This window comes from Ixodes scapularis, unplaced genomic scaffold, assembly GCF_016920785.2.
Source record: "Ixodes scapularis isolate PalLabHiFi unplaced genomic scaffold, ASM1692078v2 PGA_scaffold1__304_contigs__length_218370807, whole genome shotgun sequence".
NCBI classification, from domain to species: Eukaryota; Metazoa; Arthropoda; class Arachnida; order Ixodida; family Ixodidae; genus Ixodes; species Ixodes scapularis.
The window spans coordinates 63,644,947-63,717,035 of record NW_024609846.1 but is presented as its reverse complement, the minus strand read 5'-3'; the positions used below and the strand labels follow the sequence as shown (position 1 = coordinate 63,717,035).

Sequence of the window (72,089 nt, the reverse complement as noted above, 5' to 3'; positions counted from 1 at the left end):
CAAGAGATAGACTATGCGTCAGATCAGTGTTGCGATGTGGCATAAGGTAAGGGAATAGGTGGACACACTTAAGTGTATGATTTAAAGCAAAACTGCAATTAGATGCCTTAAATTCCAGTAAAATTAATCTGACAATACAAATGTTGTTGAACGACCGTACATTCTTCTGGAATGTAATCAAACTGGTGGATTTCAAAATTTTGGCTTTATAATTGAATCAAATTGTTTTAGCCGTCGTAATTGCGCGTTTATTACTATTACTACGAAGCCAGTTTCTCACTTTGTATACGCACATCAAACTGACATTGTGATATATATAGGCGATATCAAATATTACTTATTACACGTATTCTATATTATGTTTATGTTTGCTACATACTCATAATATAAACAACGCCACTGACAAGGACGATGAAAGACTGGACGACACGAGCGCTGGTCCAGTCTTTCTTCGTCCTTGTCAGTCGCGTTGTTTATATTATGAATATGTACAAACTAGCCCAGCTATCCGTTTTGTTATGCTATATACTACTACAAGTTGTTCGTTATAACTTAGATTCACATGCTAAATGTTGTAGAGTATATTGTAGAGGATTGACTAATGCTGATATCGTGTTATCAGTGTCAGAATGGCCGGGCGTCCAAAGGCAACTGGTACCAATGCAATGCGTATGGCAGACCAATAAGGCAAGGTGTGTTAGCTCCTATGGACGTGAAAGCTGGTTATAACAACATGTTCTTGGGCATAATGAACATATTCAAGCAATGGGGTGCCACGCATGATATATCTTGATTGATGAGAGCCATGATAAACTGGGATTGCTAAAATGCTTAGCACCATGATTGTGATCCATCGGTTCAGCCTCGCTGATGCTTTATGTTCCTTATAAGTGAAGCATACCACGTCTGTAAATTGAATTCTCGGACATGAAACACTTCTATTAAACGCAAGATGCGTTGTTACGAAATGTGGTCGTTCAATACTTCGTGCAATACCATGCGTATACAAAGCACGATCGCGTTCGGACGTGTTTTCGGCTGTGTGCAATGTCTTGCGCGGTTCCTTAACCCTTTTCATAATAACGCCAGTTCATAGCCTGGCACTAATTCTACAATTCTTTCAGTAAAATAAAAAAGAGTAGTTAAACTCGGAGACATTCTTCACTTCCCTGATGTGATCACTGCTGACATCATGCTCTTCCCCTAGCCAAAGATGTCTCACCAAAGAAGGTACCTTCAAGGCACTCAGGGAACCCAAAACCCCATTAGTGCAGAAGTTGCAGCAGTTGCATCTTACGCGTTCAAATGAGCCTTCCGTCGTTTTCACAGTCGTAGACAATGTAATCTGAAACAATGTAGTGATAACCAAATGGTACCGGTGGAGCTGTCTCGATGCGACAAGTTGCACGCGAGAGGTTAGTGGCCACTACTATCTGACTCGACTCGTTTCTCTTTCACATATTTGACGAATTAAGATGTGGCTCACCTTTATTGTAGGGTATTGCGGATACCCACACTTGTTGCCGTCTTAATCATCTTGACACGTGATTTCTGCACCACTCAAAGCAATTTTAAGATGTCTCAACTGGGGAAATTCCCAATAGCTAAAAATGAGCCGAGTGGTAAAAGCTGCGTACAAACGGCGCGAAGTCCTCAAGCATGGTCAGGCTGTATGAGCAACCATAGTACTGGAATCCCGATCAAACGTAATCTCTAATTGCTAGTTGAACTTCACGCGTCTGGATAGGGCCAACGGTAGGTACCGGCCGCCGCTTGGTCATTGCAGCTTGCATTTCTTAAGTCTGTACAAGAATAGAACGATGTATAGACCTTTTCCGCTTACTCTCGCCCCCGACCACCAAGTAGGCATTTCAGGTATGGGCGACGAAAAAATATTAAAACGCTTCAACCTGCAAACAGTAAAAAAATAGAGGGGAGAGAAAACGAGAATGGGTGACGTTTACGCTTTTCTCCTAAATGCATTCTATTAGCGTAGCGACGGCAAAACAATGTTTTCGCCCATACTGGAAGTGATGACAATTCCAGATATAGGCGCCCTTGAAGAGAGGGTCTATAAAGTTCGTTTGAGATAAGTTTGAAATTGAATCTTCAGGCCCCCTAAATATATATGTCTTTATTTGCATTGAACGTACCTGGAAGTGAAAGTGACAGACTGGGCAGAATTTATTAATTACTGCAGAGCGCAGGAAGATGGTGCCTAGTCAGCTTAGACTCGTAAGGTACCTTTGTGTTAAAATTTATCAATGGAGTTAACCGAACTTTGCAAAAAATAAATACGTGCTTTACTATATTACTAAACATTGCATACCGTAAATAGCGCCCAGGGTGGCTGTAGTCCATGGCATACTGGGCGCAAAAGCAGATGCGACGATGCCAATCCAGGTAAACATGCTGCCGATCAGAGTAATTTGGTAAGCAGACAGGCGCAACCTGAGTAACCAGAGCAAAATTCCTGAAAGTGTAAAAAAGACACGTAAAGCTATTCACACACTAGCCTTCGATTACGCTTGATCCTGTTGTAGGGGTTTACGTCGACCTACGGCTTTGAATTATAATGTAACTAAACCGACGATTTTTACCCGGAATGTGTGTTGTGTGATAACCACACTCAGAACGTAATATATTGTGAAAGCATGGATAATTCTGTAAACAGCTTGCTTTTCCTATCGACGAAAGCGTAACATACCGTAGCGCTTCGCTTGAGGCGCTTTCGGGGAACCCCAAAAGACGGAGGCGATCAGCGTGTCTCAAATAGTGGCCAGGCTATCTAAATAGACCACAACCATCGGTCTCTTAACCTATCGCGCTACAATTGTGTGCAACGCTGGCCACAGTTGGTGCATTTTTTTCTGTGAAAATTGCAAAAAGCGAATTTACCTGATGAAGAAGTAAAAAAAAAAATAGAACGAATGAATTCCTATTGAAACGCAGCGGAACCACCGGTCTTCGAACAATAGTGCGCCCCATTGTGAAGGTCGCGGTGGCTTCGCTGCGTTTTCATAGAAGTCGAAATGTTTCTTTTTTTACTTCTTCCTCGGGTAAGTTTGCTCTTAGCAAATCTTATAAAAAATTGACCACAGGTGGGAAACGTTGCACAAAATTGTAGCGCGATAAGCTAAGAAACCGATTTTTACGGCCAATTTATAGAGCCTGGCCTTTATTTGTAACACCCTGTAGATTGCACGTGCAACGCTTCTAATGTGGTCGAATTTCGTCTGGGCCTTGTGGACGTCACCTACGACGCTAAAGCTGGTACAGTCGCTAGGGGCCTGCTGGGTTGCCCAGAGTACGCTGGGAAAATGGGCTTTTTAGGACTTGTTTTAGGCAGTACAAACTTGAGCATCTCAGATTTTCATTCATCTAGAAGCGTGCTGCTCTAATGCGAAGTGCGAGATCATAAGGGAACTACGAATAAACAACAAAAATTGGAACGCCGTCGAAGCTCAGGTTAAAACTAAGACGCCAAAAGTGTGAGCCAAGAGACGCCGTTTCACGCGTTCTGAAAAAAAAAAAAAGTAAAAAAAAGGAGCGTTCCGACAAGTGTTATGCTTATTTGTTAATATGGTTTTAGTTCAGGAATAATTCTGCGTAATGACTGTGTGTCGATCACAATTTTATGTTAAAGGTTTTCTTGGAAATTTAATGCACTTTGAGTTGTCAACTTTTGTTCTTTGTTGTTTCGTTGCTCTGATTTCATTATTAGTTGTTTCGTTTTGTGATATTTTTTGTTGAATCTCCATTTTGTCTCATGTCGATGTTTTGTGCAATTATTTTAAACATCACTTTCGTAACAACCCAAATCCGGCCTCTCAGTATCAATCAATACATACCAAATTCATAGTTTGGTTAATGCAGCAGGGTATAGCCATTCGTTCTTTCTGAGCAAGACGGAATGGGGCAGTCAGCGAGGCATTTGAAGCCATTAATTCCAATACGAGTTAACAATAATAAATTTTAGCGCTATATGAACTTCTTAGTTTCGACACCAGAGAACACGTGTTCACGTGCATTGAAGCTACCAGGTATACTTACAATAACGCTTGCGTATCAAATAAGAACTTACAAAGGTTCCAAAAGCCAATAAGTATAGCATACACAAGGACACATCTCTCGAGTGCATTGGGGAAATATTAAGATATATCCCAAGGAATATCCGTACTTATCCTTAAAGCACCCTAGATTCGTCTCGAGCATGCACGTAAAAGGAAATGTGTCTGATTCTAGGTATATCTACACGCTTCCAAGAGGGCACCCCATATCGTATTCGTATATATGCAGGTTACTGTCAAACAAAAAAACATTAGCAGGTAGGTTGATATCCAACCTAATACAACGCTACCGATCTTGATGTCATTCTTTCGGGTGTAGAAGGAAAACAAATCTAAGTTTGAGTGTGTGCTGTGTCGCGTTTTTCCACACACCTGACAAATTTATGAGGACAGACGCCACACTGTTTGGCCAGGATGCATCCGATCGATTGATGCTGAACACTTCCATGAGTCCCACGTAGAAGAATCCGGAATTTTGGCGTCCGATTGAGGCCGCCAACATTGCCAGGGCTGCGATGATGGGAATATGCCAGCACCTGTCGAGGCCATGACGGCTTCCATTCTGGGACTCTTTCGCCAGCGGTTGCTTTGAGGTGGCCATCCTCACTGGGAAGGGAAGAAGAGCAACGAGCAAAGCAAAATTATTTAACTGGGAATCAGAAAAAAGATACTTTTCGTTTGACATGTCTTAAGCTTGCGCATACACTCTAAAAAATGCCCGTGCGTTTGCTTTCCCGCACAACACTCGGAGAGCCAATCACCGCAACTTACGGAGGCAGCTCAGCGAATGACGATGCCGAAACATTTGTTTAGACCAAAAAGCGTAGTCTGAGTTGTGACATTAAGCAATGCATAACGTCACGATTGCATTGCTTAATGTCACAACTTAAACTGCGTTTTTTGGTCTGAACATATGTTTCGGTATTGTCATTCGCTGAGCTGCCTCCATAGGTTGCGGTGATTGGTTCACCGAGTGTTGTGCGGGAAAGCAGAAGCACGGGCTTTTTTTAGAGTGTATTTCAAGTGAAAAGTTCGAGTTGTTTTATTTGACCAGGAACGTTCCAACACCAAGCATTTTAATGCGTTAGCAACTCCCGTAATTTTATACAGGTGTTGTGTTAATTCAAGATGGTTTATTTAGTTTGATGCGATAAAGGTTCGTCTTCCCTATGCCGTTGGAAGTTGAAAACACGTATTGCCATTGCACGAGTGATAATGATTGCGCGCAACATGAGACGATTTTGTTTCTTATGCAAATGTAGACATTTTACTATATACTCACCGAATTAGGAACCTCGGCTGTCATCAAACCTACCGCTAATTTATTCTTTTGGTTCGCTTTACGGGCTGCAGTAAACGACTGCATTTATTGTCATAAAGTGGAATAGCAATTCTCACAACGGAATCAGTTGTTGAAGCATGACTCAAACGAAACAAAATGCAAAACTTTGTAGGGTGCGTAGTTCACGGTTGGCATTAAGAGAGTAGTGGTTAACCGTCTGCTTTTCGAACGATACAAATCCCGCGTAGTACCATTGGGGAGACGGCTCTAGGACTGCCATTTGAATTAAAACAATCGGAGCGGCGCAAACGAAAATAAAAAAAAGAAAACATTTCAGGTGTTTTTCGACGAGGTAGAGGGAACGGGGTTGCAGCTTGCAGAATGCGGGATGCATTCGCTGTAAAGACACGACTCGCCTGGCATTGGGTAATTATTGAGCATACGTTTTACAATCTCCACTCATCTATGAGGTCTGGGCAACAATATTACAGACGTTTGGGATTAAGAAGGAGCAACATTCCATTATATTTGTCTTCAAATCATGAAATGACATTTCTTTTTTTCCAAAATATCCTGTTTAGGAAATTTGGGGAAAAATATATATAGCAATTTTGGGAGCCTTTTTTAACTATTTAAATAATATACTTCATTATATATATATATATATATATATATATATATATATATATATATATATTAGTAAGGTTCCGCTTATTGTATTTATTATTTACATGAGCGGGCTACTCCGGCAAACGGACATGCGCCGCATGTATTGGGAGGATGGTGTGTCACGCAATCGTATTGGTTTCGTCCTACGATAAAATAACTAGTTAAAAACATGTTGAACCTGAATAATTAATCTCTCTCTCTCTAAAAAAAAAGAATATTAAACAAGCCAGAGAGTTGTAAACGTATCTTCATTAAAGAGACATTGAACTAAATAAAAGGAATTGAGTGCCTGGGTAGCGAATAAGGTATGTATAGTGTAAACTAATTGCTAAATAATGAAGAAATAAATGGGAAATAAATAAATAACTGTCGTCGCAAAGAAGTTCAGTTCTGCGAAGAAAAGTTTCAGCGCGTGCTTACATTGCGAGACTCATTTGAGTTTCACTCTAAACGAGTATCACAACGTAATTCTTGCACTATGTTCTTTTAGGAAAAGTATATTTGGTAACATACGTGTGCAATTCAGACACTTAAAACTACTTTTTTAAAAGCTGACTGTCACTAGGCGAGATTCGAAGCTATGTTTTTATTTCGTGTCGAGGAGACGGGATAGAGGGATGCTTCAGAGTGGCACCAACCTCAAGATATGTTTCGCGAGTTAAATATTGTTCCTATTTTTATTTTAAGAAAGCTTCATCTTGTAACATGTGTGACCAATATATGCAGGCATAAATGAAAAAAAAACAAAAACGTGTTCCTTAAAAAGACAAAAAAAAGAAACACACACACACAGTGCACTTGGACGTTAGACGAAGCACGGATATACACCTTTCCTTCAACACACTCATTCAAGGTGAAGGAATAACTCATCAGAATATTAAAACGAACATTATTAGTCCTTTGTACTACCAAGGGGGGGGGGGGGGGTATTTTGCTTAGACAAAAGCAATGTTAAACGTTGAACTCACCCTAGTCTGTTTACGTTTAGTACACACTTAATATAAATATCAATAAATAAAAAGCACAATGGGCTCATAGCTGTACCTGGTGCGAGAAACTGCATGCATTTTTGCACAAAGGAGGTAAGTCGCATAAGGTAACTAAACCAAAGTTAGTTACGCAGAAGTAATCTTGAATTACGTTCTAACCTATGCAATTAAACTATCTACTGCAATTCTTTAGTGAGCAATCGTAACCTCGATTTATATTTCAAGGGGTATCGTGTACAATGTCAAGTTAAGCATTTACAGTATTTAGAAGTTTGCCGTATATGAGTATACGGTTTACTAATTTGCTTTCCCGAGGAATAAGAAATAAGCTGAGTTTAGATTATTGAGAAAACACTAGGTTAAACTTTACCTCGTTTCAGCTTAAGTACAGATGCAATCCACGCTCCACACTTAAGAAAAAGAAAGAGAAAAAAAGGTAGCAAAACGGCAGGTTTTCCTACCTTCTACTCACGCGCACCAGAGTGTACATCAAAGGAAGGGAGTAACGATATGCTTCTCCATCTCCAAGCAGAAGGTTAAAGTTTCTCCCTACCGGCCAATCTTCTTGCGGTTTTGTTTTTCGGGCACATCTCACTCGTTTTTTTACTAAACGCCACTAAGCTGAGTGAGAGTGAGCGGTAATGAAGGCTACCTATACTTTAGTCTCCCAGTTCAAACACGCAGAGCACCTAGGTGGCATTGACGCTTTTTTACCGTTACTCTATCCAGACGAGCAAACGAAGCCATTAGAAACAGCGAAGTACCAGAGCAGTGACAGCAGTTCCACGTACACTGGGCTAAAATGGTCGTCTCCGCAACTGTCAGATTTTTCTGCCGGATGCCTGCGTGTTTTTTTGTTTTTTTTGTGGTGTGTTTTGTCTCTTTCCTGTTACCGAGTGCCATCAGAGGATAAACCTGGTTTTGTATTACCGAGAGTCACCAACATCGCCATGGCAGTGTTGTGCGGCGTCAACGAAGTCTGGAATCGTGGTCGATGTCTCATGTTGCTCGCGTAGTGGCGTAAAAGCGACATGAGATTATGTATACTTTCGCAGATTGACATATTGCTTTAAATTAAAAAGTTTAAGAAGAACGCTTTGGCGGTTATGGTGGAATCGGTTGACCTGCGCAGAGTCATGTTGGAACGCTGGTCTGAGAAGTACTCCCTATCGTAAAGTGACCAATGCAACTGTCCTCTGCAATGCCCTGTTGTCTCTTCCCCGAGAGCCGTTGGGTTCTTGGGGAACGGCTGAACGTCCTTGAAGTATTACGGCAAGGAAACACCTACGCATATATACACTTTGGAATATTACCAATAAAGATGTGAAAAAAATCGTCCAATGTGGTGCTAGGTAAACTTGCTTTCTGTTATAGCCGATAGTCTTAGTCGACTTTCGGCTTGCAGCCGAGCCCACAAAACCTACCTGTCACAGTTCTAGCTTTCTCTCTTTGATTTTGGTACTTAACAAATGCCGAATCTACGTGTCACTACTAAAGGACGCATTTTTTAAACCGCCTCAGGCCTTTCATGTCCTTTTTTAGATCAAAACCGCGTTCGTGCTATTCATTGCAATTAAAGTTAAACCCGGATTGTTGGATCTAGCTCAAAGCGCGTTTCAATTTCCAATGTGCACGTTATAGTCCTCTCATCGATGCCAAAATCATGAGCTCTTAACGTATAAGTCGGACCGTAAAAATAATTCACGGATCATTGGTCAGAAAGAGATTACTTCGGAACACCGAGCGCTCCGCGTCATCGTCGTCGCTCTGTGAATTTGTCAGAGCCACATGGCACAACAACCGGCCGATTTATATTTCTTTTTTCTTCCGCCGACGTTGTATAGTCGGGTACGATATAATTACTTATTTCAACAAGTTATCCCAACCATTTGCTTGTTGTCGAATGTAAAACAGCAAAGAACCTGCCGCAAACCGTGGCTTGGACAGTATTTATGTTGATTCGAAAGCGAAAATAAGGTAAGTGTGCCAGCGAGCTGGTGAATATTAACCATGTTGAATTAATTTGAGACTGGGGTAGAGAAGACGCATCAAAACGTAGGAGAGACAGAAAATAGACAAAACGACGTCGCTCTGTCTATTTTTCTGTATATTCTACCTTTAGATATTTCTTCTCTACCCGAGTCTCAGGTTGATTCAATATTATGATCAAAAGGTGATTTCTCTGCTTGGGAAATATGTGTTCCAGCTGCTGAGTGAATACACCCTTTACCGTCATTTGCAAAGGTTAATTTGCGTCGACCACAACAGTCACACACGAACAGCGTAAAACAATAACGAATGCTATGACAGAAAAACTGGCGTCCCTCGTGCGATTCTACGACGTTCTTTGCAGGGAATCGAACACATGGCTGCTAGGGACGTGAGCGGAGCGCTTTATGGACTGTCGCCAAGAAATACAGCGTGGACGTTTACTTCTTACAAGTCGATTAATCCCTTGTGCCTTTCAATATACCTTCCGAGTAATGAGATTACACAAAGAAAATCAACATACGATTAACATTATTTATTGGTTAGATGATGACCGAGAAAATCTGAACCTTCAAAACGACCTATATAAAAGTCGGAAGAGCAGTGTACGGAGTCAGTAACGGGGGTCATGTGCGTTCATGTCAATGCCAAAGTTTGGAAAGAAATTTAAAACAGCAATTAAATTACGTTACTAATTACTTTTTTGAAAACCCCGAGCATGTATTTGAATTCCATTAAAAATGACCGCACACCAAAAATAGTGATATTACATTACAATAGACCTTTTTTCAGAAACCAGGACCGTCTGCGGAGTTGTATTCGAACTAAAATGAAGGGCAGCCCAACTTGCCTCCGCTCGTCAGAATATATGGGCATCGTGCTGCTGTATTGATCTTCGTTTCCTTTTGTGACCCATACTAGTGTACACTAAAATTAGAATGGCAAAAAAAAAGAAAAAAAAAAAACCAAACACGTGCCAAGATAGGTGCTGAATGTTTTGGTCAACCGGAACTTTGCCATGCGAAAATGGCGACAGCGGTAATTAAGGCCAAGAGAGGGGGCGTACTCATGCGCAGAAGCTTACTGGAAAAAGGTTCATTACTTTCCAAAAATAATGCGATTATACTTTGACATTACTTTTCAATTCAGGCAGTGATTTGTGCTAATTTTAGTCAGATTTTATGTACCAGAACTACGGTCTTTCTGTTTATGCCATAGCATGTATTAAGCGCCTAAACGTAAACCATACTGAACAATCGATCGTTCCGTTGGCCCACACGACGGAAGTGTTAAACATGTTGAATAGCTTCTTCTTTAGATGTGACTCATAGGCAGACGACTCATAGGTTTCGCTGTTCATTCAACAGGAGTTAAAGTAAATGGTGATATGATTGCGTCTTTATGATTTTGATGAAGTTATAGTCCATGTCAGTAATTTAAATCGGGCAATGGGACCTGGTTCTCATAAGAGGTCGTCATGTGAAAGGTTTCCCTTCCGACTCGAACGTAGTCTAATCCTTTCCTCCCAAGAACACTAGTTGCATTCACGCGCATTCCTCTTGAGGGGTATTGTTCCAAAACACCCGAAAGCCCTAGTTATTGCACATTGTCACACAAGGGGGCTGGATGTTTACTGGGTAACAGGCCGTTCGATGCCGAGGAGACGTGGCTGGGCAGGGGTGTAGCCAGTAGAGGAAAGGGATGGAAGAGCTCCCTAAAATGTGTACTTTCCGAACAAACGGGCGGGAAATCTATTCGTTGGCTCATTCCAGACTAAACTCCCCAAGGAAAAACAGAGTGGCATACCGCGAGCGGCACCTACTTTACACGCTTCCGGCCTTTTCCGACTAAACGCATCTTTATACTTGCCAAGGCGATGAACGAAACAATCTATGTACATGACAAGGCATTTGGGATTAACTATATAAATCCTGCCATTTGTTTGTCCCGATGGTCGAACCTTACGGTTTGACCATGCTTGACGAAAGAACAAGAAGGCTGGGTCTCTGCGTGTCCTGCACTCGCAGGTTTTAAAATGTGTGGACCTCACTGGTGATGTGCCCTTTGCCTTGTAACCTATAAGCCGCTCACCCTTAAGCTGACAGTACGGTGGAAGGTACGTCCTCGTTCGGCCTTACGCGTCTATCTTTCGCCACATAACCACGCTCTCGTTTACACCCACGCGTAGAAAAGGGGTCAGGTGATGAAAGGAAGATGGTTGATCAATCCGATGAGCTCGTAGCTCCTACTACACTTTTAAGCTTAGGGGTGAACAAAGTGTAGTACCGTCGTGATGACGTGGGTTATGACGAAGTGACACCGTGAATCTGCCTTGTCTGGAGTTCGTGAGCGGTGGCCTTCAGCGATGTCTTCACACGATAGCCTTTCCCCATCTCCTTCTCCTTTCAAGCCCTCTTTTGAGCGTATGTCGTGTTCCTAGTACGAGGCTTTCCGCTCAAATGACCCTAGGGTATTATTATTTTTATTATTAAGGAACGTTATTTTCCATTTCAATACATAAATGGAGGAAACAAAAGAAAAAAAAGCTGTGAACAGCTTAACGGAGCCCCTTGCTGTCTTCTAGTAGCATAAGCAGATGTCAAACAAAAGCAACAGCAAAAAAAACAGTGAGAAAACCGACAAAACAAAGTAAAATAGAGAAATCTAACAGGTCTCATAAATCGATTCATTCGTTTGCGCGCCACATTAGTCCAGTTCGTAATTCCTGAATTGCAATAGAAATAATATAAATGTTAATTTTATTAGGGCGTTCAATATAGTGAGTATTGGAGAAAATACTCGATAAAAGAATTTAAGTTACGTTACTAAATACCTGCTTCATAAAGTATTCAAAATACTACTCAAGTTACTTACACTCTACAGTATCTTGAGTAGAGTACAAATACTTAGAAATGTAATTCAGTTACTTTTGAAGATACTTCCGCATTGCGTAATTTGTATCGACGTCTACTTAGAGCTGTATAAATGTCGTTGTCACAACGACAATTACACAGCTCCGCAAATCTTGGTTATCAGTATGGTTTATTAGCACGCAACAACACAAAATGGAAAAAGAAAAGAAAAAGTATCGTAAGGCTATTTTATGCAGTCCAACTATAAGGAGCAGGATATTGTCACGAGTGACAAATGATGAGGCAGCGAATAACTGAAGAAACTAAAAGTTTAATGAAGCGAACTTAGCCCTAAACAAAGTAGAAAAGGGTAGCGTCACAGGCACGATGACGGCGAAGAGCAGGATCTAGCGCTCGGACGAGATCGACAGCGGACCGCCACTCAGAGCACCTTTTGTACCCGCGTGGGTTTCTGGGACATTCGGCGTAGAAAGTTCCGCGTGTAGAACATTCGTAACTCGATCACACGGGAAGGTTCTCAAACTTACGGGAATGCCAAGTTGAAACAATAAATAAAAGAGGAGTCCGCTCCCTGGTATCGAACACGGAGTCCCTGGGCGACAGCCAAGTACGGTAAGCATTCGGCCACGCGCTCGCAGGGCATGCGCGTGGCAATATCACTGATAGACGTTACAAAACATTTCTGGGACAACAAGAAAGGGGTCGCTTTAGCTATTGGGGAGGAGATCAGACCGTGGCGCCTCAAGCTGTTAACTGTAGAGCCACATGGATGGGTGCTACAAAAACAATGACTCAGCGCTCGGCTGACTTAACCGGACGCGTCGTCACCGTTCGGCCGGAGTTCGTGTTCTGGAGGAGGGGCTCTTTTGTTATTACTCCGCCCTGCATGAACAATGCAGCATGCACGGTGCCCAGCTGAGCACAAAATCCCAAGCGGGCCAAGCTCGCAACCTCTGCCGACTGCTTTCGGGAGAAATCCGGCACTTAACGTCACTTCACTAATTGTTGGTATTTTTACATTACACTGTTCCCCGCGTTCTATTAAAAAATGACATGAACATGCCCACAAGGCCTGTGGGCCTGTTCTAAACATTCTAGGTGTGGGGGTGACAAACGGGTCAGAGCGCCTCGCCAATAGAGACATCGCTTAATATCACGTCCTGCGGCGCACCTTAGACGCATCGTTTAACTACAATCCATATTCCCTATTAGGGGAGTTCACTATAAACGAACTTGGGATACAGATATGAGTGAATGGATAACAAAGGAACCCACATAATAGCCACGGCAGTGGTCGCACCTTCTTCAAGTAGGTTGCGTTCAGAAAGGCACTTAACGTTGCCAGACGCTTTGTTGGCATTTTGAGAGGTCATCCAGCTTTTAGTTCGTTTCCTGTCGTGTTCTCTACTTATCAATGTTCGCTTACCGACACCGTTGGCGAGAGCAATAGTTGACGGACTGAACAGAAAAAGAAAAGAAAAAAAACCCTCAACGTTTGCCCTAGCGGAATCAGATATACAAAAGCAAAAAAAAAAAAAAGTTTGTGTCAACCTTTTTTTATTTTATTGACACTGAAGTCTGCATTGTTGTCGTAGGTCGTTTTCCGGTCTGCGATGCCACTTAGGGTGGCATATCTATTTCCCTAAAACTACACCCTTTGTTTGAGGATTTTTGGGGGGAAACTCTATGGAAACAAAAGGCACCTTTGGCAAGGCGGGGGAGAACCTTCATTGTACGAACTTTGCTGTGAAATATGAGTCACAATCGGCACAAAAGCTGTTTTCAGGAGCTCAGTTTAAGTCATCGTAGCTTATCGGAGCTAGCACGAGGATTTGGTTACCCGAAAGAATGTTCACGTTTGCTCGTGCCACGCCTACGCCACTTCATACCAAAAGACTCGGAAAATGGCGAAATGTCAAAAATGTATTTTAGATAATGAGTACAAGATACTCGGAATTGTAATTAAGATAGAGTATGAAATACTTTCGATCGAAGATATTAGCAAGATACCAAGATACCTGAAAAACTATTTGAAATACACTATCTTCAGTAGAGTATTTGAGATAGACACAAGTTTGAATATAGTAGGAGTTGTGTATGTGAGTGATTGCATTGAATAGTTGTGACACAGTGACACAGTCCAAAGTTCCGTCGACCGAGTTCGGTAGGAAGTTGTATGTTCTTTGAGCTCCACAAGGTTTACTAAGCTATCCCCATTTTTTCTTTCTAACTGAATACTGATCACGAGTCTATACTTGTGCATGCTTTAAAAATGAAGTAAACTATTTTTAGGAAGAAACCCTGGGTGTTAGAGTCGTAAGAAGCATTCTACCAAAAGTGAGACGTGATGTGAGGGCATCACGATAATAATCCCTGGAGAAGAAGGAAGAGTGAGACAAAGGACAAACACAAATCTCCAAACATAGTTAGATGACTGGTGCGCGACCGAACAAACCCGCCTGGTCCTGGTATTGGAGCAGAGGCCTCTCCATTTCCAGTGGATCGCTCTACCAACCGAGCTAACCACGAGTTCGCCGTCAGAAAAGCAAACGGGTTTATCAGCTTCAACCAGTCTAACACCAACAAGGGGGAATGGCTTGCATTTTAAGGTTGTGATGGCAATGCAGTTATTGCAAAGGTGCAAGCGAGCTGGACGAGAATGACGGTAATAATCCCTGGAAAAGGGGAACAAAGGACAAAGACAAACACAAATGTGTGTTTGTCCTTTGTCCCGCTTGGATACTCCGGGGACTATAATCGTCAATCTTGCTCAGCTCGCTTGAACCTTTGCATTAATTGCATTGTCATCATGCGCGTGCAGTGGCCGGATTTCGGTTGTCTCCGTTTAACATCGCGTTGTTGAAAACAAGAAGACAAAGTGAGAGCGTTCGAAATTGTTTTCTTACCTGCGCGACAAGCCGAGTTCGGCGATAAATGCAGTTGGAGAAAAGCTCGTGTTATGTTTTTATTTGCTACATGTTTTGCTCCAAAAGCAGAAGCTTATTTTGACGTGTTCTAAGTGGTTTGACAGCGTTCCTTGCGATATCTGCTTGGTAGGGTTGGGGGACGAGGCGAAGAGTGCTCCGAGCTCTGGGCCTGAAAGTACAGCGGCGGTTCAAAAGGCATGTACTTCACTCCTTTCGCTCGGAATGCTACTGTGCACAGCCGTCGAAGGTAAATTGAGACCTGCACCCAATATTTCGGAAAGGTAGATCCATTATTTCGGATTTTACAATAATTTTGAAATCGCTCCCTCCTGAAATCAACGACCCAACCTCCCTTGACTTTTCCATACAGTGAGTTCGGACACGTCTTGGCACCTTCCTAAGAACATTCCAACGGCTCATTTACCATCTCGACGCTTGGAGATGAAGTATCGCCGGCAAGCGAGGCAGTGTTCACTTTGTCCTAACCACTCGGCCGCCGCCCGGCAGCTACGCAGGCTCCCGTGGCCTCCGTCATGAACTAAGACTGCTCTTCACCGACTGAAGGACTCACGAAGGACACCCGACAGCGCGAACACAGCGACAAGACTCCTGACGAATCCCAAGGCCTATCCGTGACACCACGCACGACCCCATCGATTTCGATAGACAACAACACAGGCCAGTGGACTACTCCCTCCCGTCACCGCCGCACACTAGCACGCCGCATGGAAGCTGTTGTATCTGATATGCCGAAAGGAAAAGTCAAGGTGTTTCTCTGCCCCAAACACAACATCATTATTTCGACCATCTTACGACGCGGCCTTGCAGCACTAATTACCCAGGCCGCCCCGCCCTCTTACAAAAAAGGGTCAGTACAGTCCTCCCTAAATGGAGGAACGCTTTTGACACATATGTTCCCTCAGAAAGGGAGAAACTTTTGTCCCTTTCAAGCAAAAGTTCCGCCGTCACCTGCATCTCATTATGGCGGCCACGAATCGAGCAAATTGAGCTCATTAAGGCTTAACGAGAACACTAAGTCTATTGTACGGAGCCAGAAGAGCAGCAAATAAAAACGTAACACGAGCTTTCCGCGAACTGTATTAAACTGTATATTTCTTCCTTGCCCATTTTGGCCGCGTTCAGCCAAAATGGGCAAGGGAGAACCGGCCCCTTCGGGGAATTCGGCCTCGTGGTTCCTTGTATCTGGGAGGCCGACGCCATTGGTGACGACGACTCCCACGGCCTGCTTGAAGCTAGGCCTAGATAGGGATAGGGGGAACCCCATGGTTCCCACAGCATAAATGTTTGTAATTTTTTTTTCAGTCGCTTGTTGGTTTGGCAATTATATATCGTTCTATCTGATGTCATCACACGCCCTGCTCTTTATCCTGCCGACAGCATCATCCTAACAGTATGATGGGGGTGCGAATGCATGTTCATCACCTGTATCACACATCGCTGCAGTTGTCAGCCAGCCATCCGGCCTCGTAGCGGTCATTTACAGACACAGACCATTATCGGCCCATGGCTCCTTCGCTCAGCACCCGCCCAGATGCTATGACGAGCCCGAAACAGACAAAGCCGACCCAGAATCCCCCGCCTCTTTCCCCAGCCCACGGCGTTCTGACGCTTCTACAGACGCGAGTCCACCAGCCCCCACCGTACCGTCGTACTGCTCTGGCTGGTGCAAAGGTCTGTGAGGCTGCGGACAGAGACCGAACTCCAAAGATCTTCCCGTCTTCATCGCCAAACCCGCTGCCGGAATCTGTCCTTCGTTCTTCTATGTGTGTGTTCTTGTAAGTGTGACATATGTCTTCGTATTCACCGGCCGGGTCGACAGTTTTCCTCGAAGGGAGTACTGGTAGTTAGGTGAAGATGCTGATGGAGCAGGGGCGTGCACGACCATCCCGGGCCAGGAACCACGTGAAGGCTCGACCTCTGTAAATCATTCCCTCTTCTGTCGTAACTTGTCCTGTCCTCTACGCGCCGACCTGCATCATTCAACAATATATATATATATATATATATATATATATATATATATATATATATATATATATATATATATATATATTGAGCCAAACGGCGCCAAGAGGCTAACTCTGCTACATAATGATACATTTTGCCAACATATAGGTAATCTGCGCCAAGCCTGCGCCAAAGGACCAATTTTGATCGCCTTTCTAAGCCGAAACTAAACTAAAAACCGTAATTGATCACGCGCGAACTAGGTGGCGCAAGCGACCACCCGACACCTTTGCCCGACACAAAGTACCCTGCACCAATCGTTCATCCGGTCTTGCATGGTTTTTCCCGCTATGTCTTGTTCCGCTCCCACGTTGTCTCGCGTATTGGTTTTTTTCTTTTAACGATAGACGCGGGCGTGTGCGGACGCTCCGACACTAACGCGCTGGTGTATACCAGCCACGCCGTCATGCTATGAAACGAAATCACGTTGTTGCGCGGCGGGAATTACTTTGTGAGCTGAAGCACTCGCTCTCGAAAGCAACAGCCGTGGGAAAACTATATTTGAACCCTGCCTTCCAGTCACCGTAGTTTCGCGACGTCGGGTGTTGCCGTCCCCACGTCGCTGCAGGTATGTCGCTTTCTAAAATAAAAGTAAGTACCGCAGCATGCTCATCAACATTCTTGTTCTTGTTAAAATCATATGTTACTACAAAAATCCCTCTTTAACTCAAAGACTGGTTGTCAAAGTATTGATTACCTAGGCTTCCCTCGGTAGGTGTTCTTTCGGCAGGGACCCCGGTACGCAAAAAATCTGCCGCGAAAAAAAGTTGGTGAAGAGAAGTGAGCTAATGCAAAGAAGGCAATGTCTGCACGCTGAACCCGCACAGCGCGCTCGTTTGTCTCGAGGTCGAGTAGGTCGTTGCACAAAGCGCTCCAAAACCTTTTTGACACTGGCTCGCGATGTCTTGCATCGATGCGCTCAGGCTCTTTTTTTTTCTGTGTGTTTAGCTTGTACCTCGCCGGCCTGCCTGGAAAGCACGTGCCTCTGGACTGTTTCTTGTCGTATGCTAGACAGTTACATTTTGCATCCAATTTTAGGAACCAGTTTGCGACTGAGCGGAGTGGCATGGTTTCGATCGAAGAGCCATTTCCGCTAGCGCGACAATTTCGCAGTGTACTGCTGTAGTCACGTGTTTCATCAGTTGGAGACTGCTTTTATTTATTTTATCACTAGACAACCTAATGCTGTGCTATTTACTACTAAGCTGGTCATTTTTAAATAAATTTTAATACGTGCACGTTGGTTCTTATTTATCTATAGCGGGTATATATATACGTATCATTTAACTAAAGCATTGCAAAATATGTCATGCCATTGGCATTTAAGTTACATGTTGAAAGACTCCCAGGTGGTTTAACTTGACTATAATTTGTTTATTGCGGCAGGCAAAGTGTCCTTCGTTTGTCCAGCACTGCAAACATATATTTTTATTTTTCTAAGAATATCTGCTCCAAAAGCCACTTTTGCTGCTCCAAAACACTGTTTTGGCTGCTCCAAAAGGTGCTCTAAAACGGCTTAGGCAATCCCCCCCAATGACATCCCCTCTGATATATATAAATATATGTTTCTCTAAACGCGGAAGAAATCGTTCCGGACTACACGTCGCACAAATATGTGTTTGATTTGGCCGTCATCTGCGTCGAAGGGTCCATTAAAAAACATATATATATATATTAGCTTTGAATATTTTGGGTAAAAATGGTTTGAGTAATTAATTTTTTTTTTAGTATTGATTGTAAAGAGATGTCTACAATTAGAACCTCGCTGCGCATCATCGAAAATGTCTAAATACGCCCACGTTAAAATATTATAGGGCACGCGCCGGGCATTTTGCGGCGCTCCGAGAAAATGCTCAATTGGGACGAATTTCTGGGTTTAAGTGTCTAATGCGAGGAATCTCCGCGCGAGCAATTCCGTCCCTGTTAAAACACTCAACATGCGGTTGCCGCTACGAATCGCGGGTAAAGGTGCGTCTTAACACTTGCTCCAACGTCAGAAAGGCAAATCATCTTAGGATGAGCATGATGTAAACCCCAAGGCTGCAGGTAACAAACGACACAAACACTAACATGTTTCGATCACAGCTGATATTGTTTTATTTCCAAAAAGGGCTTATTTTGGCACCTTTACGAAAATAAAAAAAAGAGGGAGAAGCCAATGCACTTTCTTCCCACAAGTAAGCAATACAATGCAGAAAGCCAAAGAAAGAGACGAAAGTACGTCGCCAAACCCTTCCCCTCTTACTCTAAACCTTCACTAATCGACCACAAGACCCTCCTCCTGTATTCGTACTACTATATCCGGTAACACGGAGTGGATCACAACAAAACACGTCACCTTGGCGTCGTACAACAGAACTAGCGCTTGAACCCCCAAAGAATGAAACACAGTGACCCGCTGAAAACACAAAAGACGTCGGGACTCCCCACCTTCTTTCTTACTCTGAACGATCGCTAACAGAACACTATCATCCTTCCTTAGTAGTGGTAATACTATAAGACTGGTAAACCAAAGTGAACCATAGAACAACACGTCACCCTAGCTTCTCGGAAACAAACACATTGGACTCACAAAGTCACCAGTTTCCATGGTTTAAGATTACCAATGACTCTTTAATCAAGCGCTTGTGGTTGTTTTCTTCCCGTAATTTCACTCAGGTTAAACTTTAAAGCGGCACACAATTGTTACATTCGGCAAAATGTCTGAATAGTTCCCGAATACCGGTTCCTTTTTTTAATACATATATTGGGGTCTGTCAGCCGACCATTTAAACATCGTTTAGTTGGTCCGATGTAATATAGTCCACAATCAAATGGTATCTTATATACAATCCCTGATACACAATTCGCAACTGTTTCTCCGTTTTTTTTTTGAACGACCTGTACTTGGTGATGCGAAGGGAGTTATGCGGCTCAGCCTATAATTTGTGCTGCATTTTATTGTTTACTTGGGGAAAGAATGTGCATTAGCTTCCCTCTCTCGTTTTTTTTGTTTTTTTTTTAAAAGTGTTTTTATAAGCACCTTCCAGAAAAAAAAAAAAAGAATCAGCTGTGTTCGAGGCATTTTAGTGTAGGTGTCCATTTTTGCCTGCAGTTTCGGGGTTTATTTCATGGTTACTCTAAACCAGCTGGTTTCCGCCCTTATATTCCCTTCATTATAGGATGAAGCCAACAACGGCAGCTGTGCGGCTACTGCTGAGTTCCTGTATAACGAAAACTGCGCGACAGCAAGCAAGGCAAAAGATCAAAGGATCAAACAAAACTGCTCGGTATTTAACCAAGGTGAGCGATTTTTGTATTGTTCTTTCAAGACATATCAAATGAGGAGCACGTGACTTCGAACATTTCGGTTTAAGATATGAAAGGTGACCTGTATTTTAAGATATGCCGCCTCGGTGTTGTCAATGGCTTTAAGTTGTGTGAGGTAAATTCGGGAATGTTAACAAACGTTTGCGTATTAAAGGATTGTCCTTACTATCTTGGTTTGCGTTATTGCGGCCACCAAGGATGAATATAAAGAAAGATGACATGCACATTGTCCCTGCGCAAGTTGAGATTTCGAGTCAAGACTTCTTTGAGTTTCGACATTCAGTGTATGCTCTATGTAGAATACAGTCATCGGCCCACCGTGTGCTCTACGCAAATGTAGCCGTGCGGATATGTCGAAGGGCTAAACAAACTCATGAGCGAGTAAGTAATCTGTCTCTGTGGTTCAAAATGGGTTACCGCCTTTAAACCCAAAGGGCGACCAGCCCCGGGCATACATAGACACGTAACTGTATGAAATACTCGCCGCCGCCGGCTTCAGCGGATTTATATTATTTCGTAAATTAAACGTAGCATTTAAATCTCCTTAAGTACTATACTAAATAGGGGCAAGGAGGCAGATGCATTTTGAGAGGTGCAGCGGAACGGGAGCTACTCCACTGCTGAAGCTGATAGAACAAATTATATGCTATATACTGGAACTAACTTGGGAAAAACAATTTTATTTGCCTTTTTTATATTTTAGCGCTTGCAAGTATCTAAAACTTTCTTCAACCGTTCTTTTTCTGGGGGGGGGGGGGGGGGGGGGGAGGAACATGTACACTGGGAAGAAAACCTATAAAAGTAATCTTGAATTCGAGCATAGTAAACCTGACATTATGCGCAAAATTTCCCAATAAATTATACCGAAATCTTGAAGTCATACACGTACTAATGAGCGTGTGGGGTATGTCTCCTGACTTAATATTTCTACTTTTCTATTTGTAGGAGTGAAAATGTGCACCCCTCTGAAAAGTAAGAACGAGAAGAAACAAAAATCAGGAGTTGACACCTGTTGGCACGTAGCCGCACTGGGATTCCTGGTTACCTTTCTTGCCACTGCATCTCAGACTAACTCCGCCTTTTTCTACGTGGGTTTCATGGAGCAATTCGACGTCAACCGGGAAACTGCTACCTGGCCCGTCAGCATTATAACGGCGTTGTCTCACTTGGCTGGTACGTCGCCAGATCATCAGTTTCCCTAGATCGCTCAAATCGGTACAATTTAAAATATTTGCATGTACCACTGAGCAGCTGGCAGCTGCCAAGGCATTTGTAGCAAGGAGTTATTCGTGTTAGATAAAAAATGTATATTTTATATTATTTACAGAAGAGCCTAAGTAATAAATGTTTTAGACACTAGACTGCGAAACCGATCGTCCAGTCATCTCGAACTCCTGCGTGGAAGTGGTAATGTTCTCTCGTGCTGGCGTATTTCGTCGTCTTTGCTCACTTTTTGCATGGGGCCCTGCATATCCGCGGATTACCCGCGGATATCCGCAGATATACGAAGTAAACTGGCGGATTCAGATAAAAATGAATAAGATTTTGCGTATTGCGGATGCGCATCCGATGCGGATATCCGCGGGTCCAAATCCGTTTTTGCAGAGGCGGTCCATAAACGTGTGCGACAATACAATGTAGAGTGAATGAGTGATACTATGAAGTGCATCATCGAATGTATTGCGGGGACAAACTACTCTCTTAGATCAAAGGTTGCAATCGGAGAGAAAATTGCTCTTTACGTCAATAAAGCTTTTTTTTTTTCTCACTAAAGATTGCTTTATAATGTTCTATCTCGCCAAAGATACTGTTCCTAGAAAAAACAAAGATTGCAGGAGCATCCGTCGTCCCGGGAAGTGTGTTCTTCTTTGGCAGGGAAAGATCGGAAAACGTTCTTCGGGCAAAGAAAACTGAAACGTAGCGACCACAAGAAATTAGGCGCCTGCAGGTGGCTTCTTCGCCTACAAGTATATATTGAGGAGACTGAATTCGATCCTTCGAAGTGGTCGACCTTGGGCCAGCACGAGTTTCCGTACCTCAATCTTGCAGCGCAGTTTGTGCATTCCATCCCAGCGTCAAGTGCACCAACGAAGAGAGAATTCTCACCAGCGAGTATTAATTTGAAAGGGGCCAACCAGTCTAAATCCGTCCGAGTTGATGATATTCTGTTTCGTTTACACAACAGCCTCGACAAGTGAAATATTGCGTGTGTGTGCGTTTTATTTTTCTCGACAGTTGGCACTCAGTTTTTTTTAAGTATATGGTTACGAACATGCAGTGGAGGGTTCGTGTTTCTAACTGTGACCGATTGGAGGTGTTGCCATTATTGAATATTGTGATATTTTCCCAGTGGTGTACACGCGCCTTACGAGAATTTTGGTGCTGCGAGTGAACGCCATCCTCCCAATTTTACTCTTTGGCCTAAAAAAGATGACACAATGTTAGTAGTCTGTCCTTTGACAATGTTCATGTTTATAAAATAATGCATCTGCTTGAAGTGGGTTTTACAAAGCAAAAAGGAAAATAAATATAAATAATCTTCCTTTTGAGCGCGTATACTGGTCAGAGCGTCAGTGTCACGGACTCCCAAGCAGATCTAATAACTGCGATCATCTTTCGAGCGATGCGAAGTGTCTCTGGGAGGTCGATCGTTTATTTTATAAATATGATAAAACAGAACTCGATAAAATGACTTTTACCGTATTCTTACACGAAGAGTGTTTGTAGAAAGATAAGCAAAAGGTTTATAGGGTACCATCGAGATTTTTTTAAAGTTTATTAATGCATGATTTTATTATGTACAATGAATGCGCGGATTGAAAGTCGGATACATTTCCAAATTTTGCGGATGCGGTTCGGATACGGATTCAAAGTATGCGGATGCAGATCGGATGCCGATACGAAGTCTGTGGATCCGGTTCGGATGTGGACGATCAAATTGTTATCCGCGCAGGGCTTTGTGAGCGCCGTGACGATGCATTTTTGACGCGAGTTCATTGGATTCATCGAATTGTGGCGTTGGCTGCGGTCCAACTTAATGGGAGACCGACTGCGGACAAGGTTCACCGTCGGACAATTTTAAACACAGTACAACGTTTTTCATATTGTTTCAGGCGGGAAACACGAGTGCTAGGATGCATGGGTTGCTACGGTGTATGGAATTTTCAGTTCTGGCTACTCACTAATATTAACTGTTTGGCAGTGGCGTACCAACTTGCTTTTGAGTGCGGGGGGGGGGGGGGGGGGGGGACCAGACCCTCGCCCCCCTCCCCCGGTCGTATATTTTTAGTAGTGATGGACCGAACTTTTGCCAAATCGAAAATTCGGCGCCGAATCTTGGGATTCAGCGGAGCCAAACTTTGTCGAACTTTTCTAAAGATCCAGCAAAGATTCGGCAGAAATACACTGTTACCAGACTTAACGTTGATATTTAGTTTTTTCTGACAAAAACTTTTTTTTAACGCTTAAATACAACATGTAGTGCCTATTGACACAGTTATTACCAAATTAGGTGATATTCTACAATATAATTGTATCAGTGTCGTTTTTGTGTGCTTCCTGGCAATTTTAGTGTCTGCTTGCAGAGAGTGGCGTGACAACGAGGTTGGGTAGTAGCCGGCGCAGTCACGAATCACGCTACAAGAGTTTTGACTTTGAGGCTTCATCAGCGCACGCCTGCAAGCGTGTTTACATTGTTAAAATAAAGGCAATCACTGCGTTCTTACTTTCTCTGGGAGTCACCGTTTCGTGCGTGAAGACGAATGCAACGGTTGCTGAGCCTTCACCAGAAGAGATAACAATATTGTAAATATGCATGTTTTTCTGTTTGAGTAATCTGACGTCCGCTTTGCATGAAACTGTGCGTTCCATGCCGTTTTTAACCTTTAAAATTCTGGTTTCTGATGTTACGACACACACGGACGTTTAGGAAGATGGGGAAAGTTAGGAACGTCGGATGTGCAACTTCGAGCATGATAAATAGTTCTATGTTTAGTTTTATGCCGATACATGAAAATCGCGAAATATCATGAACTAAAAAGCAATATTATTCTGTCTTGGCACAAACTTCTTGTGAGCCGAAATCAGGATTGTTAAATTAATAATAATAATAATAATAATAATAATAATAATAATAATAAATTTATTTGTGACGGAAGAACATAATCGAGGCAAACTGCAAGTTCGCCAAAGCCATCATGGGCTTGTGCGGCAAAACCAGCTATGTAAATTGAATAAAAATAAAAAATCAGTTCTAGATAAAAAAAGAAAAAGCAGAATTATCACTAAGTTTTTACAGCAGTTCCAACTGCATACTAAAGCTCCCCCTCCCCCCTTCCCTTTCTAAAGAAAAAATTTAAGTCAGAAAAGTATTAAAAACACACACACACAATGCACTGGCGCCACTTTTCGCCATTGTTCGCCATTGTAAGTAGTAGAAATTGGTGTCCAGTTTTTGTGACACTGAAGATCTGGATGACTTTCTTTGTTGTCATACAATGATAGTAATAAAATAAAACTCATAAAACAATAAAAAAAACGCACTTGGTAAAGAAAATGTCGTAAGAACTAATTATGAAATATTCACAAAGGTTCGTCGGTCATATCAATATGTCAAAGCGCTCTTCTGAGCTTTTTTCTTGAGGTAAAGTCACATATGCTGGGAGGTAGGGAATTAAAAATTTGAGGCACATAGACCGACCGCATGTTCTTACCATAACGTGTATAGTAAGCGGGAACAAGAGACTTTGATATTTTTCGTAATTGTCTCACATTCGGATGAAGAGCTTTAAAATCATCCTTCCAGTAGTGTTCAAGCACGACTGATTCAAAAAACAAAGATTGCAGATTTGGCATGGACAAAGCCTTAAAGAGATTGTGACCTGAGGATGCCGGTTTATACTGAACATTCCGTAAGATTCCTTTTAGAATTGAATTTATCTTGGCCTGCCACAATCCAGAACATTTGCCAAAGACTGTTACGCCGTATCGGAGTGTACCATAAGCAAACGAGTGGGCTATCAGCTTCCTGAGATTAAAAGGTAGGAATGTCTTGATATGGTATAATAGGCAGGAAACGCTTCTTAATTTGGAACAGAGTTTTGATAGGTGTGAGTTCCAGGAGAGATCTGAATCGAATGTGATTCCTAGGTACTTCACAGTGTATGAACAAAAAATTGGAACACATTGGCATGGGACACAGTGAGACGTGTGCAGCAAGAGAGGAATATTAAGGTCAACAACTTTAAGGGGATTGTGAAAACAAACGAGCTTAGTTTTCGAAATATTTATATTAATTAGATTATTCGCAAAGCAGATCATTAGCTGTGAGGTACAGTCTTGGAGCAAACCCATTGCTCTGGCATATGAGATATGGCTCGTCAGCAAAAGAGTATCGTCTGCGTATTGATGAATGGTACAGTTTGAAACAGATAAACTCATGTCATTAACATAAATATTGAAAAGCAATGGTGAAAGAACTGAACCTTGTGGAACTATAATAATAATAATAATAATAATAATAAGAAGAAGAAGAAGAAGAAGAAGAAGAAGAAGATTAATTTTATTTGCACATACTGGAGGCGGCCCATGTGGTGGTGTGCGGGGCTAGGCAGGTAGGTGAAAACACGTATGCAGAGCGCCTGCCAGCCCGCCACCACAAGTGAAAAAAACAAAACAGACATAAATGTACAAATACACACTACAGAAAGTACGTAAAAATGAAAGAAAAGAAGAGGGAAAACATGTATCTCATTATGACGAGGACGCCAACTGCATCCCATCCTGGCCAGCCCTCATGGCTCTGCCCCGTTTGGCAGCACTGGGCTGCGCACGCTGAGCGTAATTTTCAGTTGTGAGTCAATGTTTCAACTACCTCGTTTTATAAATGGAAAGGTCAAATGAAAATCTCGTTATCCAGAATGTACCGCACCATTTGTCACTTGCACAGTGGACTGCGTAAATTACTGGTCGATCTTCTGTTCTTGAGGCAGAAAATATTGAAGAGAACCACACTCGCGCAAGCTCACAACCGCACAGTTATCGTGTCGCCTACTCACCTCGGCGTAACCGCCGGTTGCACTAAACTGTACGATGGTAACCGCACGACCGCGCGGCGTCTATTTGCGATCCATGACCCCGTTACGTTCGTCCGCGTGCACAGACATTTGCCGAATTTTCGCCGAACCTTTGCCAAACTTTCCTTCTAAATTTCGGCATGTGCGGAACTTTGCCAAATCTGAAGTTCGGCAGATTCGGCCCATCACTAATTTTTACGGCGAAGGCGAAAGACACCCTAGCAATGACGCTCAGGCCGGATTGGCTGCTCGGCAACTCGAGAGAATCTAAATTCCGGATTCGGACGGCGCGTGTATCACTCGAAGCGCGTTAACCCCCCCCCCCCCCCCCTCTTCCCGCCTGCGTTCACGCCGCTTCGGGGCGACAGTGTGCGGCTGCTAATTACAAAAAAAAATATTAAACCAATTAGCACCCTCCCCTTCCCGTACACGCCGCTTTCCGGCGTCCAGCCGGCGACCCAAGCCCCGCTGTCCCCCATGCACCTCCGTAAATAGAGTCCCGTACGATTTAGTTCAGCAACGTTTCGTCGGAACATTCGTTTTTTTTTTTTTTTTCATTGATAATCGTATAAAATAAATGTCGTAAATATCGCCAACTGCCTCGACAAAACAAAATTTTCGAGGGAAAAAAATAGCTGTTATCCCACACCCTGGATAGAGCCCTAGTCTGCTACGTATGAGGCAGACATCTTACCACTAAATTATGATACCGCTTCGGAAACTCGCCTTGCAACCGCTGCCTATGTTGACGGCGGCAGCGCCTATCTCCACGAACCACATATACATGCGATCGATTTAAGCCTGCACACGACCGAGTCACTGCAGCCAAGGACGCCCATGACTGATCGGATATTGTCGTCACATATAAGAGCTGCTGCATAATATAATTCGTGTAGGTACCAGAGTATACCCTGTCAACGTGCTTTGATGATACAAAGCACTTCTGATGGTCCATCAAGTGCCGTTATGAACTTCAGACGGACCGTCAAACGCTTTTGATGGTCCACCAGGGAAGTTTGATGGACTATTAGCTGCCTTTGGAGTCCCTAACGGACCATCAAAACACTTTTGATGGTCCATCAGACGCCATCAAGGAAGTATGATGGACCATCAAAATCTCTTTGATGGTCTATTTGGAGGCTTTGATGGACCATCAAGCGCCATCAAGGAGGTCTGATGGGCCATCAAGGGGGCCTGATGGGCCATCAGGGGAGTTTGATGGGCCATCAGAGAAGTTTGATGGACCATCAAGAAAGTTTGATGAACCATCAGATTTTCTTGATGGTCATTTCGATCGGGAGCCAATCCGGCGTGAAGGCCGTTGCTAGGGTTTGTATCGCCTGCGGGTTAAAGTACGCCCCCGCGGGTCGGGGGGCGGTGCCCTTGGTATTCTGTGGGCGCCGCCGGCCACTGTTTGCCCCCCTTGCCGCCCCCCCCCCCCAGTTGGTACACCCATGCTGTTTGATTATCTATAACAAGCATATATTATAATGAAGCTGTATATGACTGGTTGGTCGGGTGTTTTCTTGTCCATCGACACGAATATCACCCACTGCACGCAAAAGCGAGTTCCTGCGTGCAAGTGGTGGTATTTTTTCGTGCTGGTGAACTTCGTCTTCTTTGCTCGCTGTAGCATGTCGCTACACATAGAATATTTTGTTCATATGCACGCAAAAGAATATAAACACAGGACGGTGTACATAGCATAATATATTTGAGCTAGAAACGAACACGTGTGAAAAATAACAGGTCCCAAGAGGCGTTAACAAATCATGGAAAAAGAATATATAAAAACTGATGAAGGAAAAAAATGCAAACAGGACAACGGTAAAAAATTGTAGAATTATATGTTTGCAAAGAAAGATTACACGTTTAAGACCCCTAGCAACACGTCGATGTGTAAAGCAGTTTGGAAAACTCAAGCTTAAAAATTCGACTGATGTCTCCTTTAATGAGAGTGATGGAACAGAAATATTGTTGCACACCGCACCCACAAGTGACCCAATGACTTTCCTACCAAAATTTGTTCATGTAACCCTTAGAACTATGGTATCGCGAAAACAAAGTGTGCAGTCATCACATGTTCGGCCATAAACAACAATAGGCAAAAAAAATAATCGAAGATTTTTGAAGCGTCTAGGTTATGCAACAGTTCATCTACTCTATCACTTTCACTGACGAAGACAATAGCTGAATTTATTCATCATGAGTATATGAGTCTGCGTCACACACTGACATTGTGATAGGTTATGAGCTTGTAATCTGGATTTACAAACACACAATTCCTGTATTTTATTCTCGTTTTCCTTCTGGAATTTCCATTTCCTTCGCAAACGTTTATCACTTTCTCCCAAGGTTTGCTTACGTCTTTTGGAACGCGGTTCGTTTGCATTATTGTTTGTTGCTTGCTAAATTATAGTGTGCTCTGTCGTCCGCCCTATGTGTTTATTCTTTTGTGTCTCTATGAACCTTACCAACACGTTCGGTACTTTCCTATGTTTGTCGTTTAGGTTTTAAGTTGGTGATGTGATAACTTCTAATTTTTAATGTGAATTAGAGGTTAGTAATTCCCCTACTGAAAAAAAATGAATCTAGATAAGAACTGATGTGAAAGATTCAAAAACTGCTATGCGACATGTGAAACTGATATGAAGTTTAAAAAAACTGATATGCGATATATGAAAGTGATATGCAATATCCAACAACTGATATGCGAGATACAAGAGCTGATATGCAATATATGCCAATTGATACGAAAATGGGTCCAATAAACAAATCAGAAATAAATTCATATAATTTTTTTTCAGAATACGACGGTGCCGCGCGGGAAGTCAAACACGTGGCTTGGAACCGCAGTTTAGCGGCTTGATTTATTGGCTTTTAAATAATTACAGTATGGGCGTTTACTTTTTATTAAGAGATTCATCCCCTGAGCCGTCCAAGATAATAATCTCAGAGGTATGACATTACTGCAAAAAACTCATCATGCTGGGAACATTACTGACTGCCTAGATGGTCACCATTAAAATACGTACCTTCAAGACGACCCGTATAAAAGGCGAAAATATTGTATTAACGTTTCTTGTGCTGTGCATGTGTATTCGTTCAATGTATAGGTTCAGCTGATGGTGGTGTTATGCGTAAGGTATCTACATGTGTGTATAATACAGGTGCCTGAAGGGCCTGAAGTGTAATGGTGCCGTGAGCAAATAAAAATATTTTAATAGCACACGAATCGGGAGGTACCTAGCGCCACTCAACCTAGCTGAAACTTATAGGGAACCAATTAAACTGAAATGAAATACCCTAATGTTCTGATAAGAAAATTTGTTGAATAAACATGTCAAAAATAAATTAATATAATATTTTTCAGTAGGATCTTCATATTTTAAACTAATTATTTTAGTCTTAAACACATTTTAAATCGAATCTGCTATATCAGGAAGTATGAGATTCCCCATTACATCTGAGCAGGACATACGCGCCTTAACCTTTAGCAAGGGTGAAATGTATGTCACTATTACTTAATTATCTGCAAATTTAGTAGGGTAGGGAGTCAATTAAAAAGATCAGTTGCCCAACCCTTGTTATTGGTGCATTTTCAAACATTTTGCTTTTATCTCTGTTCCAAACTCGCGCACCTCCCCTCTACGAGACTAACTGGAAATCCTGGTATAAATGGGAAGCACACTTGTACAGAAGCAGATAATGTGATCAGCATTTTGTTTTGTAGCTATTTTTGTGGCACTCTTTCAACGGAGAGTATCACTATTCAAGATATTTCTACTGGGAGCGCTGTTGACCTGGTCAGGATTGGTGGCATCTGCATTTGTTCCCACCATGGCATGGATGACGGTGACTTTCGGCGCCATTCAAGGTGAAGATACGAACATCTTCATGATATAATTCTTGCGACATTTTTTCTCGTCTAAGAACTGTATCTAACTCTCAAAAATTAGAAAACTAGGCTAGATGATGCTAGGGTTCTATACTATGACAAGCATTTTAAACCCGTACCTTCATTTATAACTCCTGAAAGGACTCTTCTTTTTATAATCTTGCTCCTCCAAAAATGTTTTTGTTTTATAACTGAGGGGCTTCGTGCAATGATACTACAAATTCAAGGGCACTTTCGGATTGTAAATCATGTGAACGAATTCATTTTGCCTTTCGGATTGTAAATCATGCAAACGCCTGATGTGATCGAGATTGCGCAATAGTTTGCTCGTTCCCTAACTTATTTACATTAATTAACAACTATAACCGAGAATGCAATAAATTATTCTCTCGTCGTTTAAAAACTAACTCGGTGTCTTGATAAAAGGTGACTGCATGTGGTGGGCCAACCGACCACTGTGAATGTTTGGTTACGTGTCCAATTGAACCTATGCTCTGATTTGGTAGATTTCAGTAAAATGTGTTTGCGAATCATTGTAATATCTATATTCTCCGTAATTTAATTGGTGTTTTTTATTACCATTGAAATGTTTTATGTACAAGCACAACAAAAGAAGACTACGTACGCTGACCTAAAGGTGGTTATGTAAAAGTGTTTAAAAAGAGTTTATTATGTGTTTGCTACGAGACGTTACAGTAACTTGCGAAAATTATAAACCCAAAAAGTTGTTTAGTTCATGGGGAAAAAACTATAGTCAAGTACATAATAAAAACGGCTTTCAATGTCGCTCAGTCACAAGTCATTTTGTTTCAAGGTGTAGTTGTCGGGTTGGCGAAAGGATATTCGGTTGAAACGAAGTCATATTAAGGAACTACAGCGAGTCTGGGCAAGATTCTCGCGATTTATAACATCAGTTAACTTCAGGGGAACAATTCCTACCTCTATACTGACTACACACTTAGGAAGCGAACATTTAAGAACACAGCAGCAAGTTTGGAGGTTAATTCGTGTCTTAAAAGAGGCATTCTATTACTTTGCTTCTTCCTACGAACCTAGCCTGCCTCCCCGACGGTCGCATATTTTTGCCTCGCGTAAAAGTAGCTTTGTAAAAACTATGCTCTCGTGCCTTTCATCTGTTTAGCACTGCCCAGCACACTTCTGATTAATTATGCAGCTAAGGAAAGCACACACTGAGCGCACAACTTCTGAAACACACTTGTGAAACTGTAACATATGCAATTCTTTTACGTTTTGCTTTCTGCTCTATTCCAGGTCTTGGAGTTGGGCTAACTATATTGACATATGGTATACTCCTTACAATGTATTTTGACAAGTACAGAGGCTTAACTTCGGGAATGAAGTATTCTGGAGGATCATTGGGCGGTCTGGTTTTTCCCAAGCTTCTACCCTACTTACAACAGGAATACTCCTTCTGTGGTACGCTTCTTATCTACGGAGGCATTAGTATGCATCTTTCGGCCATCGGTGTTTTCGTCAAGGAACCACCGTGGACGTCCTTGAAGAAAAACGGTGAGGGTGCGCGGAATCCAGCTGACGAATGTTCGTCGAAACTAGAGATAATCTCGGCTGATTCCAAACAACTCCAACAAGCTTCAACGATCCCTGCCGGAAAGCAAATCAAGAAACATCGTCCGGCACTGAGGCTGTTAATCAATCCTATGCTTTACGTTGTTGTTACACTGGCAGTAGTGACAGACTTTATAGGAGCTGCGTTTGTCACTACTCTGGTCGACTACGCACTAGATAAAAGTCTGTCAATTGAAGATGCCGAATCCCTCATCATGTACGGATCTTGCAGCCAACTCGTTGGACGGTTGTTCCTTCCACTTATGGCGGACAAGGGATGCTTTAGACGCAGTACCTTAGTTATGGCGAGCTTTTTTATATGGGGATGTTCAGTGATTGCTATGCCGTATGCAACGCTTCGTGTGCACATAATTATTCTGGGCTTGAGCGTGTACCTCTTTTACGGATGTCTGCAATCTATGAAAAGCGTCCTTATGGCGGACTACATCGGTGTCCAATGGATCTCAACATGCTATGGGCTCTCAGGGTTGGTCTTACTGCCTCTCACTTTCTGCAGTCCATCAATTACAGGTAAGTAGATCTGTGTTTACTTAGGACTAGAGGTAGACTTGTATCGACTGACGAGTTCGTTGTTTACTTTCGTTACGATTTATTGCGAATAATGCCATACCATTTTCACTGTGTTTTTGATTCAGTATAAAATCCACCGCCACGACAATCTGGGATGAATCCAAACCTGTTTTACGATTATAGCTTTTTGAATGCATAATCCCTACAGTGTTTTGATGGCTTGAGAGGTGGTTTGAAGTTTAACAATGCGACTTACTTTGATATTCATTATTGATCACTAGGGTCCTCTTTCAAAAAAGATTACGTAAAAGGCTGAGAAGAAAAAAAAATATTGAATTAAAACAAACTTAACCTTTCTTTATTGTGAGACTATCTTACAACTTGGCATATTCGTTCATGTTTTGTTATGGTAAATTTTACTGCCTATACCAATTATGTAGTTGTTGATGCTCGCAAAGCTTCTTATTACAGTTGATTGCTGGTCAGATCTCGGGTACATCTACAGTCGGGAGTGTTTGTAGAGAGTTCCGAACGGTTTTCGTCAGTTTGACAAAATAAAATGCTTCGTTCTTTCACGTATATTTGACTTTTGCTAATTCATTGTTGTAGCTGCAGTTTCTTAGATCAACACTGTGTATAGATATTTGCATGCTTCAATTCTATATTGTGATATGAACGCACACTTCCCCCGCATCTGCCGCAGCCGCGAGCTGCGGTTTTTGCTGAGGGCTGTAGAACGTAAAGACGAAACAAGAGAAGCCTTCTGCAACTGGACAATTTCTGGCCCTCCCTGACGTGTCATGTAAAACTTAGTATAAAAGAAAAATAGTTAGGTTTTTTATTATATACCGTGTTACGCGGCAAAACTAGTGTAAGAACACTCGGAACACTCGATCACGAGACTGCTATAATTATATTGGTTTTTATTTCTTTTCAAGGTTATTTTAGAGACCTTTATGGAAGTTACGACGGCCTGTACATGCTTCACGGCGGAATACAGCTGGCAGCTTCGGCACTCTTCCTCGCTGTTGTCTGTGTTGAAAAAAGGAACACAAAAGTATGGACGCTAAGCGACACAATCTGAATAAATCTGTGACAAAATATCAAAGCTCAAATTATTTCCCAACGAGATCTTGATATAAACGTGAAAACAGTGATTGTTGTATGGTTGTTTCGTTGCTTAACAAAGTTTCGGAGAGTTGGGCGTAGCTCACGCAACCCGACATAACGGGGACACTGCGTGTCTTGTGGGAGATTTATGAATGAAGCAGTGTATTAAAAATGACTCCTAAACCGGCACATCAGCTGTGTTTGTATAATAAAAAAAACATACCCCCTCGCTCTACCGTTAAAGTTCTAAACTTCAGAGTTTCGTGTTGGTCCGCACCTCTTCTTCGCCTTGTTCCAAGGTTACTAAGTTAAAAAAGAGCGTGTTATATATAAACCGATTTTATTTTAAGTTTTGTGTTAAAGGAAAACAACAACTGCCGCTTTACCTGAACGCACCTAAATATTTTGCGTACCTTTGATTTCAATAGTATTTACAACGCCTCGAGAGGCTAAAAGCCAAGTTAACTAATAAAGTGCCTCTTCTGACACCGATGGACGTGCGTTTTAAATTAAATCAATTTCAGTTATTCTGCTACAATCAAAAGAACAATATTTAGCAGGAGTCACTGGTTTGACTGCTGACTCACGTAATATAAAAAAGAAAACACCTTGCAATGTTACTTTCCGCACCGAGAGAGCTGCCACAAACTGTCGGGTTACCTGCCACGGCGGAAAACTACTTCCACATATCCGCTGAACTGAAACCTTCTCTGCCCAACAGCAAAATGAATTTCCTTTTTCTTTATCAATCCAACCGTATCAAAGAAATATTAATTAGAATGCTAAAGGTGAGGGTTGAAGCAACCGAGCAGTTCTTTCGAACCATTAACTCATCTAGCTGCTAATCAGGAATAATTTGCTGTAGCTTTATGTGAATCGCGAGAATTATGCGATACTTCTTTAGTTTTTCCTTAACCTAGACTGCACGACTGCAAGCAAGCACCATTCTCAAGAAAGCTTGCTCGTCAATCAAGGTATTTTACATTGTTTGTGTGCCATCCAGGCCTAACAATTTTTATTACTATAACATATTAAAATTAACAGGGTAACCCGGGAGCGGGCGAAAATCAGGAGGCACAAACACAAATCTTCAAACATCGCTGAAATTTTTATTAGACTGAATCATCCTTAAGTAGGCCCACAACCAGAGAAGTAAGCACAGAAAGAAGGGAAAAGGTTGAAAGGTTGAGCAGCTTTAACCACGACACTAAGACACTAAGAAAAAAAGCCGTCCGAGGACAGCAAAAAAAAAATATGTATATATATATACATACGCCTAAGCACACAGGTTTCTCCCAGAAACCTGTGTGCTTAGGCGTTCCACCTTGAATATCTACTTTTGCTCCTCGGTGGGAATATAGAAACAAAACGCAGGCAAAAAGGGAAACAAAACCATGTACAAAGCCAAAAAAGAGATACTTAGTAATGTCTTTGATGTCCTTCAGACACTACAAAACAGGCGATGACAATATTCCTCTAGAAGTTCGAGAGTTAACAATAAAACAGTGTGTCACCGACGAATCGGTAACTGCTTTCACTACACGTGCTACTCTTATGGAAAAAGTGCTTTCAAGGATGAACTCGGTCGGCGTTACGAAAAACACTCTGTCTGTGCCAAAAATAGCGTCAGCTGTTTACGGTAGCGGAGCTGAGGGCACGTTGTGATAACCCAGGAAGCAGAGCGCGCCGGTGAAATCGTTTTTTTCTTTTTTTCTGATGCGGATAAAAAAAACTCGATTGCGAATATGAAAGCTGCAATATATGTGTGCTTCGGTAGGTTAGAGATTGATCTTTCTTCAATCGAAAAAGTGCACCGCCTCTGTAAAGACAGTAATTAGGGAGTTTTAGAATAATGTACGCAATTTTAGCGCACGCTAGCGCTAAATTTAGCGCTTGCTTTAGCGCACGCGACGCAAGAGAGTTTTAGAATAGCGTCTCTCCGCCGCGACGCAAAAGCCCAAGCATCTCGCTCTTGAAACGCCACCAAGATACAGTCACGATTTTTATTTCACACAGGAAATGCTGCAACTTGAGAAAAAAACAAGATTTTTGGTCTGGAGTAGCAATTTTACATTTGTGTAAACGTGAGAGTGCGACGCGAGCGGTCGACCGGTCATGTCCGCCGCATGCGTCGCCTCGGCAAGAGTGTACTGACCTTCGCCGATAAATGTTCGCTTGTCGCAAGCATCAAGTTTCCGGTGATCGTTGCCCACCCTACTGGGTTTTCCAAACAGAGTGCAATGTCGTTCCGTGGTCCCGTATTGAAAATCGCAGTCGCGAGGATGCCGCCGACGTCGCGCTCACGACGCCGCCAAAGCGACCGCAGCCGTGGTCCCGGGGGCCGCCATTTTTTTTTAAACTGTGCTCGTCTTGGCTTTAGCCAACTTCTCATCACGAATCCTCCTTAGAGGAGCGCAAAGGCCCTTTGCGTACGCACGCTATTTCCGAGAAATAGCGCACGCTAAAATTGCGCACGCAAAGCGCAAAACTAGCTGGTTTGCGTTCGGAGCATGCGCAGTGGCGACGACGCTATTCTTTGCGCACGCAAAGCTTTAGCGTGTGCTATTCTAAAACTCCCTAATAACCGGTGCCTATATATAAAAAAAAGTTGCGTCACTTATGACTGCTGATGTGCCCCTTCATACGATTATAATCCTCACATCAATCTCCTTGATAGATAGTTACTTTGAAAATAATGTAAAAATGAATATTTCGTTCTGATTTGCGGTCGCAATGCGATCAACGCTGGGCAGCATATCATCTTACTGCCGATTAATAGAAAAAGCAGTCGAGGAAGCGAAAGCTACTTTTTTAGAGCGCAGTTCTTAGGCGCCGGTTTCCGGCTTGAGCGGTGGCGCCGTCGCTGTCGCTGTCGGCATCGCCGTCGCCGTCGGTGTCGGCGTAACCACGCGGTGTATTATGGGAAATGTCCCATAATGCACCGCGCGGGACCCCCGTGGCGTCACGAGTGACGCCACATTTTCCATAATGTACCGCAGGGGAAGGAGGGGGAGGGGAGGAGGGAGGAGCAAGGAGCAGGAGGGGCAGGAGGGAGGAGGAGAGGGAAGAGGGGAGGCAGAGAGATGAGGAGGAGGAGAGGAGGGAGAGGGAGGAGGAGGAGGGGAGGAGCTTGAATGATGAGGGGCGGAGGAGGAGGTAAAGGAGGAAGAGGAACAGGGGACGTGGAGGACGAGGAGGAGGATGAAGCGGAGGAGGATGAGGAGAAGGCAGGAGGGGTATACTCTCCCCTCAGTACCCTTCCCTCCTCTTCAAGAGCTGTGCTCTAATTCGGCGTTACAGGGTGTTGTAAACGTCTTTAATTTTTTTATTGGTGCATTACCATTCATGGTAGTAAATAATTCCCATCAGTTTTGTGATGTTATTAATCCCACTGCCAGTGCCGATGTAACGACCAATAATAGTGACGGATTGGATGTACCGGATGATTTGTTCCCTTATATATTGAAATAATTTTGTTCTAGTTCTTTTTAATGCCCGCTTGCTTGAGCTATTAACTTCCTAAAGTTTGTGATTTTATGCAAATATTTCCAGTTATTGTGGACGGTGAAGGTGTTAGGAAAATTATTGGAAACCTTAAAGCATCAACTACCCCAGGAGTCGATAAAAATGACGCGAAGTTTTGGAAGAATACTAAATTATACCACAGTATCCAAGCTATCCAAGCTATTTACCCAGTCTCTTCGAATGCATATACTAAGAAAAGAGTGGAAGGTGATTCCTCTGCACAAAGAAGATGGTAAACATAATTCTTTAAATGGTCGTCATACCTACTTAAGTAGCATTATGTGCACAATTCTTGAGCATGTAATGCATTTCAGTTTTATTAACTTTTTTTATTAAAACTTATTTTTTCACCTCTGCACAGCACGGCATCGTAAGTTTTATCCTGGTGGAACCGAACTTCTAACTCTCACTCATTACCCTAACGCCACTCTTGTCGGGTGCTCAAGGACGGACTGCATATTTCTATATTTTCTAAAGCTTTCGACAACGTTCCTCGAGTGCTTCTGTTTTATAAACTTCGTAAATTAAACATACATTATAATGGACTCGCTTGTTACAATATTTTCTAACAAACCGTACTCAAGTTGTTCAGGCTACCGGAGCCGGTTCATCAGCCCCGCACGTTACCTCCGTTCTTGGCCCGCTATTACGTCTTATTTATATTAACGACTTTAATGCATGTGCCTCCTCTTTCACAAGTTCGTATGCTGACGATTGTGTTATTTAGAAAACAATTGTTAACAATTTTGATATCTTTGTCCTTCAAACGGATATTAATAATGTTACTCATTGGTGTGCAGACTAACTAGATCACGGAACTAAACATTTCTAAATGCAGACCTATGAGAGTCCCCCGTCACGATAACAACTGTCGTTCCTACAACATCAATATTTCTATTATTTCTTCTCTTCCCTTCTATTAATATTGCGGTGTTCATCGAGCTAATAACCTCTCCTGGAATATTCCTGTAGATGAGTGTTCTTCACATGATAATTCTTCTAGTTTAGCATTTAACATGGATTTTAAATCTATGCTGCAACTTTTCAAGATCATTTATTGAAGACATCAATTCTTTTTACATTCGTGTGTTAGTCGTCAAATACTCGGTTGCCAAAAGGTAGAAAGTATTTTATATGTACAGAGCTTTCAGCATTCGTATCGTTGCGCGTTTCGCGGGTGCTCTTCGTCGTCCTCGTCTCTCTTTGATCTCTCGTGCTCAGCAGGATGCTAACACTCGGCCATCCTGTGAAAAATTTACTCAATTGTCTTCTTCGTCTTTGCAGTCGTCATGATCGGGTTCGTTGTCTAAGTCGAAGGCATAGTAACGCTTCATCTTATCAATCGGGGCCGTAGACGTGTAGAAACGCTGAGTAACTGATCGGCCCGGAATATCTTCTATAAGATATGTGTCATTTAGAAGCTTCTCTGTTACTATGTAGGGATCTTCAAACTTTTTAAAAGCTTCCTTGAATGTCCTATTGGAAGTGATTCTCTGTCCACCACAACGATGTCTCCGGGCTCGAACGTCGAAGCGCTGCACCGCTTCTTATTGTAGCGACGTTGCTGTTTTTCCTGATCTGTACGAATGACGTGTATGGCCGCCTGTCGTTTTGTCGCCATCTCAGTTTCAGCTACATTGGTTTTGCCCCGTACTGCACCTTCAAGGGAATTTCCCTTAAACTTTCTAGACACGTAAGCGAACAGCAGCCGGAAGGGCGTCGTACGAGTGGCCTTCTGGAAAGTTGTGGAGACTTTACTGAACGTTTTCCAACAACTCGTCCCAATTCCTGCCTTCAACGTCAGTGGTCAAGGTGGCGAGTGATGTAGTAACAACTCTATTGTACCGCTCCACTTGTCCATTCGCTCACGGGTTTGCAGTAGGGTTCAGCACAGGCCCAATGTTTAGTGGACGGCAACACCTCCGGTACGCGTTGCTTGTGTAAGGTCCACCTCTTTCTGTAAATACCTTTGCTGGAGGGCCGAAAAGGCCAACGATGTTCTTCAGGAACGAAACAGTTGGTTGTGCGCGAGTGTTTCTTGCTCGTCTCAGCAGTAGAAACTTGGTAAATGAATCCACAGCCACGATCATATAAGTGTTTCCATGCCTGCTTCGTGGAAATGGTCCCAGATGATCAATATGAATCGTGTGAAAAGGCAGGCCAACTTTCTCAACGGAATGCAACATTCTAGGCTTTCTGCCTATCGGTGCCTGGTGATGAATACATTCTAGACACGATGCGATGTATCCGCGGCAACATATCGCGCTTACTAAAGGTACCTCGCAGGGCGTTGCAGTACGTGACTACCGTGAAGCCGACACCGGAGAGGTAAACCTTAAGCCGCTGAAGAGTCCAAACGACTGCGAGGGCCTCAAGCTCGTAGGAATGGTACATTTGTTCCGCCTTGGATGTCTGACGGCTCACATAAATTACGGGATGCAATTGTCCGTCTATCTGACGCTGCAGCAACATGCCCCCCAAACCATTCTTGCTTGCATCGGTGTGCACTTCCGTTGGGGCTTGGTGGTTGTATAGGGCCAGAATTGGTCTCTCCTGCAAACACACTTTCTAGAAAGAAAATGCAGAATCTTTCACCTCGGTCCATCGCCAAGAAGTATTGTTCTTCAAAAGCCTTGTCAGAGGTTCGGCTAGCGCTGCGAAGTGTTTCAGGAAACTCCTAAAGTAGCTGTCGTTGCAAGGTTAATAAACAGCCTTACTTCGTGGACGTTTCTCGGTGATGGGAAGTCAGTCAGTGTTTTTCTTTTCTTTTTTTTTTTCATTCACGTGGCCTGATTTCTGTGGTTTCGATTTCGAATCCCAGGTAGTTTATTGTTTGCGTTTGCTCAGGCGAAGTGTCAGTCTCGCTTCTCGAAGAACTTAGATCAAGACCTTCTTTGACCTTCTTTGAAGTCCCGCGACGGGATGAGATTATCCTCCATGTACGCTAGAGCCAGTCCGTGACGCAAGGATCCCAATACCACATTCATACTTTTTTTAAACACCGCTGTGGCGTTGGTCAGTCCGAACGGCATTTTTTTAAACTCGCAGTGTCGATCGGGAGTAACAAACACCGTCTACGGTTGTGATTCTTTAGACATCGGAATTTGATAATGCCCTGACGTCAAGTCAAGAGTCGTAAAATAGCGCTTCTCATGTAGTCGGTCCAACTGGTCTTCGATCAAGGGAAGCGGGTATTTGTCCTTCTTAGTGACCCTGTTGAGTGCTCTGTATACAATGCACAAACGTTCCTCGCCTGTCTTTTTCTTCACAACAAGCAACGGACTGGCGTACTCGGACGAGGAGCCGCAAACTATACCTGCCTCTTTCAGCTCTTCGATAGCTTTGTTTACTCTCAGTCACTGATTGTACGGTAGACGATATGGTCGAAAAGATACCGGATTCGCATCTTCTGCGATATCAATTTTCATTTCAGCCTTGTTTGCGGTTCCCGACTCAAAGACATTGATCAACTTAAGAAGTCGTTTGAATTCATCAGGTGTTAATGTGGTTCCCGAGCGCACATCTTCTGGTCTAAAAGGTATTAGGAATTTCGAAGATACAATGTGGTCGCAAGACGTTTCGGGTTATTCGTGGCACCAAGAGCTTCGTGCAGTCACTTTTCCTTGCGTAGCATGAATAGCGGAATCCGAAACATTTAGGACTGGCAAGAACGAAGTCCCATCTTCGTCTACATGGATAATGCAGAAGGGCAAGCAATGCTCCTTACCCTCTTGCATGCGAAGTTCGGCATGGACGTAAACGTCGCCGTCTTTTTCGCCTCCCGCTGATAAGGTGACAATGCGAATGTACGCGGGGGGTATGACCGTTGACTCCTTTGCTCATAACGTGGCACGACGGGGTGGAAGGTTTGGGACGTTGATGCCTCTAAGTCGGTCGTCCTCATCATCAGCACACTCTTTCTCTTCGAAAATTCGTAGAACATTTTTACGTCTTACAACGGTAATGTGGGGCTGATCCGTAAACGGTTGGCCAACAAGCAGTGAAATTCCCTGGACATCACTTGGAAGGATGTGAATGGGCACTTCTGCACTGGCCTGGTTGACGGTGAGATGCGCTTGGGTGATTCCGCAAGAAATCACGTGACCAGAACCGTAACCTCCAATTTTACACGTATCTGTAGGCTTCGTATATGCAATACCGAGGTAGTCGGCGTCCGCCTCACTTATTCTGGGAGAAGTGTATAGCCGCGCCATTCCTTTCTCTGATCAACACTTATTGAAATCAATCGCTCTCAAGCCCCAAATAAATACCGTCTGGAAGGTTGGATATCTCAAACTTATTTAAGACGTCCCGAACTAGATTAACCCACTTAACACACATTGAAAACCCGTAAACAAAATGTACTCGCACAGGTGTTTGCAAACAGGTAGAAAAGCAGACACAAAATATTGTTTTGAAATTTCCTAAAAGTTTACTACACAGCCTGTTACAAGTCCAAATGTGAAACCGATCTTCGAAATGTGAAGAGGTACTACTAAGCTTCTATACAGCTGAAAAGATCGCAAAGCCAACACAAAACGGAGAAATTCTAGGCTATATTGTCTATTCTCCCGGCAGATGGAAAAAAATAATTTCCCCGAAATTTTGCCGGCAGACGCCTCTCATTGGCAGTGTCAATCTGTTTATTGAACGGCGTTTCTTTGACAAATATTTCATTGACACGCTGTTCTATCGAGAAAGTGTTTTACATACAGCTCTGATTAACTTTTTTTTTTTTTTTTTTAACAATTCACCCCAGATTTTTGCCGAAAATGGCGTGTAGGGTGGCAGAGGAATGTTAACATTGTGTAATAAACCGTCGCAGAATGTCGCCTCGAATCTGCGTGGACGGATCGGCCGGTCAGTGATACATCCGCGACGAAATGCCCCTGTAGCGTGCAATTCGGGTAACGAGTGTCGGTGAGATGTTAGTGTCGGCGAAACATGTCCATGAAACGTGTATCCACGAAAGTTGTCTATGAAACGTGTTACCACGAAACACCGGAAGAACAAGAAACTCAGTATTATACCGGCCGTTATTGCATTTTCTCAGACGGAAGTGGATATTCTTCCGGCATCCGGCACAACAACCCTGGTCAAAAATTGCCGGCAGCTGTCCCCTATTGGGTCTCGTAAAACGAATTTTCAAAGCGATTATCTAAAGCTGTTGAAGGGCTCAGTGGAAACGTGCCCGCTTCACATGCAGCTCACCCAGGCTCAATCTAGAGAGCATGGGTATACTCTTTTTTATTTATCAAATAGTTGGCGGTATATATACTGTGGGGATTCTTGTGGTCTCCTTTGCCCGATGGCTGCGATAACAATAGCGGGTAGGAGCACTCGGCCTCCTTCGCCGTGACCTCCGACCTGTTCGTGAGGCGGAGGGCCGCCTGGCTTGGGCTTTCCTCTTCACTCTATCCCGGGGGGACCTTTTTCCGGCGTTGAGGTTTTGAAAAAACGGAATAAAATGGTGATCGCTTGCTTGCCCTAACAGTGTTCGCGCAATGCCCGTACTGCAGCGCGACGATGCCAACCAGTCGCTCATGACGCTTCTCTCGCTGCACGTCTTCGGGCAAAAGTCTGGCCAACGCGATGAACGTTTGGATTATGGGTTTCCCGGCGGCCAATCTCAAAATCAACACTTCTGGCCAGACACTTGCTGGCCGTGTTATTGTCTCAGGCGGTCAAGCTGAAAATCAGCACTGCTGTCCAGGCACCTGCCGGCCGTGTTTATATCTTTGGCGGCCAATCTGAAAATCAGCACCGTTGGCCAGAGATTTGCCGATGGCGTCACAAGGGGAGGGGCGGACCGGCCCGGGGTGCAGGGGGAGGGGGGAGGGGGGGGGGGTGTCGCAACGGGCCACGAGAGCGAGGGGGGAGGGGGGAGTCGCGGTGGGCCACGCGAGAGCGCGGGGGGGGGGGGGGGGGGGGTGTCGCGGCGGGCTACAGCTTCAGGAGCTACTGGCCCTCGTGACGCCACTGGCCGACCGGGTTTTTGTCTTCGGCGGCCGAGTTTAAAATCAGCACCTCTGGCGAAATACTTGTCGTCCATCCGGGAAACACTTGCCACCGGGGGCCAAGCTGAAAATCAGCACTGCTGGCCTAACGATTGGAGACCGTATTTATATCTCCGACGCCCAAGTGGATAGTCAGCAATGCTGGCCAGACACTTGCCGGTCGTGTTTATGCATCCGGTGGCCAAGTACTTGCCAGTGGCCAAGCTCTCCGGATTCTGGCCAGCCGTCGGCAGATCGAGGGTAACGTTTTGGTGCTGCTTCGGTAAGTGCAGGATTATACACCAGAAAACACCTTACGGATATACTGCTAATGCAGGCTATAGGCAATCTGTCTGGCGGCATTGATTCGCTTTAATGCTTTCAGGCCTTTCAAAAACGCTAATTTTCGCCTTCAATTTAGCAAATAAGGGGCGTAGTACTTGCATTTCTTGTCCCATATATAACAATCCAATATTACATTTCGACGTTAAATCATCGGACGTCCAACTGACATACCGACTTTTACCAGTGGCGTGATTTGTGTACAATAACTTACTTAATGTACGTATCAAAAACTGCAGAAAAAAAAACACTTAAGTTTTGCAACAGAGGCAACAAAACCTTGAGTGTTTTTCTGTAGTGTTGAATGCGTACATCAGATATTTGAAGCAGTTCCATCACTCGGCTATCAAGCCTCTCGCGAAAGTTGGTATCATCGGTTCGACGTCCGTGGATTGAACGTCGAATTGTCGTTTTGGAGTGTTATATATGAGCAATTATTACTCCCCCTATTTCTGAGAGTGTTGGGAAAATAAATACTCAATATATTTACGGGTTTATTGATTGAGAGACAGGAATATAGAGGTAATGATTTGGAGGGATTGGCTGCCTTAAAGGTGGGACAGCCGACTCGACACTGATTTATTCATTGATTTATTGACTGACTGATTGTTTTATTAATTGATTGATTGATTTCCAGCAGGGACAAGTAAGAAACATAGAGATTCTTTCCTACTTACTGTTCACATGAATTCATTAATAGTGAAACGGTCCTGCCACCTGTAGACTTCAAAACTCTTCATGTTAAAAGCGACCTCATCAGCTCTCAGCTAAACAATATGAACACCCAATCAAAACCCTGAACGTGGTAAATATTCTCTACGCATATAGCTTGTCCAGCATTATGGCGCAGCTGGCTTCTCGGTGCCCGCCGTCAGGCGCCCTGGAGTACCAATGGAATGACCGGATGGTGGCCAACAATCGCCTATTCATATTCACTCCCTCCACCTCAAGTCACCTTTTAGAGCAAATAGATAAAGAAATAAAACGCCACTAAATAATTCCAAACTTTTTCAGCGCAAAATGATTCTTCTCTATTCCAGTTGAACCACTCATATATATCTTAGATTTTTTTTTAAATATTTACCCACAGGGTCGCCAGAATTATTAAGGCGAGTGAGTACATACACTGAGAAAAGATAAAAAACCACAGCAAATCACACAACAATAAAAGTATTGTCCAGTATTCGTGGCCTTTTAAAAGAGAAGGTAAGTTGAAATTTTCCATTAACAGGGAGTGCGGCGATGAAAAACGATGGCGGACGATTCCAAACGCCCAAATTAACTCAGATATGACGAGCGGAGATTTCAACCCGATTAAGTAATGTGTTTACGAAATCAACAAAAGACAAATGGAGGTTATTATCAGTTGTAATCAGGACACTGCCGCCGAATTTTTTTCTTCTCGTCAAACAAATACACTTTGATTCAACTTTTTCATTGCAGAATCTATCTGTTCACAACCTTCGATGAAACATGCGTTCAGGCCCTTGCGTGCTATTATTCGGAAGAGCGTGTTTACCACAAGCCAAAAACATTTTTAGAGCGGTAATGTACAGCGGGTGGGGGAGGGGGGGGGGAGGCTGGGGGGTTAGAGGTTGACCTGTTCAAACCCGCTGCCATTAACCAAGGTATTACTACGAAACGCAGCGTTGATGCAAAAGGTTGTTCCGTCCTAGTTTAAACAGAGAGTTCCGTGTTTTGTCAAATTCAATCAGTTTTTCTGCACCTGACGGGTCAATAGGGAATGCAGCTGGCTCAAGTAGATGCTGCCATCTTGAAGTTTAGTGCGTGTAACTAAAATAAGTTGTTTCATTTATAAACACGAAAATGTTACAATAACCACTCTGCATTTGTTGTTAAAAAAGGCATCGAACCTATGTGCACGTTTAATTGAATCCTAAGGGATGCTGAGAGAGCAATAGGTAGCTTTTCCTCGGTCTCACCCGAGGGTACTGAATGGTAATCTATCAAACCATAAAACATTGTATCGTGTCGTCGTGACAAGTCCCCCAGACCAGCGTGACTCCCCCGCGCTTGTATGTTTCCACAAACGAAGTTATTGCTTAGCTGCCGCAACTTGAGCGGGCCTTGCTGAACGAAGTCACTGGCCGAAGATTTGGAGTCTGTTGCAGTAACGCTGTTATCAATGTATGCTACAACATTCCCAATTGATTCCTGGCTTTTTTATTACAAAGAATGTGGTATATGTCTGGCACCAAAACACTTCCGTCGCGCAACAAGGGGACGGAATCAATAAGCTGACTGCCAGCCGAATGCTAATGCACTGCTTGTGTTCTCACGGACTGGGCACCTGTGCCAGCAAAACGTCTTCTTCGAGTTCACTAGTGTCACTCCCGGTGTGAGAATAACATCAAGTCTTCAGACATGCAGCTTGCGCTCCTCCATAAAACGAGCACCCTCCGGACTTCCAAAGAAAGCGCGCAAAAGGAAATCAGTCAAAAAGCAGGCGCTCCGTTCGTGCTCACTTTGCCGCGATGGTATACAGGTCGATGTATGCTCAAACGCTTGCTTCTCTTTTGCAGCAAGCTGGTGACAAAGCTTTACTCGGCGCTGCCGCGATTTAATTGTTCTATTTTCCTCACGCTCTGACTACTGCTTCTCACACTCCAACAGGCTCTGAGAAAATAACATTTACATTGTCATCCCAGAAGATGCCACGCAGCTATCATTTGCTCCTTCCAGTCTCCAGATTTGAACAACTTTTCACACGAACACATCACATCCTGACTTACCACTTGCTATTTAACGCTTGTACAGCAAAGGGGCGGCTTTTAAAAATATTAGTGACTGCACAAATTAACTATAAGTGGCTGCACTAATTAAATATTAGTGTTCTTTTTTGCGTTAGCATTAGAACGCTCGTATTCACGATACCCGCTGGTGTCAGTCCGTGCGTCCGTTAGTCAGCGCCATGCAGGAGGTCGCGAGGAAAGTGGGGTGGTCAGGAGGCATCGCCTTTACAGGCACTATGTCTCACCATGGCGGCGGGGAGAGGTTGACGCGTGCTTCCGTCAGTGCTTCGGAGCAGTGCGAGCGTCGCAGAGCCGACCCGAAGTCAAAGACGAACAGGCGCCGTGCCGCTTTGAAATACAGTCCGGCTCAGTTCCCGCTCTCGCAATGGATGTGGTTCTTTCCACGAGTGATACAAGGGGTGAAAAATTATTGAAAACGGGTCATGAACGATTCAAAAGGGGCACAAACGAATGTAAATGTATAATAAACGTTAGGCAAACAGTGATAAACGATTGGCACGGGGTCTTAAACGAATAGAAAGTGGTGGAATGGGGTGCGAAAGAATGCTAAATCCAGGGTCACATTGCTAACGCATGATACAAAGGACAATCAGCATAAAGATTCGAACGCGAGTTATCGCCAGTTCCGCGCTTCGAACGCGGCGTGACAATGTGTTCAAGGAGAAAACTTGGCACGTGGCATTGGAACAACGGATATGCTGTGACTCGTGTTTACAGACTTTTTTGTATGATGTGGGAGCAGTGCTACCTAAGGCATTTCCACCAGAAGAATCTCATTGATCGTCAATTAATGTTTTTCTTTGTTTAATTTTCACTCTGCGAGATATTAACGATTTGCAATTTTACAAACGTTTACTTTATTTGATTTTTTATTGCGTTAGCGTTAATTATGACATCTTGACACCGTGCCAAGATGTCATTCAACGTCCTCTGACGTCGACATCAGTTGACTATGAACATCAGCGTATTGATCGCACAAAGACAACATCCCTCGGGAGCGTGGAACAGAGCTAAGCATTCGTTATTTGATATTTTTGTGAGAACTGTTGTGGACAAATGCCCACAACACGCTATCGGTGGCCGTTCCATACTGCCAGCGCCGCTCTACCTCCGATAGAAATTAAACTTTGTGATTTTTCTCAGAAACTGATTTTTTTTTTCTTTTTCGGTTCGCTGCTACATATCCGCTTGATCGTCTGCTCGGCGCAAAGCAGACGTCAGAGCACCTGCCGATGTCATAGCCACCTGTGTGCATTGTGTTGTTTTTACTAGCTTGGGTAAATCAAACATACTGTTTCAGCTTTCTGCATCCCGACTTTGTGCTTATGCCCACAAGAAATTTGTATTCTTCCACGAGCCGTACGTATTAAATATCTATACTAATGGCTTTCTCGGTGCGATATCCTTGTACGGTGGAGGAAAGTTTTTAGATAATTTTCTGTAGGACATGCACGAAGGACCGTTCACGCCTTTGCCCTGGTGCGCAGCACGCGTATCTCAAAGCAATCAATGTTTCTAGCAATGGACGTAGCTGATCCCACGCAACATTTATCACTTGCCGCATACTTGGAGAACAAATTCATATGTCAAGACACAGTCCCAATCCCCACTTTTGTTTTTGTGGGGATCATGCAAAAAGTCTATTTACGCCATGGAGCAAACGAATCTCTATTTCAGAACGAAACGCCACCAGCCTAAGCCCCTAGTTTGTTGTGTTCTCCCGTGCCTTCCCCTCTAAACATCTACAACGAATTTCGACGTTTTACTATTGAGTTCATGACGACAATGGCCTGTCACTGCTGTGTTTCAGTTTAACAAAGACCGCCCGATCCCAAGTCAGAAACAGTCGGGGAAAAAAAAAAACACCTCTTTTATTCCAGCTATTCTATAGTATTTGTGTCCTCCTAAATGCCCGATACGTAACCATGTGAGTTCCAAAGGTGGAACGGCTGCGCCATTTGCGCCATTCTGCGCCAGACGCATTTGTCTGCGCCATCGTGCGCCATTTGGCAGAATCTGAGCCACAGCCAATACTTCGCGCCATTGTGCTCCAAATCGCACATCGTGCGCCAAAGTAATTATATTTTGTCTTGGTTTCTGTTTTTATTGACTCGATTGGCAACCATGAGCTCGTTTAGCTTGGACGGCCTTGCGATTTTGTGTTCCGCTTATTTTTCTTGTGTATCCCGAGTCGGAAGCACGCGAAAAAAAACTCGGGGGTCGGATCTAAGCGCAACGTCACCTGTGAATGGATTGTTATTCTTCAACCATAAGCGGTTAAGCAAGTCGGCCGAGGCGAGGTGGAGTCGTTTAGCGTCAGATAGCCTGAGGGTCTGCGGCCCGGGTTCCGGACGTCAGCCAGTTGAAAACAGATTAGGGAAAGATTCGTTTTAGTGTTTCATCGTTAGAAGTTAGAATCGCATTACTGCAAGATAAATCGTGATTTGATTGAACTGAGACGCTGTCCGATCCAAATCCTTGCCGGCCAGCAGCTCTCACGCGAGCGGTAGTCTGCTCGGCGTACTTTAATCTTGCTCTGGCTCATCGCTTCGAACGTGATAACTCCGTTAATCGTAGTCTGATGCTTTGATACTGAGTTTTACAATAGGATAAACTAAAAATTTGTTGCCCTGTTCCTCCGCGCAACTGAACGTCTATTGCTTACGAACGCCACGTGGTTCGCATTTATAATTACTATGTCGAGCACGTGTGGGTCATGCTATAAACAGTGTTGGTTTGCATTTTGAGCAGCTGAAAGCCACTCAGAAAATATCAAGGGTGCTATCTTCAGAAACATATGGTACTTGCGTTTTGGTTCTCACTAAGGCCTAGTTTTTGCACCTGTTACACTGTTATCCCATCTACATAGGTTCCTAACCACTCATGCTCATATGGGCTGCTAAGCACAATTGAAATTGCTCCCGTGCTTGTCTAAGACACAGGCTGAAGTGCAATGAAAACTGATTTGAACTGCTCCTCGCCTGCTCCAGAATGCAGTTTTAGCTGCTCCCAGCCTGCTCCAAAACAGCAGTTTTAGCTGCTCCCGTGGCTGCTCCCAAGTACATTTCGGGAGTTCCACCCCTGGTTCGAATGTTTTGGATTGTTAGACAAATAGGTGTATGCATTTGAAAATATGACAACCAAAATGATGACATTGGATCGATGTTGTGACTGCCGAACTCAGGAAATATCCTTAAAAACATTTTGTATTATGTATGCCGCCGGTGATCTTCCTAAATATTACTGTAGCGAATGCGCCCCGTCACATACATGAGCAAGTGAGACGACAAACACATTAGGCAGTTTCAGCGAGTCGTTTTTCGAGCTCACGGCTCCGAAATCACGAACGGTGCGGCTCGTCCGTTCCTTGAAACCGTACGTGAAATTCGAAATACTTTAGCGAATCGGCGAAACTGGCGCAACCATATAAACGATGAAGATGATTCAGCTTGACCGCTGGCGCCATTTTCTAATAAACATGTGAAACATTCTGCAACGTGTAAATTTGTGGCGGCTCGTGTTTCCGGCGTAGGACTGATGTAAACAAGACAGCCAACTTAACATCGGAATTTCAAGGACTGCGAAGCTAGATACAGCAAAAAGCATCGTTGTGTGCCGTCGAACCAAGTCATTTCATCTGCTCGCGGTCGCCACACTGTTAGCAAGTCCCGTGTATTTGGCGAATATTTGGGGTGAAAAACACGCTATTTACACAAATTACCATAAATTTACACGATGAGTAACGGATAATTCGTTCAGAAATCATGCGAGGTTGTAAAAACGTGTTTTGGTTCGGTCATACACGCATAACCGTGTAGCCGACCTCGATAACACGCATCGCCCCCGGCGACGACCGCGGCATTGCCGGCTATCGAAGCACCGGAATGCTTGGGGACACACTTAGAAAGGACCGTCGAGACAAATGCCGCGGAAAGAAACATGTCTCGGAGACAGATATGCACCAAAAGCAATTGCGCCATGTCGCAGGACGTTGGCGAAACCCGCGCTTATCGTGCTCGCCGCCATCTTCTGGTCGATGGCAATGCGGCTTCCCTCATGTCGCCCATGTTTGTATTTAGTTTAGGGGTCCTGATAACAGTTTCTTAGACACCACAAATATAGTTATGGGTCTAATTATTCGTTCCAAATAGTTAAAATGGATATAAAAAGCGTGTCCTCGACGTGAACACGTGACATTGCAGTTGGTTTCGTATTTGCTTCAACCTTCAACTGCAAGCGATCTGGCCACGGCGCAAGCGCAACGCCGATGTACGCTGGAAGCAAGCGCCGGTTGGCTTTCGTTGTTTTTGTTTGACCGGAGAAAATCTGGCAAGTACGCATGGCGCCGCTACTGTTTTGGTTTGACGGGACGCGAGAAGCTTCGCATAGAGCTTCGGAGTTTGCGAGCACATAGTGAAGACGTGACCGGAGAAGTGCCCCTGTGATGTTCCTGGAAGACGGAAAGTATCATTCGTAATCGTCGTGTGTGCTTTGAAAGCGAAGGGAGTCGCAGGGTCCACGAGTTCGCAACCACAAGCCAAGGTTCACGACAGCGCGGCGTTGACTTCGGCGATCTCGTTCTGTTTGGTGCAACCCGGCGATGCGAAAAAGAGCTGAAACATTCGTCGTGTGTGGTGCGGTGCTTTGTATTCCGGGTCTGTTTGAACCACGCTTTTAACACGGAGCGCAAATTGTTTGTTGCGTGGTGGAGGTTCAACGGGTACAGTCCCGTCGTCGTCAGCTGATCCGGTCCAGCTGGTCCGGGAGGACGCAGCGAGCGTTTTTAAAAGTAAATCCTCCTTCGTTCCGTTTCAAACTGTGGAAGTATCCCGACACATACCGTGAGTAAGAAGCAGCGGGCGTTTTCAACAAAATTACGTTGTTTTAATTGAATAATGGACTCCGGATTGTTGTCTTAAATCTGCCGTTTTTTATGCTTCGTGTTGGACTGCGTTTGCATAGCGACGCACACCGCTCGAGTAGATGATTCGGTCCTGCAACGATTTTGTTGCGCCAATCATGCGGCGTGAATAAATTAGGGCAAGGTTTACTACCTGCCCACAGATGCATGTACTGAGACAATTTTTTATGTTGTGAACGTAGTGCTCTTTCTTTATTTTGGAAGACGCGTTGGTGCATTTATTATGGTACAATCACTTGAGAGTTGAGAAATTGGAGAGCGAGCAAGCTTTCTCAACTTTGTTTCTTTCTCTCTGGCACTGCCCTGTTTCAGTTTCAGTAGGCATATCTACTAGCAGGTACAAACTGCTCTAAAGCAGGTAAAAAACGGGAAGCTTAGGACGGTGCGGACTCCGTGTTTCGCGTTTTTCGCAAGGTGACAGGGTAAATGCTTTTGTGAGATATGCGGAATATGCCAGCGATTTTGTTATGCCCGACGTTTGCGTCTCTCCAGCAAAACGAATAAGATAATCTACTACAAAGGCGCAATCACAAGCCAAAATTTAAGATAGCAGTCGTTTGCTTCGGTGATCCGTATAGCTGTATTTGACCCTGCTCTCTGCAACACCGTGTCATGACGAAGAGCTGGACCGGTCACGGTTTGTGCTGGCCTCCCGGTTGACAGAAACCCGCGTCGCCCGCATCGGCACCGAGTGCGCTTGGGCTGTTGATGCTCAAGCCTTTCATCCGCGGCTTGTCGCCAGCTCATCCTGCTGCTCAACGGTGAGGAAGCGGCGAGAGTAACCTCGGAAGTGAATGTAAATCCTCGTTCATTCAGTTATCCGGTGTCAAAGTGTGGAAGATGTCCAACGTGTACTGAGGGCGGGAACTACGAGCGTTTTGCCTTGCTTTTATAACCGAAACCAGAACAACGAGATAACTGCCTTGCGTACTCTAAAATGACGGAAGCAATAAGTTTCAACAGGTCGAGTACGTCACCGGGGATGTAGGCGAGACGGTGCACACTGTTTAAACGCTTTCAGTATCCACGAGTGGTACCAGGAAAGCGACGTCAACAGAGAAGGAGCTCGCGATTCAGCATAATGCACTGCTACGGGCCCGTGTATCTTCAAAGTTCGGGGTGGTGGCAGTATAAAAAAAAGACACATCAGCGCCCCACACCAGTGTTCACGAATAACACCGGTCACAGACTCCCAAGCCCCACCGCTCTTCTCGACACCGACACGACATACGACAACAAACTGCATCAAAACGCCCCAAAAGTGAAGGCGTGTGCTCCCGTACTGCAACTGCTGCAACTAGCGGAAGTGACGTGTTGCGCGGATGTCCGGATGTCCTTCACAAAAATATATAAAAAATGCTTTGCGCAAGGATCATTTTCATTTATTATTGTATACATAATGACAAAATCCCAATAATTTGTTTTCCTATCTGATTCAAGCTAGTCGGACTGCTCATAACACTGGTCAAGCAAGAAAATAACAAAAATTTGAAGTTTTTCATGACCGGTTTAAGATTTATTGTTAACATATCGTTATTTATTGCAACGGACTAACATTATAGATTTTGCGTCCATACTTTTTAAATGCAAACAGTTCTAACACACGGCTGTCCATTGCGCCGTGTTTTGTGTATTCTTCTATAAATCTGTTATGGTCAGCGACCAAAGAGCTCACCCGCACATGTCAAGCTTATATGCGCCGCGGGGAGAAATGGGTATCGAGTAGGAAGTGTCGGGCGTAGTGTCGGTTGTTGTGTTTGTGTACATGTCGGTGGTGTGTAGCTGTGTGCTGTGTTGCCTGCGTTGAATGTAGGGTTGCTGTGTAGTCGTGGTCGTTCGCAGCGTTAACGGACTCGTCTTTTTTTAAAAAAACAGACTGCTAGAAATCTCGATAGGTGGCGCAAGTTACCACCCGATTCTAAATACTTTGCTCAAGTTATTTATCCATGTAAGTTCGGCATTCGTTTTTTTTTTTTGTTTTTTTTTTTTTTTGCGGCTTGTTGAAGTTATCGACGCCGCCGACCGCCGACAACGCACGTACGTACCTTTGCAAGTAGCTACGTCCGCCGCTTGGAGACTTTACGACTTTACTGTGTATAAAAGACATCGAACGAGAACTAACGCGCCCTGTGTGCTTTCAATTCGGCTGAAGGGCGCGCGGCTCGCTGGGCTCGTCTCTCGCCTGTTCTCGGCCGCTGGCCGCCATGTTTCATAAGAAACACGCTCGAAACGGTTTTGCGGAAGGCAGACACGGTGTAGCGTGTTAAGTTTACACAGCACCTCATGTGTAGACGAAGAACACAGATGGCCTCGTGTAAAACGAACACGTTTCGACGTGCCCGCTATGGGACAACGGTTTACACGTCTGGGCGTGTTATTTTTGCTTGCAGGACAGCTAGTCTGCAAGGAGATCTCCAAACTTTTCTAGCAGGCGCAGTTTACAGCATTTACAATCGCTTACCATTGTGAGTAGTCCTCAAAATGATTTGGTTCAACCTCTCAAATGATGCAGAGCAACAGGATGGCAAATCGTCTTCCGCTGTCCTAAGCCTAACGCTCGGCTGGATCGGCGGAGTCAGTCGCCAAACCGACCGCCATCTTTTTTTCTTTTTTTTTTTATCTGAGTCATGAACAGTACTGGCTGCATTCCGGTGACGAGTCTAGCGGCCGGAACGGGAGGAACGAACGAGAAGAGCCTCCCGACGCCCCGAACGACTCGAGCGCTCATGCACAGTGGCGTCACCGATGCGTTCGAGGACGAACCGTTCGTGTGGAAACGATTATACATTCTTGAAGAGAAGCCGTTTTTTTTTGGGCTTTCAAAGTTTGATGCGCTACGAGGTAGATTGCGATCACCGGATCCCCTTCGTGTTTTGAAGGACAGTAGACGTACTGAGGCTTGGGAAAAAAAACTCGCTACTGTAACTCAGAATAATTCGTATATTTCTCGTTACGCCTGGGTGTTATTCCTCTGAAACAGCACCGCCGCGTATTGAAGTTAGCAGCAGTTAACGCTTTCTAGCTTGTTTTTCTTCATTTTTTATGTATTTATGGAGGAATCAAGGAAGTTTCGGGACCGGAGGTTTCGGTACAGTGTCATTTTGGTTCGCGCTTGATCAAGAACTTGGTCAGTTTGGTATGCCCTAATGAAAAACAACAACAAAAAACAACAAAACATTTGAAATTCAAAGGGGTGGCAAACTGGTCGACCCGTTTGAATCAAGCGGGTGGCAAACTTGTCGATCCGTTCGTTTGAATCGTGATTATGGGTTACGTGTACCCGTTTGATACGGTACCGATTCGATACGGGTGCCCGTTCGACATGGCACGTGACCACACATTTGAACGGGCCCTTCGGATAGTCAGGGAAATTATTTGCTAGCCCTAAATGGGCGTCGTTGGGAAGGTTGGTTATCTTAAACTCATTTAAGACGTCCCAACACTTGTAAACCTATTTATAACATGGAGGAAACCCGAACAAAAAAAAAGTGCTCGCGCAGGTGCTTGCAAAAGGGCAGGAAAAAGAGACACGAAAGGTTGTTTTCAATTCTCCTAGAAGTTTATTACAACCTATTCCGTAGACAAGTACAAACGTGCAAGCTATCAGTGGAATGTGAAGAGGCCCCCTAAGCTTTTATACAACTGGGAAGATGACAAAGCAAACAAGAACCGAGGTAATTCTACCGGGTGTCCCAAATAGCGGCAATGCTCTTTAAATCGATCGCAAAATTCGGTTTCTTAACCTATCGCGCTACGACTTTGTGCAGCGTTGCCCACAGGTGGTGCATTGGTTTGTGTAAAATTTGTAAAAAGCTAACTTACCTGAGGAAAAAGTAAAAAAGAAAAAGGCTTAACTCTTATAGAACCGCAGCGAAGCCACCGGTCTTCAATCATCAGGGAGCTCTATTGATTGAGGACCGGTGGCTTCGCTGCATTTGCATAGAGTGAAGCCTTTTTTCTTTTTTTTTCTTTGCCGATATACGCGTAGAATTCTTCGAACACTGATAGCTTTAGTGCACATTGAATACGTTGTCAAGAGGCATCGCTATAAAACCGCGGTGTAAGGCAGCAGGTCGAAGCAGGTAGAACGAACGAAGTTCGAACTGAAACGGACAGCAAGCAGACAAAAGAAAAGTGTCTGCCAGCGAGCGCGCTTCCAGATCTCGGAGGCTATCTTTATCAGCGCCCTCCTCCCCCTCGGGTGACGTGACAAAGCTGACCAGAGAGGCGGGAGGGGGCGCAATCAAGGCTCAAGGCACCGGGACACCACCGCAGCCTCTCCTCAGGCATTGCAGCACGACGTGTTTGGAGCCTCGGAAAGCAGGCGAATCTTGCGCATTTCAGTACGCTCGAACGCTGGAAATGGCCCAGGCCAGATGCTCGGCTTGTGCCCGAGGGAAGAAAGCACTCAGCGCGAGCTCGTAGTTTGACTGATGCAACGGCGGGCTTGCTCTCGCAGTGCTCGAAGTTCTTGCAGCCACGTGTTCGCGCGCTTTCTTCTCTGCGTCTTGACTGGAGGCGAAACAGAGTCTAGAAATATATTCTTTTACGCGGTCGCGTCTTATGCGAGATAGATTCGAGCTGAATAAGTAAATTGAGGCAACAAAGAATGCCAAAGTTTTAGAGTTCTGTCAAATATATTGGGTCGCAAACGTCGCGCGTTTACGTAAAAAACAAATAAAAAATACAGCAACAAAAAAAAACAAAAAAACGCGGTTATTGCAGTTGCGGTATAAGCGAACATGAGTGCAATTCAAGATATAAATATAATTACTTGCATTACGCGGACGGTATAAAATCCATGAACCGACGCTCCCAGCCTTCCGTAAACATAGGATGCCACGGCTGAAACAGGCGTGCCCATGCCGCCGATCTGTACGCTCAGTATCACACGGGGTCCGGAGAGCCGTTTGATTAAACCGGTACAATTTGCCAATCACCGGTCACCCATGTGTGCAACATGGTCACCGGTTTGAGCAAACGTGCGACAACTTTGCCCAAACGAGTCGCCCATTTGCCCAGACGAGTGACCCGTATTGTTTTCTTTATTTGTTTTGCGGGTTTGCTGCATAGGGGGCAGAGATAAAGGCGTGGTGCCTGACAAAGCCTCTGCCCCCTAAAGTCCAGCAGCTCAAAGTAGTTACATAATAACAGATCCTACAAAGCATTACACAGTTAAAATAAAACAAGTAAACAAGTCGAAGAAACAAGAAAAATAGACACTACATTCATGGGCTAAAAAAAAAACCACTATAAACGAGTGTTGGTCGTGAGAAACAGAAAACAGTAACAACAAACAGTAACAACAAAAAAAACTGCAATGCAATCTTGCGTTCCTCCGACATATCAGTATCACAAGCAAGTTCACATGAAGGAATACAATGAAAACATAAGTCTGGAAATTAGCTATACCTAGTGATTGCATTCTTCGTGAAATTCACTATCCAAATGAGAATGCGATTTCACTGCCAAGCAGGAAACTTCTACAATCCCTTTTAAAACCCAGAAACGTGTTGTTAAAGTTAATGTAGGAGTCCGCCCTATTTGGAGTTTTAGTTGTTTGAAAAATGAAAGTTGATTTCCAAAGGAGTGACCTGTTTGCCCCAATAGGTGACTCTTATGGCTCATACGGGATACCATTTGGGCCATACGGGCGACCCCTTTGACAAACTGGTGACCGGTATAACTAAACTGTTACCGGTATGAACCCGTTTACATTCATATAGGCGCCAAATGTTTTTTTTTTCTTTTTCTCAGTAGGGCATGCTGATTGTTGTGTTCGGGGCATGCAGGTCAGACGGCCATGGAGCAGACCAATTACATTCGTTATTCTGGACGAAAAAGATAAACTTTACTTTAGGTCTGTACATAACAACACCTTGGGGCGCTGCCATCATCTCATGGAGGGTGGCCCAAGTGAAACCCCAATAAAGCCCCTCGATGTGTTTGCGTTTGTCTTGCAAGTAGCGTCAAATCCGTCAGTGCAATCGGCCGGCACCTCAAGCGGCTCTTGGAAGCAAATGCCGGCGCGGCACTGAAATGACCGACCCATGAAAGCGAATGGCGGTGGAGCATCTGCTCCTGGAATCAGTCTGGCGCGCGTCCACAACAATAGTTCAAGATACTTGTAAAGTATCAGCCTCAAAGGTCTCGCTTCATGACACTAATTGGAGTTTGTGAACCTTTCTGTCAGTTTGTTTTAGTGTGATACAATTATTTAAACAACAATCAGTATTTCTTAAGGCTCTCATAATTCACAAAAGTAAAGCGAATGCAGCGTGTTTCTGAATTCTCGCTGGCGTAGAGTACAATTTTGTATCGTAATCGCTCTCGAGGTACAAAAGACGTCATCACCAAATATCTCCAGCTGGCTCTTGATAGACAGAAACATTGGGATTGATCACCTGCATACCTCGATATTTTTTTAATGTTGCATACGAACTTCACTTACTTTCAATTTTATCATGTCTTAACTAGAGTTTAATTCGATTGTGTAGAATTCGCTCAGTGAAGCTGATCCAGCCTAAATAGAGCAATTTCAACGACGTTTCTGCGCATAGTTTATGAAATAATTTGGTAGAAGGTACTTTTATAACTATGCACGCCCACTTGATCAACTCGATATTCTAGTTTCATCCGCCAGGACGCTCTCACACGATCAACTTCATTGTACGAAAAAATTCACGGCTATATAATTCGACCTTATGTGCACAGTGAGTATTTGCGTGCTTGCTTGGCTGAATAGGACTGTTTTTGTCTCATAATCGATGCATTACACCAACAATAACAAGAATTAAGACGCATGTAAATAATTTCTGGCATTTAAACATCGTGATTTATGACAATTATATTAATTTCATGATGCACTTGAACGAGAAGCTTGCCCTTCCTTGGCAGAGCATCAGAGCATTTTTTTATCTTGCTTGAATCGGAGTTTTTGTTTATGTGTGTGCCTTTTATTTATTTCTCGTTTCACATCTATTGCGTTGTGCATTATTACAGACAATGAGCTTTTATGGGCACAAAAGTAAAACAAAGATGTTTGAGCTGATGATGAAGGTTGTGAAAATTACGCTCATCACGAGGGTGTGCCAGGGACTTGCAGAGGAAGAAGTCAAAGCCTGTGACCGTAACGTTTGGTGATTTATACTTGACTTTTTTTTTTCGCGAAACGGTAGAACACTGAATAGCATCGGACAATGAAAGTTTTACGTATATGGAGAGTGCAAATTTTGTGTCCATTTTCTTTTTATATAATGTAATTTTTTGTTTTGTTTTATTTTTATACAGATGGCGACAATGAGCACTACAACTTTGGATCCGAGTATTATTGCAAAAGTGGAGAGTACTAGAAGAAAAACGCCTCGAGTTGATTCGTGCTGGCACGTGGCCGCACTGGGATTCCTAACAGCCTTCCTTGTCTCGACGACAATGTCCAACTCCGGTTTTTTCTACGTGGGCTTCATGGAGGAATTTGGCGTCAACCGAGAGTCCGCCACTTGGCCCAGAAGCGTCGCATCGGCGTTGTGTCTCTTTTCTGGTACGAAATCATGGGACTATAATTTGCAGACCGCTAATATAGTTCGCAAGAAAAGTGTGCTGGCAAAGGAATACCCACCTTCCAGGTCTTAATTCAATCGGTATGGAATGTTCGTTTTAATCGTGTAATTCCCAAGTTCATTATGCTATTAGCTTTATATTTCTATATTTTTAGAGGAATATAACACCCCGTCTCGAGTTTGTTTATTAATAGTACGATGGGGGGTCCTAGACATTTATGTTTAACGTACAATACTTAGAAGTAAAACGACAAAGTACCTTTTCTCTTTTCCGCATCGCAGGAAAGCATTTCAAATCTGCCTGATTCATAGAATCTACTATAACATTCCTTACCTTAACCGCACGTTGCTGTTACCCCACGACCGAACATCTCGCCCCAACAGTGCTTGCTCCATGACACATATTTTTGGTTCTACTAACGCTTTTAATCGATTTTTAATATGTCATTCAAGCCATCAGCGAATTGAACAGTCAGTCTCCCATCCTTCATTGCGACAACCGTAGACCGTGATGACTTTTCTTCTATAACACTACATGTTTCTTGTGTTTAACCTAATTTTTTTATTATTTCAATTTTGTATGTTTTTTTAGTATTATCCCTGAGTGTATCAAGTTTGTATTTGACATCTTTTGTACAATCCCTGATCACCTTCGCATCCTTATGTAATGCCCTTAACTGGCCTTTAAGGGTAAAATAAATGAATGAATAGTTAAAAAGTATATATATATAGAGAGAGATAGAGGATGTTTTGTTTAAGCTTTACAGATTTGTTTAGAAAAAGCCGTTCAAGTTACACGTATGCCGTTTGTGCAGGCGAGTTATGTGGCCAGGGGGATATTGTACAGGAGGCTAATCGTAACGATCAGTTGGCGAATTAATTAAAATTCGTCAATTAACCTTTTAGTTAATGAATATAGCATTTATTTACAATTAGAAACTTGCTGAGAGCCATCGAAAACCACAAAATCAATGATTTTCAGAAAGACTTTGAGTGCGTGAGAAGCGTAGTAGTGCACTAAAGTTACCATTCCTGAAGTAGGTATAAGGCTGGCAGTTGCGGAACGTGGGTGATTAGAATATTCTCACGTTTCGCCACTACTAGCTTTGGGCTTTCTGCACGAGTGGCGACTTTGGTGCGCCCTCGAGTTTCCCACGAGCTGAAAGTCGTTCTAAAAAGAGTTGATTCAGTAGTTTTCGATGAGGCTTACTAAGTTTCTAATTGAAACTATTTGTCTACTTTCACTAAAAATTAATTAGAAATTTCGATTAATTAGCCCACTTATCACAAAGATTAGCCACCCACATAACGTTCCCCTGGTATTCAAACTCACCTCCATAAGTCGCATAAGTGTAACTTTCACGGTTTCTTTTAAACAAATCTGTAAAGCTTCAACAAACCCTGTGTATACAATGAACGAAATGGGGAGAGAGTAATTATTCAAGTTATTGAATTAATGTTATGGGAAGGTAAAGGGAAAGACATGGCAAAAAACTGCGCCGGGAGCCGGGATCGCACCCACAACCTTCTCCTGACAAAGGAGACGCCTCAACCGATTATACCATCCCGGCCACCGGATTCGGCGGGCTACATTTTTGACCAGCTTTCTGTGCACTGTTAGTTTCAAATTCAATTAACTGGACAGAGGACAGATGTTGTTGATTTAAAGCCCATAGCGCTTGCGAGATGCGGCAGTGAGGTAGCTCGCCATTTCAGCCTGCCAATGTTGGAGACGGCCCGTCTACCAAGATGTATAGAAAACTAAGATTAGTTATTTCCAAGATATTTCGGAAGACGTGTCCTTTTCGACATTTGCAAGCTGAAATCACATGCTACGTCACTGTCTCATCTCGTAACTATCATGGGATTTAAAGCAGTAGCGGCCGTCATCTACCTAGTAGAGCGAATTCGAAACCAGTGCCCGGGATAGTCTAACACTCTTCTTTCAGAAGTGCCGGCAGCCGGACTCAGGAATCATGCTCTCCCAAGGAGCGACAGTAACGGTCCTTTCGGCCGTAGCTTTTTTATCTAGTCGGTTGATGCTGATTACCGGATCACACTGCCTCCCCTGCCTTCCGGATTTATCATGCAGAATTTGGTTCTGCTGCATTTTGACGTCACCGGGAGACCGGGCGAAATCAGCGACTTCAGGGCAGAGTTGGAATATCTGGCTGTGCTGGGGGACAGCAAGGCCCTCGGGACGTACCAAAGGAACCACCTATGGATCCTCACGCTCAAGACTGCAGAAGCCATGAACCGCCTGGGCTCCGCCAGGAGCTGCAGGAAAAATGCAAGCGATGTCCCGTGCTAGACCCTGACAACGCGGACGTACGCCTGAAACTTCATTGAGTCTCGTTTCACGCCTGGACTAAGCTTCCAGGAAGGCGCCTGAACCTCTCGACAAGGTTGAGAACCTTACAAGAGAAAAGTGGAAACCGGAAGACTTCAACGGCATACAGTTGACGACACGGCTGGTTCGGCTAAGCCTGAAAGAGGGCGTCCCCCAGGAACGCCTACCGCACCAGGTAATGATCGCCGGCGGAAACGTTGCTGTCATAGTGCAGGGACGCGCATCATTATGCCTGCGCTACAAGTGGACGGGACATATACGCCGCGAGTGTCGTGTCCTGATGTGTGACGTGTGCCATTGGGCACGAGCGCGAGACCTGCGCAAAGACATACGCCACCGCTACGCAAGAGGCGTCAGCGAAAGATGATTGTGTCCTCACTATAGATGAGGAAGATGCAGGGGCGGCAGAAAGAGACGCTGCCTCCGAAGTCCCGCCTCCGGGCGTTGTGAAGGAGTTCCACGTCTCAGCGCCGGAATAAGGTCACCCTCCACGGGAGGCTCGTCGCAACCGCCACACAGCAGTACCCAAGCACTCTTGTCGTTCTGGCTCCGGCTTCAGAGGCGACGGAGCCTGCCAAGGGCAATAACTGGAGGACAGTGATTTTGCCAGCCTCAGTGATGACGAGACTGGAATGAGCTTCGGCAGAGAAAACCTTAAGTGACCTGGGGACCTGACGGTACGTTAGGAGTGCAAATATCGCTCAGTCACAAAACGACCAGAGAGCTTCAACCCGACGCCACGCCGCAGGCAGGACTAGCTACGCTGGCCAGTGATTCCGTAAGTTTCAGCACCCCTTTTGCTTCCCGGAATCTCATAATGACTTCGACAGCGCATTTCTTTTTGCTTTATTTTTTTTTTATTTTTTCACGCACGCGACGCTACGTCTCAAGGTCACTACGTCCAACTGCGTCAGCCTCATAGCGGCCAGACCGAATCTGTTAATCCTAAGGGTTCTGCTGAAGGATCGCGTAGACGTTGCGTTTTACAGGAGACGAAGCTCGCAACCGACAGTCAGGCAGAAGCGATGATACAGTTCGTTCCGCGTCATTTCGCTATCTACCATTCAAAGGCGAATGGGATAAGCGGAGGGACGGCCATGATGATTCGCAAGCGAGCGTACATCACGGTTTTCCCCGAGTGGGAAACGAATGGAAACGGACGTGTTAGCACGTTACAAGTGCTGCATCTGTGGAAGCTACGCAATTCTGGATCGGTGTACGTCGCAAACAATGCAGCGAAGCGCGCCCGCTTTTTCAAGTCTCCCCCAGTACGTCGATACGCCTTGTAAAACGCTCCTCGTAGGTGACTTTAACTGCGTGCTGACTCAGTATGACTGAAGTAAGCGTTTGGAGTCGGACGTCAGCCGGTCTGATCTGCGGAATATATTACGTGACTTTGACCTGATGGATGTGAGGGACCATGTGGCAACAGAAGACCCCTTCTACACCTATAGGCAGGAAAGCTACCGCGCCCACCTCGATCGGGTGTACCTGTTGTGCGACTTCACAGCCTCGGCACCGGTGTCGGAAGTTCAACCTCTTGCCTTCTCAAACCATGCTCTGGGCAATGTAATGGTGGGAATACCAGTTCCTCGGATAAAGAATTCCTCATGGTGGCGCGGCTGGAACCTTAACGAAATCCTACTAGAAGATGAACCGTTGCGCGTCCAGATCAAGGACCTCATCGACGGAAGGACTGAGGGGGTGAAGTTGAGCGCAGTTCTCTGGGAGGACCTGAAGACGGATATCAAGCCAGCAGCGTACCAGTATATTATTGAAAAAAGCGACACGGGCAGAGGCAGACAAGCGTCTTTTGATAAAGGCCCTGGAAAACCTCAATGCGCAGGAAAAGATCTCATCGGGAGTCTTTATGCAAAGCAACAGCAACAGCAAGGGCCGTATTCTATAGCTCCTCGAGAAGGAATACCGAGGTGCCATGGTCTATAGCAGAGCTCTCTTCCTAGGGAGAGATGAAGAGCCGTGCAAGATCCTTAAAATAAAAAAGCGCCAGCAGGCTCATCGGAAGAAAATCGCGACGCTGCATGCGAATCGGTGAAAGCGAGGTATCCGGTCAAGAATAAATCGAAGGGGCTTTCTTGCAGATATACACTGAACTTTTTGCAAGAGCGGAGGAAAACGATCGAGGTTACCAAAACCACCACAGGGGCGCTGCCCAAGATATCCGAAGCTGTACAAAACAGATTAACTGGAATATAACTGCGTTGGAAGTCAAGGAATTCCTTGACTTCCGGTATTTCGGTATTTCTATAAGCGCGGACGACTGCCTCCGTCCATGCGCCAGGCGGTCAGGATGCTAGTCCTGAAGAAAAACTCGAAGGGAGTCCCGAAAGTCGGTCCCTTTCGTCCCGTCAGGCTGATGACGAGCGATTACAAAATCATTGGCAAGATACTGGCAATGCGGCTAGAATAAGGTCTGCAGGATGTCGTCGGAGATCATCAGGAGTACGCAATTAAGGGACGAACCATCGGCACCCACTTGCACGCGATGCGAATCGTCTGCGAAATGGTGCGGGTGCTCAAGATTCATCTGGCGGTGCCTCAGGTCGACCTCAACGACGCCTTCGGTAGGGTTTAAGGCTCCTGGGGGAATGGGGGGTTGGCGGACGTCTGCTCCATTACCTACAGCTCCGTTACCGAGACATCACGACGCGCCTGCTGGTCACTGGAAACACAACTGCTTTCTTTGCAAACACCAGATCTGTTCGTCAGGGCTGCCCAATGTCGCTGATACTGTTCGCGTTGTACCTCAAACCCTTGGGCAGGAGAATCTTCGATGACGCGTTTATTAGCGGGGTGACCCTGTCGTCAAGTGCGCTTAAAGTGCTCGCGTAGTCGGGCGATGTCTCGATAGTGTGCTCTACGCGGACGCACGTAAGGGCTGTGTTACTGCACGTTACGAACGTTTGTAGTGCTGGGGCGCGGTGATGAATTTGGACAAGCCTTTAAGTGCTTGGCTCGGAGACTGGAACCATGGAGCCCTAGACCTACCTTGGAGTGAACTCAACGACGGGAATGACGGACTACATAGGTATAAATTTAAACGCTGAACAATTGAGTGGTGGGGGCGATGACTGGCACATTGATCAGATCCGAAACAAAGTCCTGGTCTGGCACGCAAGGGAACTCTCTTTGTTCTATCATGCATTTACCTGTAACATTGTGAGCGTTTGGTACGCGGCGCAAGTGCTGCCGTGCTCCCAGAGTAAGATTGCGAAAGTGCGTAGCTTTTTTGCCGCCTTTGTTTGGGATTCATGTCTTGAACTTAAGTAGCGCGAGAATCTTTTTTTAAGTAATAAGAAGGGTGCCTTAGGGTTCGCGAATATTGAACTCAAATTTATGTTTCAGTGGTTTATTTTCTTCAGAGAGCAAAGAAACCTACTGATACTCCTTTCTTTTAATATATTGGGTGGACGTTTTCTGGCTCCGTGGCTGGATGGAGGCACTGAGAGCTTCCCGTCACGTGTCTTGAAGTTTTAGACAAAAATTAGAGCGGCAAAAGCCTTTTTTTTAAGCCCGCTTTCTAGATGAGTATCCAGAGAAAGTCAACCAAAAAATACTTTACTGGAATACCCTGACCTTAATAATTCTACTACCAATGTTCTGTATTTCCTTGGGAAGTGCTATGGTTCACAATTTGTTATGAAACATATTCGTCCTTTTTCATATTGAAGTGCTGCCCGTTAGCACGGGGCTCGTAAACAAAATGGGATTTTACGAGCCACGGTCAACGAACTGTGTGCTTTGTTCCACGCCGGAAACGATACAGCAAGTGTTTCTATATTCTACCATCCCGGAGCTTTTCTGGGCGAAAGTGCGAGCAGAACTGCAACTCAACCTATACGTGAGATGAAAGAACGCAAAGTTTTTGCATTTTGGCGTCCACGCTGCGAGCTGGACGTGGGAACTGTTAGCCCTGCTGGGCCTCTACGCGATTTGGCGGTCTAAAGTTGACCACTCAGAAGTTCGAAAAGGAACCAAATTTGCGTGGCAACACTTCTGCGACGACTTCACGTACGATAGCTGTTTGATAGAAGCGACGGAGCAGCAAAAGCTGGATGACTGGGCACGGCTTGAAGCTCGTATGCTTACACGCTTTGAAGGCACGAGGGCAAAGGCAGGTCATGAGGCTACTGTAAATGTGGCTTAGTTTTCTGTGCGAAATATTAATTGGTGACTGACAGGGTGACTAGTTTCGGAGAATAGGGCAGTCGCGGCCGTCACGGTTAGTTGCTTTCAGTGTTTGCACAACAGATACTGAAGAGTGTGCATTGTTGCTGTTGTTGTCCCGTGCAATGTGGACTCCCTTTTACGTTCTGGAAAAACGAGACTTTTTTTAATTGTTCTATATAAAAAGTAACTTTTAAGAATAATAAAAAAAAATCTAGTATGGTGTAGCCGGTTAAGGCGTCGCCTCGGATAGGCGAAAGTTGCGCTTTCGATTCGCACTCTGGCTTGCTTTTTCGCTAGCTCTCTTTCCCTTTCCATTACCTTAGCACCAATGCAATCAATTAAATAAATCACTTTCTCCTTTCTGCGCTCATGATATTACTACGGCTGCACTTGTAAATCTCCTCTCACCCCCATTTTAAATACAGTGCAGCCTGTCCCCATGAGGACGAGTGGTTCCCAGATAACTTGGAAGACGGACCTTTTCTGACATTTGCAAGCTGAAATAACGTACTACGTCACTGCCGTATCTGGGAACTAGTATGGGCCCTTAATCAGCAATGGCTGTCATCTACCTAGTTAAGCAAATTAGAAACTAACAGTACACATAATGACAAAAATAATCCCTTTAGAAGGGGAACAAGAGGGTCAAAGGACAAACACATAAAGCTGGTATAAAATTGAGTCCGCCAAAACCAGGTGACCGGGTTAGACTGTTCGGTTAAGGCGTCGTCCCGAAAAAGCGAAGGTTACGGGTCGTTAGGGCCGTTAGGCGAAGGTTGCGTACTTCCAGAGGCAGGAACTTCGTTTTGTGTTAAATAAGGTTAACACGTGTTAACCTTTATCATTACGTCAAGCAAGATCCAGTCATCACTTGTGTTAAGTTCACAGCCATATCTACTGGCAAGTCCCGTTTCCTAATGCATTGCATCAAAACGAAGTTCGTGACTCTGGAAGTGCGCGCTCTTTTCGGATTGTTGGAGCCATCATTGGGTCATGCCAGGAGAGTGTGCAAAATAGTGAAATTAGAGCATTGGTAGCGCTTGTCCTTGTCGTATACGTCTGTCTGTATTCTTCCTGTTTCAGTTCGCGCCTTTTAACATTTTCTCTAAACATTTTCTTTAAAGGCAACAATTTAATCAAAGGGCTTATGGGTCAAGGCCTTGCACTGGTTAGTTTCTATGTTCCCACCATCGGAACTGAAACAAATCAAGAAATACTTATGATTTGATAGAAGAACCCATTTTCATCTGTCATTAACGTGCGAAAGTGAGGGCATCCACTGAAACACAGTTTCATTACCGCCACTAGTTTATTGAATGTGGAACTGCTTTTTGAGCTACTAGAAAGCACTGAATTTAAAAAGAAGAGTATATAGCAGGCTCAGGTGGTGTAACTCCTGCGACCTTACACCTGAGCAGGTACGTCAGCCCTATATGGCTATAACGTCACTGACGGCTCAATACATATCGCCTTTACCGAATACTGGCGTAATTAGGGCATCTTCTATTTAGGTTTCTTGGTGGCACCACTACAACCGAAGGTGTCCCTGTTCACGATTTTTCTCATGGGAGGACTCTTTGCATGGGTGGGAGTTGTGGCATCTGCATTTGTGCCAAACATGGCATGGATGACGGTAACCCTCGGCGTTATTAACGGTAACACAACTTTTTACTTAATAAATTATATTATTAAATCGCTTCAATATTTGTTTCTGTACGGTACCTCGCGTCTGAAATTAATCGTGCGAGCATAATCAGGGGTCTCCACTGTGCCAAGCCTTCTGAAGCCTGCGAAGTTTCCTTTCGAAATCTTGATTGCTCAAGAAAGGTGGCGAATTTTTTTACGAAAAACACCTAATACAGGGCAGAAAAGTTTTACTTTAAGAATGTACACCCAACTAGCCCAACTTGCCGTTCTAACTGTGTCACGAATGACTGGCGCGTAGACAGTGAATAAAGAAAATAACTGATCGTTTAATGAGGCAAACTTGTGCCAAAACAAAAGAGGGAAAACTATAAGTCGCAGGCGTCGATGTCGGCGAAGCAGCAGGATTGAGATACATACTTATTTTATGGATTCAGGGCATGTTTATATTTATGTTCAAATTTGCGAGGACGAATATATAAATTATCATTCCAACAAAAGGAAAGTGCGACAGATATAGTTCTCGCATGTTGGACTTTAAACATAAGGAGTTGTCTATGTCGATTTGCGTCCTTACCTTCATTGACTGACATAAAGTGCTTTGTTGCACAGGAATACCTGCTACTCGCGATATAAAGAAACACTAAAAGCAACGCGTTCCTTTGTAGCCAACATACACTTTTCGGTAGAGTTGCATTAAATGAGAACATTTCTAAGCTGTTTGTATTTTCTAGAACTTCTAGAACACAATATATGGGGATTTTTTATTTTAAATATATAGCTAACTCCAGACTTGTACAAGTTACTAAAAAAACGTAAGGAATTACAGTTGCATTTACTCAGGTCTGAAATGTAATTTATTACAATTACAATTACCTTTCCGTAAAAGTAATTGACTGTTACTCCAAAAAGTAATCCGTTACTTTCGCGGCGTTACTTTCAACTTTACTGCATTATTACTAAGAAGCAAACAAGGAACGGGGTTATGCAAATGTTTATTGTTTGACCAAGTCACAGTTTGTTGATCTCAAGCAGTAGCTGACTGTCGAAAGTTGCATCCGACATCTTTCCCCGCTTTCTTGTAAAGATGTCAGCCGCCACGCTGAATACCCCCTCCACTGAGGCGCTGGATGAGAGCGGCAGTATGCCGCTTTCATCTAGCGCAGCAATACTTGACGCACCGCATCGAACTTCTAAAGTGAGGCGATGGAGGTGCACTCTGCGTCCAGGAGGACACGCGAAACTTTCTTCTGGGAGATGGAACTTCATGCCATTGTCATTGCAAAGCTGAAGTAATCGGTGTTGAAGTGGTCCGCGCCATCTCCCTGGGTAGATGGCGAGCCAATCGTTGTTTCTATTATGTTGTCTATTATGTTCATACACACTCCAGATTCTGGAAGGCATTATTTGTTCCTCTCTACTTCATTGGGAATAGACTTTTTCCGCCTACCCCCGCCCCCGACCGCCAAGTAAGCATATCCGGTATGGGCGACGAAAAAATATCGAAACGTTTCAACCTGCAAATAATAAACAAATAGGGGTAAGGCAAAGCGAGAATGTTTGACGGTTACATTTTTGTCCTAAATGCCTTCTATTGGCGTGGCGACGGCAAAACAATGTTTTTGCCCATACTGGAAGTGACGACAATTCAAGATGGCGGCGCCCTTGCAAAAAAGGTCTATAGCGAGGAAAGAGTGAAGGAAGGAAAGGCGGACTTAGCTCTAGTGGGACGGAAGTGGAAAGATGGATTTTCCCTAGCAAAAAAGGCTTGTGAGCAAAATGGCAAAAAACGAAAGATTCTTCCCGTTTTTTTTATACGTTTATGCGGGTTTTAGGAATGAATGTCTTGGCCCGTTGTTGTCATGGCCTTCTACCGGGTGATTCAAGGAGACGGCAGGCTCTTTAAATCGACCGGAAAATTCAGTTTCCTAACCTATCGCGCTACCACTTTGTGCAGCGTTGCCCACAGATGGTGCATTTTTTTTGTTGTTTGTAAAATTTGCAAAGAGCAAGCTTACCTGAGGAAAAAGTAAAGAAAGAAAAAGGCTTAGCTCCTATGGAAACGCAGCGACACCACCGATCTTCAAACACGGCGCCGTTGCGCACGGGAGACAAGAGATGGCGCAACGAACGCCGCCAACAAACGAGCATACGGCGCCGAGAGCCAGCGTCTTTAGCAGACAATCTTTTCGACTCAAAAGCGGTGCGCGTTCCGCGGGCGGCGACAGTCGCAGAAACAAAAACAGGTGCGGTAACTACAAGGAACTGCAGTTCCTTGTCTGATAAATACGCCGGCGGTCGGCGTCGTCTGCTCGTTCGCTGGCGGCAGTTGGCGTCGCGACCGCTTGCGCCATCTCTTGTCTCCCGTGCCAAAAGGTGCCGTGTTGTTTGAAGACCGGTGGCGCCGCTGCGTTTCCATAGGAGCTAAGCCTTTTTCTTTATTTACTTTTTCCTCAGGTAAGTTCGCTTTTTGCAAATTTCACAAAAAAAAAAAAAAAAAAAAAAGCACCATCTGTAGGCAACGCTCCACAAATTCGAAGCGCGATAGGTTGAGAAACCGAATTTTCCGGTCGATTTAAAGGGCCTGCCGTCTCCTTGAATCACCCGGTATTGTTTTCGAACCGAGACCGCTTCTTCCCATCAGTGCGCACCCTTCGTCATAAATAAGCAATCTAAAGAATCAAGATAAAAAAGTGCTTTTAGGGTTTAGGCGATGAAAAGAAAAGCTTCGACATGTCTTTGTATGTGTGTGTGAGTGCGCGTGCGCGATGGCAGGTTGGCAGTACAGCTTACCAGAACATTTTTTTTTTCCAGAAATTGGAGATGTTTTCTCCTGCGTTCAAATTTCCCGCTTTTTTCCCGCTAATAAAAAACAGTAAAGAATTGCAAGTAACCTAAGTTCGACGTGAGCGCGTTAATGAAGTTAAATAAAAACAGTAAGAATAAGCATAGGGACGGAAAGAACAGCACCTGAGGTGCTGTTCTGTCCGTCTTAAATAATTCCTTACATAAAGTAGTAACTAAAATACTTTACAATTACTCTAGAAAATATGTAACGAATCCGTTAAAAAATTACAAATAAATGTAACGGATTACAAGTAATTTCGTTACTTGTAACGGATTACGTACAAGTCTGACTAACTCTAGCCAAGATATAAAATCCAATAGATTATTTGCGTCCGTGAATCTACATGATGCCTTTGTCACGGTCCCTAATCGGTCGGCCGAACACAAAAATAGTTTACCTGTGAATCTCAGTCAAGATTTACTCTAACACTAATGATCTGTCTTAAACATGTTTCCGCTTCCTTTTATAGATTCATACCGCAAGGTTAACCGTGGTTAAATGCTGTACCTCGAAAAAGGAAGTCTTTCTGATTAAAGTTTCTTGATTATATTTAGATCCGGTATAAAATAAAGAAACTAAACTAAACGTAGGCTCACTAGTGGAGGCCATTTGTAAAATCGTAGTAATGGTTGGCACGATTATAAGTAAGTTGTTGAATCGCCCTCAAAAGCATCAGTAATTCTCGAGCTTCACCATGTGAGCAACCATATAATCTTGAACAAGAACGGATTTGTACCTACATGATTTATCTTCAACTATCAAAAGGAAAATTTCTCGCATGGCGTAGATGTCGTGTACTTGAGATACACTCCCCTGGTAATACTTTGCAATCATAACCTAGTAGAACGCTTTTTAGCAAGAATTTAGAAAGTCCAATGTTGCTTATCTTGAGTTATAGAATCACTAAAGTTGCTGCATTGAGTTTACTTGTGGGTGGCAAGACACTGAACTCATATCAAAACCGAAATACTAAAAAAATAGGAACAACAGAAATCTTGCTGGTTTATTGGAGCGTTTTAGTCACCTGAAAATGCCGTCACGAGTCATAATTGGTATACAATTCTATTCTCACTGACTGTTGGTGGCATTCCACTCAAACAAGTGCTGTCGCGCAAAAAGGCGGCATTTGCGAAAACCATGATATCGCGCGCGCGTGCCCCTTTCAGCACTACCCTAAACTCATGACATTCACTACACCACCCAGCAAAGCCCACGCTGAAAGCAGTGTTTCAGAAACAACGTTTTGAAGCTGTTCATAATTCAATTAGTTCGTGATATATTTTTTCTACTTTGTTTCAGGTCTTGGAGTTGGAATTACTACAATGACGTATAGTATACTCCTTCCAATGTATTTTGACAAGTACAGAGGCTTAACATCGGGAATGAAGTACGCTGGAGCATCATCCGCTGGTCTGGTTTTTCCCAAGCTTCTCGCCTACTTACAAGAGGAGTATGGCTTCCGTGGTACGCTTCTCATCTGCGGAGGCATCATTATGCATGTCTCGGCAATCGGTATTTTTGTCAAGGAGCCACCCTGGACGAGCTTGAAGAGCATCGCGAAGGATGCGAAAAATACAACTAAGGAGCGTTCAGTCGAAATTCAAAACATATCGGTTAACACCCAAGAACTTCATGACCTTTCAACGACTGTTCCGCGAGAACAAGTGAAGAAACATCGACCCGCTCTAGTATTATTAGCCAATCCCATGCTCTACATTATTATTTCAATGGCAGTGGTGGCAGACTTTACAGGAGCTGCATATGTCTCTACCATAGTCGACTACGGAGTAGATAAAGGCTTGTCGATCAATGATGCAGAATCACTCATAATATACGGGTCTTGCAGCGAAATCGTTGGGCGGCTGCTCCTTCCTTTACTGGCTGACAAAGGATGCTTTCGACGCACAACCCTGGTCATGGCGACCCTTTTTATATGGGGATGTTCAATGATGCTTTTCCCGCATTCATCTCTTCAAGTGCACATTATACTGGTGTGCTTGTGCGCATACCTCTCCTACGGATGTCTACAGTCTATGAGGAGCGTCCTCATGGCGGATTACATCGGTGTCCAATGGATCTCCATATGCTACGGGCTCTCAGGGTTGGTCTTAGTACCTCTCAATTTCTGCAGTCCATCGATAACAGGTAAGTAGGTCTGCAATGTGCTGGAGGTAGGAAGTAATGTAGACAAGTACTCAATCCCGAGTTTGTTTAATCTTTTAACTATTTTGTAGAATTCCAAGAAAGGTTGTAGATATATGTTCTTATAATTGTTTACTAGCACTATTAAGACATTAGTTTAATTGTCTTTACATGAAATCAAGCTGACCTAAACGTTTTACATGAACAGTAGCCTGGTGGATTAAATGCCTGTAGATTTTTGGATATGAGAATTGCTCGAACTCACCCCTTCAGTCAAATACCTTGAAAATTTGACATTTGTTTAATTATTTGCCCAATATATTATTTTTATTTAGAATTTTATCGGTCCTATGCAGGATCAGGATAGGAGTGGCATCACACAATCACATTGAATCATACGCACAAAGTACACACGTCAATACAAAAGTACAATACAGCAGTAAATCAGTTTAGGTAATGCT

The 72,089-nt window shown here is 44.0% G+C and overlaps 2 protein-coding genes across 2 annotated transcripts in view; both read left to right on the top strand.

Annotated features, from left to right (window-relative positions):
* The first annotated feature begins 19,994 nt into the window (after positions 1–19,994).
* LOC120846649 (monocarboxylate transporter 12-B-like) lies at positions 19,995–33,310 on the top strand. Its single transcript, XM_042290205.1, has 5 exons — positions 19,995–20,109; positions 21,082–21,309; positions 29,944–30,087; positions 31,381–32,226; positions 33,165–33,310. Exons 2-5 carry the CDS (start codon positions 21,090–21,092, stop codon positions 33,308–33,310), a joined length of 1,356 nt encoding a protein of 451 aa, XP_042146139.1. The 5' UTR covers positions 19,995–20,109; positions 21,082–21,089.
* Positions 33,311–66,502: 33,192 nt separating this feature from the next.
* The window catches only part of LOC8025049 (monocarboxylate transporter 12-like), a 9,415-nt gene continuing 3,828 nt past the window's right edge, over positions 66,503–72,089 (top strand). Inside the window, exons 1-2 of the mRNA XM_040218505.3 lie at positions 66,503–66,649; positions 70,786–71,631. Coding sequence (XP_040074439.3) covers positions 66,559–66,649; positions 70,786–71,631 — 937 coding nt within the window. The 5' untranslated portion in view covers positions 66,503–66,558. The remainder of the gene's footprint in view (positions 66,650–70,785; positions 71,632–72,089) is intronic.

Coding starts and splice junctions, on each gene's coding strand:
- LOC120846649 (XM_042290205.1), top strand. CDS start 21,090: ATGTGCACCCCTCTGAAAAGTAAGAACGAGAAGAAACAAAAATCAGGA. Junction 21,310..29,943: donor GGCGTTGTCTCACTTGGCTG/GTACGTCGCCAG, acceptor TTTGTTTTGTAG/CTATTTTTGTGGCACTCTTT. Junction 32,227..33,164: donor CTGCAGTCCATCAATTACAG/GTAAGTAGATCT, acceptor TTTCTTTTCAAG/GTTATTTTAGAGACCTTTAT.